This window comes from Tasmannia lanceolata, unplaced genomic scaffold (assembly GCF_043159265.1).
Source record: "Tasmannia lanceolata isolate RefF3 unplaced genomic scaffold, GAP_Taslan_0.1 ptg000026l, whole genome shotgun sequence".
Lineage (NCBI taxonomy): Eukaryota > Viridiplantae > Streptophyta > Magnoliopsida > Canellales > Winteraceae > Tasmannia > Tasmannia lanceolata.
In genome coordinates, this window is record NW_027518703.1 from 2,401,500 (window position 1) to 2,473,588 (window position 72,089).

Consider the following 72,089-nt stretch of genomic DNA (forward strand, 5'->3'; position numbering starts at 1 on the left):
GGTGAAAATACCTAAGCTTGATGGAGACAACCAAAGTGGGAGTCTTATAATGTTGTTTTTAGCAGAGTACATTGATCTTTCCTTTAGACTCTAAGGGGGTGTTTGAATCTATGGGAAAAAATTATGGGAAAAAATTTCCATAGAAAATAATACTCTATGGGAAAAAATCAGAGTCTAATAGGTTTGCAATTTTGCTTGAAAACAAGGAAAATTTTCTATTTTGGTACAACATTTCAATTGAAAATGAGGATGCAATCGGAAAATAATACCCTGGATGTTTTGTACATGGAATTAATATCTTTTCATAAAATTCATATCTTTAGTAGGGGTGCAACTTGGGTCGGGTTTTACCCGACCCGCATCGACCCTACCCGAAAATAGCATGGGTCGGGTTTAGAAATCATGGGTCTTGGGTAAGGTCGGGCTTTAGTTTAAAAACCCGGCTCAATCTTGGGTAAGGTCGGGGTTTAAAGAAAAAACCAGAAACCCGAAACCCGAACCGACTTATGTAGGTGTACTATGACATTTTTAATCATCTCTTAAATAACATAGCAAATTATTTTTCAGTATATTGATATAATTGTTTCATTGAGGTGATCATGTTTGTGATGTGGAAATATAGTTTCCTTCTTAAATTTATACCGTGATTACATAAATTTAAAGATTTTTGGTGTGAAGATTTGTTTTTTTTCTACAACACGTCAATGTTAAAAAACCCGACCCGATCCAACCCGAGAATTATCATGGGTAGGGTCGGGTTTGGGAATCGTGAGTTTTTCGGAAAAAAACCCAACCCGACCCGACCCAAGATATTTCTCGGGTAGGGTAGAGTTTTTCAAAACCCGACCCGAGTTGCACCCCTAATCTTTAGATAATTTTTTACACTAGATCCATTCATCAGCCGACGCATAGGGGTGTAAACGAGCCGAGCTTGGCCCAGCTCGGCTCGGCTCGTTAAGCTCAAGAGCTCGGCTCGGGCTCGAACCAGGCTCGACCTCGGCTCGGCTCTCTCAAGCTCGGCTAGACTCGCGCAGAATATATTAAGGCAATGATATATTCACACCCCTCATCTTCCCTGGACAGCCCTATCTTGTGTAATAACAAATGGGGTTCCAAAAACAAGTGACATATTTTTCCTCCCCCTTTCACTCCCTGGACAACCCTTTTACTGTATATATTAATATATAATATATATATTTAAATATATTAAATTCTTAAAGAGCCTTAACGAGCCGAGCCGAGCCTGGTCTAGCTCGGGCTCGGGCTCTGCTCGGCTCGTTAAGGATTCGAGGCGAGCTTTTATCGAGCTGAGCTCTAGCGAGCTTCCGAGCCCGAGCCAAAATTGACACCCTCACCGACGCATATTGTATTGTCATATGAAAACACATCCACATGTTAATATATTTTTTGGGCACACACATGTTAATATTTTAATATGCACTTGTGAAGATTGTTGATAGAATAAGCATAGAGGTCGTATTGCCCCTTTGCAAATGTATTATTTTAATACCATTTGCTGGTCTGCAAACCCTCAGCGCACTTTTTTAGCACGGTATCTGTGTGCTGGTGCACCAGAATCATATTTCTCAAATTGGGAAATGTGTGAAGAATTTAGCTTCCGAAGCGAGTTTCCTAGAAGCAACCTTCCCGTCCAACAAGGAAGTTTTTGGTAACTATGGCCAACACAAGTCACTGTTCAAAGGGTGGCCCATCGTTCAGAAGCTTCACTCATCCATCATTGTGCTTAACATGTCGTCCAAGCACATGACACAACTCTACCCTTCAAATTTGTCATCTCCCAACGAAAATCAATAGCTTTATAAAGAAACGGAACCCATAAGAACTTAATTAATTTCATAATCCATCTCAATCTCATTAGCAGGTGTGATTCTCAACAACCAGTTTTCGGGTACCACTTGTGCGCATAAAGGTGTGATCAGATCCATTGATCTGACTGGCGATCACAAGCCTAGCACATTCCTAATTTCCTATAGACCCACCTCAATCGGATTTTCTAGTCCCTTCATCAATCAGCCCTTGTTTTAGGGTTCTAAGAAAAGCTATCCTGATGATTTTTTGTAGTCTTTTATCTTACGGAAGGGTGTCCATTTGGCATGGGATGAGGACCATGTCGGTCACCTTGTGATGGTCTACAAGATCAACAGTCTCAATTACGTATACATATCCCCTTGTTGGACCCAAAAACTGATATTTACTATTGATTAATGACAATGGTCGACCGGGCACCTACTCGACTCTTCTTTGGAAATGATTAGGGCATCACAACATACATAAATCCATTTGATTCCAGACAAAATGCTTCAAGGAAACTTTCACGCTTGCAAAACTAACTACCTCTTTAAATCAACTATTTAAATTAATATGATATTTTTTTTTAATAAATCATTATTTCAGTTCGGGTTCATTCCAATCTCAGTAAAACTATCTAAAACAATTTCCCAAGTAAAACATTTACATGGTAAACTTTTTCATCACAAAGTTCTCGTTTCCATTGATCCATTGCACGCAGTAAAACAATAAAATTTGAAAATCTCTTTGCCATCTATTTTTATCACAATTACATCAATAGGGTAGGATCATCTTTTCTAGAAAAAAATTTGGGACCACTTAATGAATGATTTAAAATTAATTGTGCTTGTAGGTAGGGATTATGAACGGTTTAAATCGTACATATGGGTGACCCCACTTAAAAGAGCTGGGTTCTTCATTTCTCCTCTAACACCACAAGTAGGGGTGGCAAAATTGGCCCAACTGAACTGGAACCGAGCTGAAAATTCGGTTTCGGTTTGGTTTTTCAAATTTCGGTTTGGTGATCAAACCGAACCGAAACCGAATATTTTCAATGATTATGAGTAAAGGGTGGCAAAATTGGTGGAACCGAACCGAAACCAAACCGAAAATTCGGAGCCACCCCTAACCACAAGCCCCATTTCACCAAAAAAAAAAAAAAAAAAAAAAAACCACGAGTCATTGTATATAAAGTGTGTGCTAAATCAAAATGACACAAAAAAGACCAAAGTGTATGCTAAATCAATATGCAAAAGATAATATAATAAGCCTTATAGGGGTATTTCAGTAATTTTAACTTATACCAAAGTCAATATTCGTGACTCCTGATAGACCTTCCTATGTCCTAACTCCTAACAAGGAAACCCATAATTTTTGCCAACTGCTTCCACCCATTTGCTCTGAATGTTTTGTTTCTTCTTCTCTATTGCCCAAAAATGGAGGGTCTGATTCCATTGATTTTCCGGGCAGTAAAGAAAAGCAAAACTCGTCGGAAATACAGGTGTCTCTCCCAAGGCCCAGCTCAAAGGTTACAAACCGTCGGATCTAATTTCAATGGTGAGATGTATCTGACTGCCCCACCGGAAAATGAACAAGTGGGTCACCGGCGGTACAAGTCCCTAGAAGACTTTTCCGGCGGGTTCTCACCGGAGAAAACCAGTGAAAGGCCTCGTTTGTCTAATGACCTTGTGGGTTTTAGAAGCCATCGTAGTTTCTTTTGTATGAATGGTGAGTAGGACACACCCTATTGTTTGTGTGTGAAGGAATTTGGAAATAAAATTGTGAAAAATGGTGTTTTTTTTATCTTATATGTTAAGAGTTTTAATTTGGGTTAATTGGGTTTTCATTGCTTTTGTTTTGTTTGTTTTAATTTGATGAATTCTATTTTTTTTTTTTTTTGAATGGTAACATGATGAATTCCATATCTCAATTTTTTTAGACATGAGAAAAATAATGAAGGAATGGTGAGTAGGAGACACACCCTCTTGTTTGTGTGTGAAGGAATTTGGAAATAAAATTGTGAAGAAAATGGTTTTTTTTTCAAGGAAGCAGGATTCTTCCTTAGGAGCTTTCGATTCCCGCTTTTGATTTCCGTTTCGATTCCCGCTTCCGATTCCTGCTCTGGCAACCTTGAGCAGGATTCTTTCCTGAGAGCGTTCGATGGCAACCTTGAGCAGGATTCTTTCCTGAGAGCTTTCGATTCCTGCTTTCGATTCCCACTCAAGCAAAACCTTGGTTTTTTTCGTTCTCTTTAAAAGTTTTTATTTGGGTGAATTGGGTTTTCATAATTCATTACTTTTATTTTGTTTTAATATGATGAATTACATTTTCTTTGTTGAATGGTAATGTATGATGAATATGATGAATTCCATATCTCAATTTTTTTTGGAAATGAAAAAAACAATGAAGCAAATAGTGGGGGGATAGTGAGAATTGGGATTGGGAAAGTAATAAATTAATTCGGAATAGGAAAACTTGATAAAAAAAATGTGAAAATTTGATGTGCTTGGAACCAACCTAAAAATTGCACCTGCTTTTCGTTGCAAAGTAGAATTTTTTTTTTTTTTTGAGACCGACAGTGAGACAATTTAGTCTTGATGAACGACAACGACCATGCTACATGTTGAAGGAAATGACTTCATTTTTCAGGAAAAGACAAAACAAAATGGGTTGAAAACAACCATTGAAAAAGATGGGCTGAAAATATTGGGAATTGGGGTGGAAATATCATTTCCCTTACATGAGGGAACACTATATCAAATGATTTTGAAGTTATATATTAGGGATATATTTGCCTCCCTTTTTTACCCTGGGCTAGCCCCCTCTACTGTATGACTACCCTTGGGGTAGCCCCCAAGTAAGAAAGGGGAGGGGGTGAAAATATCATTTCCCTATTAGAAATTATGGCTTCCAAAGAGGTCATAATGTACCATTTGCAAGATAAAATAATATTATCTGCAATTAAGAACCAATTGGGTGGAATCCAAAGAATCCCTTTAGGTGCCAAACCACCAATATATCTGCCACTGGCTAATACCTAAAAAAAAATCCCAAATGTAGGTTTTATCTTGTACAGTTGTACCAATAGATCCTCATTTGGAAAGTACATGGCTGTACACATGGAAATGTTACCTCTTCTCATAGGAGTTTACCCTAAACCTCAAGGAGAGTTTTCTCCAAAACTTAGGAGGTCTTATGGTTTCCATAATCCAAATCAAATCATTCACTATACATCAAAATCATGTGTGCATGTCTCATCCCTTTCTTTTTTGATAAGTGCACCTCTTCATCTTTCCTCATAACAAATCATAGTCACTGATTGGAATTGAGACCAACTTTGCCTTTGGCACACCAAAAAATCTATCTCTCCCATTTTTCCTTTGTTTGGTTATAAGTAAATAAGGAAGGAGAGATTGAAGAGGATGTTAACCACAGAATAAGAACAGGTTGGTTGAAGTAGAAGCATGCTTCAAGAGTTCTGTGCGATTATAAAATACCAACCAAGTTGAAGGTGAAGTTTTATAAGATAGCTGTGAGGCCAGCCATGCTGTACGGCTCGGAATGTTGGGCCATCAAGAAGCAGCATGTGCATAAAATGAGTTTAACGGAGATGCGAATGCTTAGATGGATGTGTTGCCACACAAGGTTAGATCAAATTAAAAATGAAGACATCCGTAAAAAGGTGGGGGTGACACTAATTGAGGAGAAGATGAGAGAGCACCGCTTAAGATGGTTTAGGCATATCCAACATAGGCCTTGGATGCTCCAGTGAGAAGAAGTGACTCGTGCCAAGTTGATTGAGTAAAAAGAGGTAGGGGTAGACCGAGAACAACTTAGGTAGAAACAGTGAGGAAAGACTTGAGGGCTAGGAACATAACAGAGAGCATGACTTTGGATAGGATATAATGAAAGAAAATGATATGTGTAGACGAACCCAACTAGTGTCACGAGTAGACTTAGTCAATTTGAGCCGGGTAGATCTTTTCACCTTCTTCATGAAAATTTTCTAAAGGATTCATTAGCCGACCCCAACTAGTTTGGGACGAAGGCTTAGTTGAGTTGAGTTGAGTTGGTCATAAGTAAATAAGTTGTTCGTAGTCAATTCAGACCCCATTTCCCCCAAAGAGAGCTCTTTTGTCAACGGATGCATCGAGTTAGGACACTCGATTTTGCTGGGCAGCTCTTGCAAAAATTACATACAAAACTGCCTCTCTCTCTCTCTCTCACTACCTATTTGAGATAACAATGATGGCTATTTGACGAAAAAGAAACAATCCTAAGAAACGGATTTGTGCTTCTGAAAATTGATCTTGTGGAAGATATAGATGGTTGAAAACGCAGTGAAGCAGAGCTGCCCAGAGTGCATTATCCATGGTGACACTGTCCAGCCTTGTGCAATGGCTACATAGTGAAGGCTGTTACTGAAATGTTGTGACATCAGTGGTCGCAAAACACATCCCTTCCCTATATGTACCTTCTTTCACCAGTTTGTCTACCTCCTCGTTAGCGGAGCGGCGCATATGTAGAATGTAGGCCTGAACCTGTGACTAGATCTCTAGTCTCAACAATGATGTCTGCTAATACCCACAGCCCGGCCACTTTGTCGCTTGCCCATGCAATTGCGTTGGAGGAATTGCCTGGTACAATTAACGGCCCGGATCCATGTGCTACAAACCACCTTGGCCACATAACAAGCCTCTCACCTCCGCTTCATTGGAGTCACAAATCCCGACGGGTCCTTAAAAAAGATGCTGTCACATGCTCATTGGAGACATGGAAAAGACCGCCTATACCTGTCGGTGCCGGATTTCCTTTTGAACTTCTGTTAGAATATGTGGCATCAAACGGTTGGATTGGGTTAGGATCTCACCGTTGGATCATCTTGGAGATAGATTGGGCAAGTTGGTTAGAAGGGGTAACTTAGCTAGATTAGGCAACGATTTGATTAGTAATTAGGTTAGATTAGAATATTCTACACTTATCTCTTTCCATAGTTGCCTTGATTTATTTCTATGTTTATCATGTAAATGCTCTATATAAGTGTAGAATATTCTAATCTAACCTAATTACTAATCCAATCAGTTGCTTAATCTAGCTAAGTTACCCCTTCAAACCAACTTGCCCAATCTATCTCCAAGATGATCCAACAGTGAGATCCTAACCCAATCCAACCGTTGGATGCCACATATTCTAACAACTTCCATTGAATTTCAATTTGATCCACTTGGTAGGTGGGTTTTGATATCTAGTGTCATCTTTCCTACACCTCTATGTTGATCCTAAATATGCAGTTGTTTCTTTCTTTCCGTAAGTGCCAAATTGACGCATAAGACACCAACCGCCATAGATTGCAACCCGTTTCACCAAACACCCAGCCATTTCATTGGATTAAAGGAATATACTCATTGGAAATCTGGGATTCTTGATTTGCCTTTCAGAATACACACCAATTGGTCATATGAACTGCCATTTTCTTGAGCAGGTCATAGGAATGGTTTTAAATTTCCCAGAAAGGACCGAAATATTTCTATTTGCACTCGTACTGAAACAAAATCTACATGAATTCCTTCCATCTCATTATTTCCATCAAAATTCCTAAAATTTGACCGAAATGGTCGGATCAGCAAAAAATAAAAAAATAGAAAGATGTTATGATTTGCATTTTATTTCATTTCATTGATGTAGAGAATGATATTTGGTAGGTAACATCATTGAACTGCAAAGTAATTGTATCTCATGCCTGGGATGTTAGATCGGCAAGGGACCAACACTTGTCACTGGGTACAAAGGAGAGAGAGAGAGAGAGAGAGAGAGAGAGAGAGAGAGAGAGAGAATCTAGGTGGCGACGTTTACTCTTAGCCGGTTAAAGAGAGAGAGAGAGAGAGAGAGAGAGAGAGAGAGTCTAGGTGGCGACATTTACTGTTAAAGAGGGCAAGGTTTTAAATTTCGGTTTCTGTACCAATTTCGGACCCCACCGAAATCCGAAATTAAAGGGAGCGGATTATTCTAGGGGGAGCGAATTTATCATCACCCTGCAAAAAATAGGTAAAAGGATCTTTAATAACAACCACTTTTTTAGTCAACATATGGGACTTGGACACTGTTGATTAGAGTAGTGGCCACATCAATCCAAATGCCACTGAGAACACATTAATCTCCAAAGCCCTATTTAGGGTTCTGTCAAGAAAAGCTAAACTTTTTTTAGTCCTCATCTTAAGTAGTAGGGCCATGCTTGGCAACCATGATTTTTTTTCCTGCGAATATTAGCCGAAAACAAGGAAAAAAAAAACACTATTCAAAATATGATTTATTTTTCCCCTATTTTTTAGCTACTTCTCACACTCTCCTCATTTGTGCCCTCTCAAGTATGTCCTCCACCCTCCTCGCCCCTCTCACCACTTGATAAGCTAGCATTACATGGAAAAAATGTCATGGTTGCTAAACATGGCCTAGATGTTTACTCGCGGCGAACCAAGACAATGTGGGATGCCTCATGATGTTCTACAAGATCAACGGTATGGATTTCACGTACATATCCTCAAGTGGGACCTAAAAAGTAGTTGCAACATCGATGCATATGATCAACGTCCCTTTCTCTTTGAATAGCAAATAGCAATTCACTATGCTAGGAGGGATTTGGTGAGGACTATGGCAGAAGGCATTTTGTAAACCGGCGGTTGCAACCGAACCACAACTACTCGAAGCAAACAACCAGTATGGGTGATTCATCCCCTGATACTTGACCCACTTCCTAGTAAGCAAACTATAACTCCAAATAGCAAAATCAAACAATTCACAACCAACTGGCACGATCTATACCCTTCATTTTGTGGGCCATATTCAAGTTGTGAGATCTAGTGGTTAGAAATGTTTGAACATAATCATTTTCATATTCCATATGTATAATGATCAAAACTAAATACCTAAAGCCGCAATATAGTTTAGAATTAGATATTGCAATACTAAAATCTCAACCGCAGTGGGCAGGACTTATGGATCAACGGATCTTATCTAAAGACAGAAGTTGGGCCTGATAAGTGTATTTTAAGATGGAGAATAATAACACGTCTTTTTGGGAAATGATATATCCGCCCCCTTTTCAACTTCCCACCAAGTCTATTTATGAATTATGTCTAGGGCGAATGTATCATTTCCCTGTTTTAGTTGGTACTCTGTGTCTTGTGATGATAAATCATGGGGTACAATACAAATGAGAGTTCTCCCACGAGATTTCATCCATTTAAAGCATGGATTTCAAGAGCTTTTGCCCAAGATTTTCAAAATATCTTAGTTGCCCACGAAAAACATTGGGAGATTTTCCCAAGAAAGTACTAGGGTAACTTTGATCACTCCATTTTCAAATTCAGTTTGTTAGGCACCTTATTGATACGCCAAAAGCTCCAGAGCTAATGGAACGCGTTTAGCAAGGTCCTCTTAAACCTATCTCATACCAGGCTGGGTCCCACCCAGTCCCATATGGCGGGCCCCCATTAAGGACTGTAACATATCACCACACTTCTAAATCCGCCGTCCTCGGCTGTGACAACTTTCACTTCGGTTTTTTTTTTTCCAGGGAGCCATTTTCACAAGTTGCCCCTTCCGCGTCGGTCCATTCTGTGGCAACTTAATTTTGGCAGGTTTCACTTTGGCTTTTAGCCAGATAGCCCTCTCTATGGACTCCACAGGTCACCCCTTCCATGACTCGAAAACGGGACGTGGTGACTGCTCTGATAACAAATGTTAGGTACCTTACCGATATGCCAAAAGCCTCAGATGGAACGCGTTAAGCAAGGCCCTTGTAAGCCTGTCCCATACCAGGCTGGGTCCCAGCTAGTCCCATACCTAGGCGGCCCCCCCCACTCACGACTGTAACATCGGTTTTTTCTAGACATATGAGAGGGAGTGTGTGAGTGAGTGAGCAAACCCCTAGTAGAAACCAAATGTTAAAGTGAAGAAGAAAAACCTAGAGTAGAAATCCTTTGAAAGATCTCAACTGTAGCTCTCCTACCTTAGTGGAAGCCCCAAAAGGTTGTTTCAGATTCCTTCTCTCAAATTCCTCCTCCGTCCAGATCCAAATGCCTCCCTAATAAAACTCCTCTTCCAGACCCCTAGGTCTATAAAACCTAGCTCCAGACAACAACATATAAATCCCATAAAACCCAGTTTTGAGAACCTTACGAAGAACAGATTCAAGGTTTTGCAGGAGCATATAAATGTCAAGTACTGTGCAAATAGAGAAGAACAGTATATTGCATTCACCGAATGTATTTTCTGTATTCACAAGTTACATATTTATAGATATACAATCCCTTGTTTTGGGAAATCAAATAAAGAGAATTACATCCTAAATAAGTAAGAAACTATACAGGGTGATGGGGTCCGGACTCAGCACTGAGGGAATCCGGACTCAGCACTGAGGGGTCCGAACTCAGCATCCAATTAGCTGTTGGCATGTGGCCCTCACAAGGACCGTTGGAAGGCCAACACCTGTCTCCACTAGGTGTGGCACCTGGACCAATCAGGGACCTCCACCTGCCCTCCTTAGGTATGAGACCTGGTCCATACAGAGGCCACCACCTGTCTTGGACAGGTGGCTCAGAACTACCACCTGTCCTAGACAGGTGGCTCAGAATCACTATAAATAGCCTTCACTTGTACTAAGGTGAGGGCCCTGGAAATCTGAGAACCAAAACTCTAAGTTTTTGCTCTGACATTGCTCTGCACTCCTGCTCATACTGACTTGAGTGTCGAAGCGCCCGTCCGGAGTATCACTCCGGGTTGGTCCTCTGACTCTTTTCTTTCTTGTCTGTACTCTTGTGCAGCGCAGGACTCGACCAGCCCCTCAGTCGTGGCTTGTTAGCTCGGACCACCCAGCCCTACCATAACCTGTTACCGATTTTAGGCCTAACAGATTTGGCGCCATCCGTGGGACCACGCAACAAAAAGCTGTTCGAAATCTCACTCAGATAAAAATGGTAGGACAGACCGGCAAGCGAGCACCTCCGACTTCTCGGGCTACTCGGGCCACGGCCCCCCGTGAAGGACGAAGTGAGCGGCTGGCCTCGCAGGTGGAGGTCGGGGCGGCCGTGGAGCGGACTTCGCCCCACTCGGACCGTTCAGACCCTACCCCGACCCCACGGGAGATGCGGGCCCTTTTTCAAGAAATGACTACTGTAGTTGCGCAGTTCAGGAATGCGGCCCCCGCACTCCAGCAACACCCAGTCGAGGTTTCTCGACCCGTTCAGAGGGGCGAAAGCTCCCGCAGAGAACGCGCGTCTCCACCCCGGGACCAAACTCGTCACTCCACAAGAAGAGACCACCGCTCGCGGGACAGGAACGTGCGCCCTGAGCCTCGTCAGCATCACCGGTCACGATCTCCCTTCGTGCAGAAACGTGGCAGCAAGAGAGACCCCATGCACGGAGAGGGATCGCGGCACCGGCGAAGGAGTCCCCTCAGCCAATCCGGATCCGCAAGGAGCCCATCAGCCGTGAGGAGTAGACCTGCCCGTCTGGCCGAACAGAGGGATGATCCGATGTTACTGAGGATCCAGAAGATCGATAATAGAATCGAAGAGCTGGCTAGAGATCATGGCCGCCCTGCTTCAAGGATCTTCAGTAGCAATCCCCCTTTCACAGACAGGGTACTCGGTGCGGCAGTCCCCTTGGGCTTCAAGATGCCGCAGATCCCGCAGTACGATGGGACCACCGATCCCATGGATCATCTGCAGACCTTCAGGACCACGATGCTTCTCCACGGGGCGTCGGACGGGTTCCTTTGCAGGGCACTCCCCACCACATTAACTGGAGCCGCGAGAGACTGGTACTCACAGCTGAAGCCCAAGTCTGTGGACAATTTCGACGACTTCGGGGACGACCTGGCCCGACATTTCATGAGCAGCAGAAGACCTCGAAAGACAACGGCTTCACTGATGGCCCTGAGGCAGGAAGACGGTGAGGCCTTAAAAGCGTTCGTTGGCCGGTTCAACAGGGAGGCCCTGCAGGTACCCAACCTGGACCCCTCCGCGGCAACGAATGCTCTTCTGGCCGGAGCCCGGTCCACCGACTTCAGAAGAGCAGTCGCTCGACGCAATCCGCAGTCCTTGGCAGATCTGATGACCGGGGCGGAAGAGTACATTTCCGTCGAGGAAACTCTCGCTGCCCTGGATTCCGTCAGCAAGAGAAGACCAGAGGAGAAGAACCCCGCCAAGCAACGTAGGGACGACAGGCCCCAGAGGAAGGAGAGCAGTCCGTCCCGGAAGGAAAGGAGCTCCCCCCGGCCTCGAAAGGAGAGGAGCCCCCCGACGAGGGAGCGCTACACGCCGCTCACCGCATCCAGGGCTCAAATTTTGGCAGCCATTCGGAAAGAAGACTTCATCCGATGGCCGAAGAAGCAGACACCAGAGGCGGGCAGGCAAGATATGTCCAGGTATTGCCGGTTCCATAAGAGCCACGGCCACGACACCAATGCCTGCATTCATCTCAAGGAGGAGATCGAGCAGCTGATAAGCAGAGGGTACCTCGGGAGGTACTTAAAAAATAATGACAGCAGAAGGGAGCGCCAGGACAACCCGAGGCCCAGAGACAGAAGCCCTCGAGACGCCCAACCCCTGGGCGACCGCATCCAGGCTCCTGCCCCGGCCGTTCTCCCTCCTCAGGTACCTCAACCTCAACCTCAACCTCATGGTGTTATTGGTACCATTTCAGGAGGGCCGACCGCGGGAGGGACCTCTTCATCGGCCCGCAGGTCCTATGCCCGGCAGGTCAACGCCGTCCATACCTGCAGCAAGAAGGCCGAACCGGAAAATGAGATATCCTTTTCGGAGGCAGATCTTGACGGTCTGATCCTCCCACACGATGATGCCCTGGTCGTCACCATGCTAGTGGCGAATTGGGAAATGAAGAAGATCCTGGTCGACAACGGGAGCTCCGCCGACATCCTCTACTACCACGCCTTCGAACAGATGATGATCGGAGCTGACCGTCTGAAGCCGGCCAACTCAGATCTGTTCGGGTTCTCAGGAGAAGTTGTCAAGGTCGAAGGGCAGATTGAGCTTCCAGTTCTCATCGGGGAGCCGCCCCGCCAGTCCTTCGCTATGGTGACCTTCCTGGTGGTTAAGGCCAAGTCAGCCTATAATGCCATTCTAGGACGCCCTGGCCAGAACCTCCTCCGAGCTATTCCCTCCGCTTATCATCAGAAAATGAAGTTCATTACGCCAGGAGGCGTAGGTGAAGTCAGAGGGGATCAGCCTCAATCGAGACAATGCTATGCGGCAGCGCTGAGAGGGAAGAATGCGTCTGAGTCTCTTCCAATCGAGCTGTACGATCTGAGAGACGAAGCGCAGGTCACAGTCAACGAGCCCGCAGAGGACCTCATCTCTATTCAATTGAACAACGATGACGAACAGAGGGTTGTCCAGATCGGCTCTGCCCTGCCAGAGGCCGCGCAGCAGAATCTCGCTCAGTTCCTCAGAGCCAATGCAGATGTCTTTGCCTGGACTCCTTCAGACATGCCCGGCATTGACCCGTCGATTAGCACCCACGAGCTCGGTGTCGATCAGACATGCAAGCCCGTGAAGCAGAAGCGGAGACACTTTGCACCAGAAAGGCGGAGAGCCATCAGAGAAGAGGTGGAGAGGCTTTTGAAGGCCGATTTCATCCGTGAGATCCAGTATCCGGACTGGCTCGCGAATGTGGTGATGGTGAAAAAGTCCAACGGGAAGTGGAGGACCTGTATAGACTTCACAGACCTGAACAAGGCCTGCCCAAAGGACAGCTACCCACTCCCAAAAATAGACCAGCTCATTGACGCTACAGCAGGTCACGAGCTGCTCAGTTTCATGGATGCTTTCTCAGGATACAATCAAATCAGAATGTACGAGTCAGACATCCCTAAGACATCATTCGTTACCGACCAGGGGACTTATTGCTATCGGGTGATGCCTTTCGGACTGAAGAATGCAGGAGCCACTTACCAGCGTCTCGTCAACAAGCTGTTCAGAAATCAGATCGGTCGGAACATGGAGGTCTACGTTGATGATATGTTAGTAAAGAGCAGAAGTGCTTCCAACCACGTCTCCGACCTCGAAGAGGCCTTCCAAGTCTTGAGGGAACACAACATGAAGCTTAATCCGACCAAATGTACGTTTGGCGTCGGAGCAGGCAAATTCCTGGGCTTCATGGTAAGCCAGAGAGGAATAGAGGCGAATCCGGAGAAGATCAAGGCAGTAATGGAGCTGACCCCTCCCAACACTATCAGAGAAGTACAGCGGCTGACCGGGCTGGTGGCAGCTCTGGGGCGGTTTATTTCTAAATCCGCCGAGAGATGCCTCCCGTTCTTCAATGCGATCAAAGGTATAAAAACCGCGCCCTGGACTCCGGAATGTCAAGCAGCGTTCGAGGAGCTGAAGCAGTACTTATCCTCCCCCCCCCCTTGTTGTCCACGCCGGAGCCAGGAAAAGAGCTGATTCTGTACCTCTCAGCGGGACCCTTGGCAGTTGCAGCAGTACTGATCAAAGAAGAGTCTAACCAGCAAAAGCCGATCTACTATGTCAGCAAGGTCCTCCACGATGCAGAGACCAGATATCAGCGAGTAGAGAAGCTCGTGTGCGCCCTCATTATGGCGGCCCGGAAGCTAAGGCCGTACTTCCAGGCGCACACGATCAAGGTCTTGACAGGGCAGCCTCTCAGACAGATCCTCCACCGACCAGACACTTCGGGCCGACTTGTCAAGTGGGCCGTGGAGCTCAGTGAGTTTGATATCAAGTATCTACCCAGGCCGGCGATCAAAGCTCAGATTCTCGCTGACTTCATAGCCGAGTGCACAGTTCCGGACCCAGACCCCGGGCTGGTAGCAGTTCCGTCTCCAGAAGCAGAGCTGGCTGTACCGGAGCCTCGAGTCGTTTCCAGAGCATCACCGCCCCCCGGGACTGAGTCCGTCATCGCGCACCCAGTTTTTGACGAAGAGCCGCTCTGGGAAGTTTATGTGGACGGGTCATCGAACAAGACAGGGTGTGGTGCAGGACTAGTTCTAACTGGACCAGAGGACTTCGTCCTGAACTATGCCCTGAGGTTTGGTTTCCGTGCGTCCAACAATGAAGCAGAATATGAAGCGCTCATAGCCGGGATGAATCTCGCTGTACAGACCCGTGCTCAGAGGTTAAGGGCGTACTGCGATTCACAGCTGGTCGTCTGTCAGATCTAGGGAGTATATGAAGCCCGTGAAGAGCGAATGATCAAGTACTTGGGAAGGGTTCGCAGTCTGGCCGTTCATTTCAAGAGCTTTGAGGTCGTCAGAATCCCCCGAGCAGAGAATGTAAAGGCAGATGTGCTATCAAAGCTTGCAGCATCAGGTTACACCGCCCTCAGAGAAATTCGCATGGAGTTTCTGAAGAGGTCCAGTATCGATGCCCAGTCCGTCGTGGTGATGCAGATTGACGATGAGCCGTGCTGGATGGATGAGATAATCAGGTATCTGCGCAGCGGAGAGCTCCCGGGAGAGAGAAAGGAGGCCCGTAAGGTCACGCAGAGGGCAGCGAGGTTTTCACTGGATGGCGGGACTCTATACAAGAGGTCGTATACCCTCCCGTATCTAAAGTGTCTTCGCCCCAGTGATGCCTTGTTAGCCCTGCAGGAAACCCATGAAGGAATCTGCGGAGAGCACCTCGGGGGCAAGGCCCTGGCCATTAAAATCCTCCTGAGAGGTCTGTACTGGCCTACATTGAGGAAGGACGCGCTGAGCCTTGTGAAAAAGTGTGAGAAGTGCCAGAAGTTCTCTCCGACCGTCCACCAGCCACCCGTTCCGATGGCCCCGATCATCAGTCCTCTTCCCTTCGCAGTATGGGGAATGGATATTCTGGGCCCCTTTCCGCCGGCCTCGGGAGGCCGTGAGTTCGTCGTTGTCACCATTGATTATTTCACCAAATGGGTAGAAGCAGAGCCTCTGGCCAAGATAACAGAGCAGAATGTACAGAACTTCTTCTGGAAATCAGTGGTGTGCAGGTTCGGAATCCCCCGGGTCCTCATAACGGACAATGGCAAGCAGTTTGACTCGAGGAACTTCCGAAAGTTTTGTTCTGACCTGCACATAGAGCAGAGATTCACATCTGTGGCACATCCTCAGACGAATGGGCAAACAGAGGTGACGAACAGGACCCTCTTGCAGGGGATAAAGAAGAGACTGGATGGCAAGGCCGGGCGTTGGGCAGACGAACTGTATCATGTGCTCTGGGCGTATCGGACTACCCCGCGTACGGCCACAGGCGAGTCACCTTTCAATCTCTCCTTCGGAACAGAAGCAGTGATCCCGGTTGACATCGGCGTCCCCTCCCCAAGGATCGTCCATTTCAGTGAGCAGCTCAACGGGGACGGACTCCGTGCCAACCTTGACTTGCTTGAAGAAGTCCGTGAGGAATCTCAGATCAGGTCGGCGGCCTATAAGCAGAAAGTATCCAGATATCATGACGTCAAGATCCGACCAAGAGAATTCCGTGCCGGCCACCTAGTCCTGAGGAAAGCCTCCGTTTCCCAGCCAAGAAGCGTGGGCAAGCTCTCTCCGACCTGGGAAGGACCGTACCGAATCAAAGAAGTCATCCGCCCAGGAAGCTATCGGTTAGAGTCCCTCGACGAACAGATGCTACCACACGCCTGGAATTCTAGAAATCTTCGGATCTACTATCAGTAATTTTGTTTGCCTTCATAGGCTTGTAAAGAATTGCTGTAATCATCCAAGTTCTGGAATGAATAAAATAAGTTTCCTGAACAAGTGTCCCTCTTTGAGTCACTTATATAAACATCAGCGTACAGTAGTGGTGCACTCCGGCTCATCCTAGTGGCTTGGAGATCAGTTCCAGCCAGGACGCCCGCAGTGGAAACCACCTTCAAATATTTCCTAAGTGTTTGAGTACCAAGCTTCCAGCTCGGTTCTCGCAGACTTAGGACGAGCAGTAGTGGTGCACTCCGGCTCATCCTAGTGGCTTGGAGATCAGTTCCAGCCAGGACGCCCGCAGTGGAAACCACCTTCAAATATTTCCTAAGTGTTTGAGTACCAAGCTTCCAGCTCGGTTCTCGCAGACTTAGGACGAGCAGTAGTGGTGCACTCCGGTCCATCCTAGTGGCTTGGAGATCAGTTCCAGCCAGGACGCCCGCAGTGGAAACCACCTTCAAATATTTCCTAAGCGTTTGAGTACCAAGCTTCCAGCTCGGTTCTCGCAGACTTAGGACGAGCAGTAGTGGTGCACTCCGGCTCATCCTAGTGGCTTGGAGATCAGTTCCAGCCAGGACGCCCGCAGTGGAAACCACCTTCAAATATTTCCTAAGTGTTTGAGTACCAAGCTTCCAGCTCGGTTCTCGCAGACTTAGGACGAGCAGTAGTAGTGCACTCCGGTCCATCCTAGTGGCTTGGAGATCAGTTCCAGCCAGGACGCCCGCAGTGGAAACCACCTTCAAATATTTCCTAAGTGTTTGAGTACCAAGCTTCCAGCTCGGTTCTCGCAGACTTAGGACGAGCAGTAGTGTTGCACTCCGGTCCATCCTAGTGGCTTGGAGATCAGTTCCAGCCAGGACGCCCGCAGTGGAAACCACCTTCAAATATTTCCTAAGTGTTTGAGTACCAAGCTTCCAGCTCGGTTCTCGCAGACTTAGGACGAGCAGTAGTGGTGCACTCCGGCTCATCCTAGTGGCTTGGAGATCAGTTCCAGCCAGGACGCCCGCAGTGGTAACCACTTCTAAAGAATCTGTGTGTTTGCATACTTAGTTCCCAGACTCGGTCAATGACGCAGCACAGAAATAATGCGTACAAAAAATAAGAATGCCGTACAGACTGCTGAACAAAAGTGTATTTGTATTCAGTATTCATATTACAAAATTGCTCTCTTCGCCGAGCTGGCTTACAAAGAATGGGCATTACAAACTGTGCAAAAAAAAAAATATCACCAAAAAGAAAGAAGGCTGCTACTCAGGCCTCTTCGTCGGCCACCACCTCGGTGACGACCTCTGTGGGAGTGAGGGTTGCCAGGTCGCCGCCCTCAGCAGAGGAGACTGCGGCCACAGTCACTTCCGCATCCACCTCAATAGGCCGGGAGGAGTCCGGTTCGTCTTCCTCTTCGTCTTCCTCCTCCGGAGGTGCATACGGAACGGTCAGCCCGTCCAAGGAGATGCCGGGGTGAAGCTTCTTCACCTGCTCGGAGCAGAGAAGGAAACCCGCCCTGTAAGCCTGGAGGCCTAAGTCGAAGTGCTGAGCCTCCTTCCTCTCCTCGGTTTCCTTCACGGCCTTCTCCACGGCCGCCTTCTCCTTCCTTCCAGCCCTCTCTGCCGAACTTAGGAGATCCTGCACGGCCTGGTTTTTGACCCTCTGCAGTTCGTCCTGTAAGCTGTTGAGTTCGGCTTCTTTGATCTGGACGGCTTCAGTGAGATCGCCGTTCTCCTTCTGGAGCTGGGCCTTTTCAGACTCGATCCTTGTGATCGTCTCAGAGAAGAGATATCGCTTCTTAGCCATATCCCTTGAGTAGACCTGGAGTTGATAGAGGGCGGAGCTGATTGCCGCTTCGCAGGTCTCCGGCACCTCTTTTTCGACTTCTAACCGGTCGCGTGGGAGGACGCCCTTGTACATCAACTCTGTGGCCACCCGGGTATCCCCCAGACCGGTGTCCGTTTTCTGCACGGCCCAGTTCGGGCGGAAGACGTTGTCGCCTCCAACTGATGCGGCGGCCGGAATACCCAGTACTGCCCCGCCGTGTTTTGGCCCTGTCGCCGCTCCGGACTTGGAGCTCTGACCCGGGGTATCTGCCCGGCTCGATAGGGCAAGCTTATGCGTCGCCCGGCTGCTTTTCAGAGGCTTAGCCAGTGCGACCATCGGCGGAGTCGACTCCGGCACCTTCCTCTTCTTGCCCTTTGTTTGGGGCTGCTCCTGCGCTGGGGACGCGCCAGAGGTCTGCTTGATTCTGTCCAAAAGGGACATCTGCTTCACCATTTCTGCAAAAGAGAACGGAGCGCAGTCAGAAATATGAAAATTGAAGAACACTTCAGAAAACAAAATGTTATCCTAAAAAATCTACGTACGTGCCGGCGTCGCACGACTGACCCCGAGTGCGACCAGCTCGGCCTCTTCTTCGAACTCTGAGCAGTGTATTGGACCTCGCTTGAGCTCTTCTTTGATCAGAGCGAAGGTCATATGGTCATAGTCCTCGAGGGCTGGTTTCTTACTAAGGCGGCGAGTGTCCGGCGTTCTCCATTGTAATGAGAACGGCCAGTGCGAGCCCGGCACGGTGTCCTTTACATAGAAGAACCTGTTCTTCCATGTGTGAATGGAAGAAGGTATCCCAGTGATCATCCTCATTTCAGGCCTCTGGCTAATGTAGATCCAGCCGCCGTCCTTATGCCTCTTCAGGTGCGCACACATCCTGAAGACGGGCACGGTGGGGTTCCTACGGAGCCGGACTTCAAGAAGGTACAAGAAGCCGACCAGCGTTCTCCAAGAGTTTGGGACGACCTGTGTAACTGCCAGCCCGTAATAATTCAGTACGTCCGCAAAAAAGGGGTGGAAGGGGAGCCTAAGCCCGGCCCGTAAGGCCTCTTCATATACGCAGAGGTCTGCACTATCGTTACTGGCCCGATCCCCTTCGACAGCCGCCCTCAGAATGTACCGGCTAGGAATACAGTATTTGTCCCTGACGATCTGAAGCCTGTTCGGCCACAGATGGTTCACCTCGTATAGGGCCCCGATGTTATACTGTGGGTTGGCTTCCATCTGTGCCTCCGCTATCACCTCGACTGGCATGCGCGACGATCGAGGAACTGCCGCTTCGACGTCCTCATCATCGTCGCTGGTTTCTACCCGGTCCGGTCCGTCCCCACAGGCCGGGATTGTGTCTAAGTCCACACTCATTTTCTCACCGCTCTCCTCGTCTATTACGATTACTAGCTCTTCGCCCTCAATACCGGCCTCCACTATAGGTGAGGCCGGCACCGCCCTCTCCGACGCCCCGGACCCCGTGGTGGTACTGGTCGAACCGGACTCCTTTGAGCTGGAGTCCGTCTCCGAACTAGTGCTAGACATAAAAAAGGGAAGAAAAGAAAAGCTAAAAAAGATTACCGAACTGAAGTGTTGGACGAGGACCTCCGGGCTCACTGATCCGAAGCGGGCAGAAAACTTGAATAGCCGAACAGAAGAGAGGAGAGTAAAAGATGAAAAGTAAGAAATGAAGAGTAAACTTCAGTATTTATAGAGAGGTTGGGAAGAGCGGGAAAAATCCCGCCCCTTTCCCGCCAGCCGGAGTGCGCCACGTCGCCTGTCGCATTAAATACGCCGTTCGCATTAAATGCGCCGTCCGCATTAAATGCGCCGTTTGCATTAAATACAAGGCACAGGTCCCAAAGCGCTAGAAGACAAAAGACCTGTCCGGCTGTCCGGACAGGATATGGCGCGTTCGCTAGACGACAAAAGCGCTAGAAGACAAAAGACCTGTCCGGCTGTCCGGACAGGATATGGCGCGTTCGCTAGACGACAAAAGCGCTAGAAGACAAAAGACCTGTCCGGCTGTCCGGACAGGATATGGCGCGTTCGCTAGACGACAAAAGCGCTAGAAGACAAAAGACCTGTCCGGCTGTCCGGACAGGATATGGCGCGTTCGCTAGACGACAAAAGCACTAGACGACAAAAGACCTGTCCGGCTGTCCGGACAGGATATGGCGCGTTCGCTAGACGACAAAAGCGCTAGACGACAAAAGACCTGTCCGGCTGTCCGGACAGGATATGGCGCATTCAGAAGACAAAAGACCTGTCCGGCTGTCCGGACAGGATATGGCGCATTCAGAAGACAAAAGACCTGTCCGGCTGTCCGGACAGGATATGGCGCGTTCGCTAGACGACAAAAGCGCTAGACGACAAAAGACCTGTCCGGCTGTCCGGACAGGATATGGCGCGTTCGCTAGACGACAAAAGCGCTAGGCGACAAAAGACCTGTCCGGCTGTCCGGACAGGATATGGCGCGTTCGCTAGACGACAAAAGCGCTAGACGACAAAAAGCGCTGCAAGCAAAGACCTGCCCGGCTGGCCGTTCACAGCCTTAGCCGAACAGGACCACATAACCTCCTGAACCAAGGACGTCCAGGAAGCTTGGCCGCCCAGACCTCTGGTCAAAAATTTAGCCGTACTGGATAGCCGAATGCCTTCTGCCCGGCCTTATTCCTTCAGGCCAAACTCCAAGGCCAGGCCAGGGCGCCCGGAGTCTCCTGTCCGGCCACTATTTCTCCTAGCTGAGTCTGAGCCCGGCCTAAGCTGCCTGGAGGCCTTAAGGCCGGCCCGACGCTGTCCTTACCTTCTCTTTGCTTCTTCTAGCCACTTTCATGGCTTGAAGAACCAGGGGGCAACTGATGGGGTCCGGACTCAGCACTGAGGGAATCCGGACTCAGCACTGAGGGAATCCGGACTCAGCACTGAGGGGTCCGAACTCAGCATCCAATTAGCTGTTGGCATGTGGCCCTCACAAGGACCGTTGGAAGGCCAACACCTGTCTCCACTAGGTGTGGCACCTGGACCAATCAGGGACCTCCACCTGCCCTCCTTAGGTATGAGACCTGGTCCATACAGAGGCCACCACCTGTCTTGGACAGGTGGCTCAGAACTACCACCTGTCCTAGACAGGTGGCTCAGAATCACTATAAATAGCCTTCACTTGTACTAAGGTGAGGGCCCTGGAAATCTGAGAACCAAAACTCTAAGTTTTTGCTCTGACATTGCTCTGCACTCCTGCTCATACTGACTTGAGTGTCGAAGCGCCCGTCCGGAGTATCACTCCGGGTTGGTCCTCTGACTCTTTTCTTTCTTGTCTGTACTCTTGTGCAGCGCAGGACTCGACCAGCCCCTCAGTCGTGGCTTGTTAGCTCGGACCACCCAGCCCTACCATAACCTGTTACCGATTTTAGGCCTAACACAGGGCATGTGTTGCATGAGTGAAACATGCAATAAGCCATATAATGAATCTGTGAAATAGGCAAAGAATCTGTGAAATAAGCAACTAGATATATAGAGAATAAGTGCATAGCTGTGGTCGCCATTAACACACCCCAGCAAACTCAAGATGCTTTTGAATGCATTTGAAGTTTGGAAATAAGAAATCTTAGGCGAGGGGATGAATGAGATTTGGTAAACAAATCTGCGACCTGTTCTTCTGATGGTATGAAGGGCAAGGATATCGTCTTCCTTAATACATGATCCGAAATAAAATGACAGTCAATTTCAATATGTTTGGTACGCTCATAGAAGACATTATTGTGAGCGATTTGAATAGCACTTTTATTATCACAGAAGAGGAGAGTGGGATGAGAGAGAAGAACACCCATGTCACTGAGAAGCCAGCGTAACCAAATAATTTATGTAGTAGAGTGAGCAAGTGCACGATATTCTGATTCAGCACTAGAGCGAGAAACAACTGTTTGTTCCTTGCTTTTCCAAGAGATAAGATAATCACCAAGAAATATACAGAACCCAGTTGTGGAGCGGCGATCAACAACATCACCGCCCCAATCAGCATCAGAGTATGCTCAAAGAGTAAGCGGCGATTTTGAAGAGTAAAATAACCCTTGGAACAACGTCCCCTTAAGGTATCGTAGAATCCGAAGAACAGCGGCATAATGGACAGAGCGACGTGCGGCCATAAACTGACTGACAATGTGAACGGTATGACTGATATCAGGTTTGGTAATGGTGAGGTAGTTGAGACTCCCGACCAGCTGGCGATACAAGGTAGGATTTGAAAGAAGGTTGCCATCAGAAGGTCTAAGCTTTACATTTAACTCAAGAGGGGTGTCAACTATCTTAGCATCAGTAAGACCGGCCCGACTAAGAATATCAGATGCATACTTCACTTGAGAAAGGAAGTATCCAGTTTCCATAGAATCAACCTCTATCCTGAAAAAGTAACGAAGGGTGCCAAGATCTTTCATCTCAAAGCATTTGTGTAGATGGAGCTTGGTATCATGGATTCCCCCCAAATCATTACCAGTGATAACCATATCATCAACATATAAAAGTAGAAGAACAAGACCATGAAAAGTTCTTCGAATGAACATAGCAGAATCATAAGCACTCTTTGAAAAACCATAGAAAAGAATGGCGATGCGGAATTTCTTAAACCAACAATGAGGGGCTTGTTTGAGACCATACAAAGAGCGACGAAGTCTACAAACTTGTCGAGGCTTGTGTGCGAGACCGGGAGGAGGCTGCATGTAGACTTCTTCTTGAAGAGCACCATTCAAAAAAGCATTTTTAACATCCATTTGATGCAACGACCAATGTCAGGTAGACGCAACAGCAATAAGAGTGCGTACAGTCGTCATACGAGCAACAGGGGCAAATGTTTCTTGGGTAAAGCCTTTAGCAACTAGGCGGGCTTTGTAACGTTCAATAGATCCGTCTGATTTGGTTTTGATCTTATAAACCCATTTGCATCCAACAACAAACTTTCCAAGAGGAAGATCTACAAGATCCCAGGTATGAGTGTTCTGCAATGCTGTGAGCTCTTCTGTCATAGCAAGCTGCCATTTTGGGTTAGAGACAGCCTCTCGATAAGAATGTGGCTCATGAAGAGACAAAATAGAAGACAAAAAACAATGATAGTCTTTGAGCTTGGTTGGAGGATGGTGCTCTCGTTGTGGGTAGCGATGCGTAGGAGCAATTGGCGATGGATCACTTGTAGAGGCAGTGGTGTTGATATCAGGCGTAAAATGGTCAATAGTGAAATCGACAGGCATATGATTATTCAGAGAACTGTTAGAAATATCAAGAGTCTCAGAAGAAGTATCAAACGGAGTATCAGAATGACTATTAGGAGCATCGGGAAAGAGATCCATAAGTCGAGAAGTTTCAGTGGATGGAGTGGAGGATAGGGAATAAAATGGTATTTTCTCCCAAAAGACAACATGATGAGAAATGCGTAATTTATTTGCTTCAGGATCGTAGCAGCGATATCCTTTTTGTTGAATACCATATCCTAAGAAAACACAAATAGCACTCCTTTTACTTAACTTATGTCGCTCCCGTGTAGGAAGAAGTACAAAACATGTGGACCCAAACACTCGAAGTTCAGAGTAATCAGGAAGAGAGTGATAGAGGGGTTCAAAAGGAGATATGCCAGCAGTGACAGATGAGGGTATTCGATTAATGAGATACACTGAAGTGTGAACAGCTTCTCCCCAAAACTTACGAGGAACAGAAGAGGAGAGAAGTAAGGTTCGAGCAGTTTCTATAATATGACGATGTTTGTGTTCTGCTATGCCATTCTACTTAGGTGTATTGGTACAAGATAATTGTGAAAGAGTGCCTTCAGTCTTAAGAAATGCATGAAATGCAACTGACATATACTCTCCACCAGAGTCCGAACGAAATATTTTGATAGATTTGGAAAATTGAGTTTTTATCATAGTAGTAAATTCAATGTAAACACGTAAAACCTCAGAACGAGACTGCAACAGATAAAGCCAAGTATATCGAGAATAGTCATCAACAAAAAATCCCATACATCTTTAGCAGTTTCAAATCGGCCAAATTGCATACTAATGGACGGAATGACAGTGTTGGCAATCCAGGTAAGAATTTTATTGTTGTTTATTTCCCACTCATTAAATTTAGGATCATCCGTTTTAGGTGATTTAATACCGCCTGTGACATATTTCCAAAGGCCTTTTCCCTTAAAAAAACTTCGCATAAGAAAAGACCAATGGCTATAGTTTGTTCCATCCAATTTAACAGCAACGGGTTGGGTGATTTCAGAAGTCATTATTTCAAAGAAATTCAATAAATTGAGCAAGTGAGTACTGTAGAGCGAACTCGGATTGAAATGAGATGATTCACAACAAGTAGCCTTTAGATCTCCTTGGCACCGTGGGGGGACAGATAGGAAGCCTTTAATAAATCAAGAGGGCTGGAACGATGGATGTTGCAGGTTCTCACGGTGGGCAGATTTCGCAACAGGAGATGGATGTTGCAGGTTCTCACGGTGGGCAGATTTCGCAACAAGAGATGGATGTTGCAGGAGAGGAACTGATTGCCAGAGAGAAGAACGGATTGCCGGAGAGAAGAACGGATCGAGCCTTATGGCTCTGATACCATGTCAAGTACTGTGCAAATAGAGAAGAAGAGTATATTGCGTTCACCGAATGTATTTTCTGTATTCACAAGTTACATATTCATAGATATACAATCCCTTGATTTGGGAAATCAAGTAAAGAGAATTACATCCTAAATAAGTAAGAAACTATACAGGACATGTGTTGCATGAGTGAAACATGCAATAAGCCATATAATGAATTTGTGAAATAGGCAACGAATCTGTGAAATAAGCAACTAGATATATAGAGAATAAGTGCATAGTTGTAGTTGCCGTTAACAATAAACACTTCTCACCTTGAGTTCAAAAATGGCAAAAAAATCCAGTCCTCTTGGGCAGTTTTGTGAAAGAGATTCACAACCCAAATCTCACATGCAACAAACGTCTGCTGAAACTGATACAGGTAAGCCTCATCAACTGAATTTTAGGACAGTTTTGAATGGCAATGGCATTTGTGTAAATAAATTGGCATATGGGTCTTGCTTGGTTGATACAGACAAGCCTCCTCTGCTGAATAGGTTAACTATTTTAGTTAAGAGGGCTGTCCAAAATACTAAAGATAATGTGCTATTGACAATGTAATGTTTTTTTGGATTAAAAATATTATCTTATTTTGCCCCTCTTATGCATAAAACCTGGCTCCGCCATTGCTGGGTCTTCTTTAGTTTCCATTTTAGTCTGTTTTGGTGCTGGTCACATGATTGCCAGGGTCTCTAAGTCAGTTCAATAGTTTTGAGTTATTTTATGATATGTTTGCACTCAAAAGTTCTTATTTTCTGAGTTTAACTCAGAAACTCAAGACTTAGTTGTCTATTTGCATTAGGGTATCCAATCCTTATGCCTAATATGATTGTAGTTAGGGTGTGAGTATGATTTGGAGTTGTTGTAGTTTTTATACAAGGACTGTGGGCAGACCATGGAGCACAGAATTTATGACTGTAATTTTTCTGCGCGAATTCAGAGCCTTAGATTATTTTCTGCCCGTGATTTTTCTTCTTCACATCGCAGAGATTTGTTCTTCTTTCCTACTCGATCATCTGCTTCTATTTTCATTCAGTTTTAAGTAGAATTTTGTCCGGAACATGCCTAGGCTTATCACTAGCAAATAATTTCTGTATCATTTTTTTATAGTTACAGTCTTGTTGTTTTTATAAAGTCTACCTTTCAGAGAAAAAAACCTTTACGAATGGCTCGTAATGCTGCATCTCTTCCGAGACCAGGACCCTTTATCATGACTTATGCTCGTTTCAAAAGTAGACGTCTGCAAATGTGAACCTTGGGATTTACCAAGTGTTTTATTTTCTTCAATTTTTTCCTTTCATTTTTTTGTCTTGTTTTTGTTTTAATTGGTTCTTCTTTTCTGTTTTTCTAATTTGTAATTCTAATTGGGTTTACTAAAGTAATGGACTTTCAGTACCAAATTTGAGATTTATTCGGATTTTCATCGGGTACTCTTCTCACCTTTATGCTAATTGAATGATGATTTATACTTCTTTTTTTATGCTGTGCAGGCAAATCGCTAATTAAATAAGATGATCTGGAATGGTTCTTCTCTCCCTGCGATCAAACGTATCCAAACGGAAACCGTAACAAGGCAACAGGGGCTGAGTACTGGAAAGCAACGAGAAAGGATTGAGAGATCAAATCCTGTGGGTAACTGTTGGTATCAAGAAGACTACTGTTTTCTACAGAGGGCATGCTCCAAACGGCGAGAAGACTGATTGGATCTTTCACGAGTATAGGGTTACTGAAAAGGGAGTAGAGTCATCGGATTATAATAATGTTGTTGTTTTCCTGAGTTTTTTTTATGTTTTCATAAAGGATTTCTGTGTGGTCTTTCTCTCCTTTTTTTTTGTCATGCATTTTGGAAAAGATGGTTATTATGTCTATAGAATCTCTATGTGGATTCGAAGGATTTCATCCGAGCGACGAGCAACTTGTGAATTTCTACCTTATGAGGAAGATTAAAGGGCGGAGACAAGATGTGGAGGTGACTGCCAGGGTGATTTCAAAAGTAGACGTCTGCAAATGTGAACCTTGGGATCTACCAAGTAAGTGTTTTATTTTCTTCAATTTTTTGTTTCATTTTTTTGTCTTGTTTTTGTTCTAATTGGTTCTTCTTTTCTGTTTTTCTAATTTGTAATTCTAATTGGGTTTACTAAAGTAATGGGCTTTCAATACGAAATTTGAGATTTATTCGGATTTTCATCGGGTATTCTTCTCACCTTTATGCTAATTGAATGATGATTTATACTTATTTTATTTTTGATGCAGTGTAGGCAAATCGCTGATTAAATCAGATGATTTAGAATGGTTCTCTTCTCTCACTGTGATTAGAAGTCCATTGAGACTCTTTGCAGCTCATCTTCCAAGCAACACATTCTTCAACAACAGGCGTCTTCAGCAATATCAACATCTTCAGTGAATAGCAAACATCAAATCAGATTGAGGAAATTTAATTGGGGATATTCTATAGTAATCAAACACAAGTCAATTTCTGGAGATAATGATTAGATTGTAGTTTAGGCAACTAGCTTTGATTTGATAATTTAAATCTTGTCATTATTCTCTTTCTATGCTTGTATCCTTGAGTAGTAAATATAAACAACACTCACTAAGTCCCTCTTTGAATTGCGAGAAAAACATTTCTAATGGAATATTTTTTCTCTGGAAAATATTTTCCTGTCCACAATTTAGAAGGAAATAATATGATTATGGTTAATTTAGAGGAATTTCATCATAAATTGAAGGTCCCTCTAGATAAAAATTGAACAATGTTGGTTCAAGTTATTCTTTCTTCATAGGAAAAAAAATATAGGCAATTTTACAAAAAAATTTCCTTTCCAAACTTCTCCGCAAAATTCCAGCAAAAGGATTAGTTGTAAATCATCCATTTTAATAGAAATCTTCTCATGGTTTACATCATATAACTCAATTAGTAGAAATGTCACCTCTTGAGAATACTTTTGTCTCTCAATGACTTACTGATTGCCCCCCAATGCCCAAAATTGCAACGTACACACTCAACTTCAGCAACATCAGACACTTACTGGTACTCTTTTAGTGCAATCAAACCATATATCGAGATTTTGTATGCCACAGGTGTGTGAAGTCCAATATTTTTCATAATGATTTTGTGACCGGCTTCATGGGATGATCGCAACCATTCATCTTTTGGGCCACAACTTAAATAGGCCATACCTCGTAAATCATCAACATAGGATGATCCCAACCCTCCGATTTGTATTGAGACTGCACATTGTAGAAAACTCTAGTTATGTTGTGGGTCCTGTATTGAACTGTTTGGATCATTTTAGGAAGTGGACACCCTAGGACCTTTTGAAAAATACCGGACTTCACATGTGCACACAATTCAACTCAACTCAACAAAGCCTTTGTCCCAAACTAGTTGGGGTCGGCTAAATGAATCCATTAGAAGAATTTCATGAAGAAGATGAATCTTCCCGGCTCTAATCATGGCTCTTGTTGGGTTCGTCCACGTGAATCATTTTCTTCCTTTCTATCCTATCCAAGGTTACACAATTACATATAAAAAAACTACAGTAAACAAATATTTAAAATATCTCATCATATAATAACTTAAACAGAATATAAAAATAACACTGAATAGTTTTTTTTTGAGAAAATGACCAAAAAAAAGGCCTTTATTATGATAATGACGTGTCCAGAGGGGAGATTTGAAAATGACTAATATAGAGTGACTTTGACGAGAATACCCTTCCTTACATACGTTTTTCTTCTCTCTCCCTCTCCCTCTCTCTCTCTCCCTCTCTCTCCCCTATCAAATCAACTGAGAACTATGATGATTACTTTCAGCTGTTGAAAATATAAATTTCAGAAAAGCGAAGCACTTTACCCACCCACCTCTCTCTCCCTCTCCGGCGGTCTTCTCCGGCGGTCTTCTCGCCGGTCTTCTCTACCTCTCTCGCCGGTCCTCTCTCTCCCCGCCACCGGCACAAAAGAGGCTGGTACCCCTCTGACTGTGAGTTTATTTTTTTGAGATGGGTTTTTTTTTTTCGGAAATGGCCTCACCGTGACTTTCTCCTTCTCTTTTGTCAAAGATCAATAGGTAAAACCCAATAGAGTTTTGGAAAAATGGTTTAAATCAATATTTGTGAAAAATCGTTTTTTAAAACCCTTAATATATTTTCTCATTTTTCAAAGATCAATGGTTTAAGAGATGGTTTAAAGCAATAGTTTGTCAGAAGTATATTTTGAAACCCATAATCTGCATGGTTTAAACCACAATTTTGTAGAAAATCAATTGGAAAATTCGTAATTTCTGCAAAATCAATGGTTTAAACCTACAGTTTGTAAGAAGTTGAGATATCATTGGTTTAAACACCTAATATTTTACAACTCAGTTGAGAAAACAGCTAATTTTTCAAATAATTTGTCACAGATTATTTGAACAATCAATTGTTTAAACCAATAATGTGTGAGATATCATTGGTTTAAACCACTAATATTTTATAACACAGTTGAGAAAACCTCTAAATTTTCAAATATCAATGGTTTAAATCAATAATTTCTCACAGATTATTGCTTTACAACCCTAAAGTTTGAACAATCAATTGTTTAAACCAATAATGTGTGAGATATCATTGGTTTAAACCACTAATATTTTATAACACAGTTGAGAAAACCTCTAAATTTTCAAATATCAATGGTTTAAATCAATAATTTCTCACAGATTATTGCTTTACAACCCTAAAGTTTGAACAATCAATTGTTTAAACCAATAATGTGTGAGATATCATTGGTTTAAACCACTAATATTTTATAACACAGTTGAGAAAACCTCTAAATTTTCAAATATCAATGGTTTAAATCAATAATTTCTCACAGATTGTTGGTTTACAACCCTAAAATTTGAACAATCAATTGTTTAAACCAATAATGTGTGAGATATCATTCGTTTAAACCATTAATATTTTATAACTCAGTTGAGAAAACCTCTAAATTTTCAAATATCAATGGTTTAAATCAATAATTTCTCACAGATTATTGGTTTACAACCCTAAAGTTTGAACAATCAATTGTTTAAACCAATAATGTGTGGGATATCATTGGTTTACACGCCTAATAATTTAGAACTCAGTTGAGAAAACCCCTCATTTTTCAAATATGAATGGTTTAAATCAATAATTCCTCACACATTATTTGTTTACACCCCATTCCATTGCTTCCTTTGTAGGGGCATAAACCACCATTCGACTGGTTCACTCCAAAGTATCATTCTATTGCATTGCACCAATACTAACCTCCCTTCCATGAAAAGGTATGTAGTTCCCTTTCCATTCTCCTCTATTTCCATTTTTAGCACATTTAAATTGCATTAAACAACTTCTAATAAGTGTTTAATTTTGTCTTTACAGGAGAGAGGAACGAAGGGCTTCTTTTGTCTTACACATCGACGGCACTCTAAAGGATGTGCTATCATTTGAATACGTGGGCGGCAAGATGTTGCCTCTTATTGTTGGTCGGAGAGCAAAATATAGAGATTTTGAGAATCTAATTCATAGGAAAATTGGGACCAATAGAAGTGACGTTTCTCTATTTATAAAGTGTCGATATGTTTTCGACTCATCTCATATCATCTTATATGATATTCAAGATGACAACGACCTTGATCTAGTAATGATGCTCTTTGATAGTACGGTCATTAACACTGTGAGCCTATATGTAACTAAAGAGTTCAGATTCGGAGGGAACAATTCTCCGGAGCCTACGATTCCTTCCTCATTTGCAGAGGCTTCGAGGCCGAATATTAGTACTGTCCCCGTGGTTTCTGCATCACCGATTGTAACGGCCGTTGGTCGAAAAGAGAAAAGAACGCTTGGCGGTATTCATACCATACATCGGTAAATTATAGTATTGAACGTTGGGTGCGATTAATATTCATTCCTTTCATTGGATCATCAATTACTTTAACTTTAATTGGCTACCGATCTGCAGGTATGAAGTGGACTTGAATCAGGATTTTGAAGATCCCACTTTGAATGAGACCAGCGCGATTGAGACCGACTTTGAGAAAAGCCAACCAGGCATAAACGATTGGGACTTCTGTAGGGATTTTGGAGGTGATATTCATGATATTGATTTGGTTCGACCGAACGATGGCAGTAATGACGACGATGAAGAGGACTTCGGTTATGATGAAGACGACTTCGGTTATGATGAAGAGGAATTCCGTTATGATGAAGAGGACTTCGGTCACGATGATGAATTGGGTCATGAGGAGGAGGATGAACCTAGTAATTATGTAGGCGATGCTTTGGGAAATACCAATATAAGGCAGCCGATGGAAGCAGATGAAATGGTTGTAGGGGGTGATGAAGTAAATGTGATCGTGGGACCTGAGGATTTCACGGTCGGGGCAATCTTCCCAAATCTTAAAGTCTTTCAGAAGAAAGTCACAGAGTACGCAATCCGGCATCGGTTTGTGTTTGTCCCACAAGAGACAAATCCCACAAAGTACGGCGTTAGATGCAAGGATCGTACATGCCCATGGCGTATCACAGGGACCACTTATACATATTATGTTAAGGTAAAAACATTTATCCCTCAGCACACATGCTCAAGCACAATGAAAGGGAACGATCATCCCATGGCCACAGCAAAGTGGGCTGCTGAGTGCTCTCTAGCCTTATTCGAAAGCCCAGAAGATGTTAGGGCTCCTATGATAAGACGGTACATCAAGGCCCACTGGAGTATAACAATGTCGTATCGAAAAGCCCACATGGCAAAGATGATCATACAGGAAATTATGTGTGGGAATGCCGAAGCGTCATATCGCATCCTGCCTGCATATGCTGATGAGTTGGTAAGAAGGAATCCTGGCACAGTAGTGCAGTTGTGCCGAACTCGAGACCTGCGGCCAAGAGGGGATGATACATTTGGGCGTTTCTTTTGGTCATTTGGCCCTAGCATTAGTGCGTTCAATCGAATAGTTAGGCCCCTCGCCCTAATTGATGGGACCCATCTGCGGGGGAAGTACATGGGGACTCTACTAGCCGCAACTGCGATAGATGGCAACAATGGGTTATTCCCGCTGGCAGTTGCAGTAGTCGAGGCCGAGACGTATGAAAGCTGGGTATGGTTTTTGCATTTGTTCCGTCAGAATTTCATTTCGGCAGGACGAAATGAAAGAGGTTGCCTAGAGCCGTAGCGGAAGCTCTCCCAGGGTCGTACCATTTCTATTGCATCCACCACCTCAGTGCCAACTTCCATGGAAAATTTAAGAGTGAAGATCTGCGGAAACTTTTTATGAATGCTGCATATTCCCTAAGGGAGGGTGTTTTTAAGGATGCGATGGAGAGTATTAAAACCATGAGTAAAAGTGCAGAGAAATGGATATCGGAGATTCCTAAACAAAATTGGGCCAGCTCTTATTTTGAAGGTTGTAGATATAACGTGCTGACAACTAACGCGGCTGAGAGCTTCAATGCACTTTTAAAGGGCGCAAGGGAGCTGCCTATTGCAGCACTTGTGGAACAGACAAGATGGAAACTATCTGACTTCTTTCAGTACCGTCAGAAGGCAGGTACGAAGTGGACGACTCGTTTGACCCCAAACGCGGAAGACTGGTTGGCCGAACAATGTATTCTAGCAGGTGCTTATATGGCGCACCAGTGTGGTTGGACCGTATATGAGGTGAAGTCCAAGTACCACGTTGATGAGGTGGACTTAGAAAAGAAAACATGTACGTGTCGTTTGTTTCAAACGATGGGAATGCCGTGCTCCCATGCAATAGCAGCCATGGGACTGGACCAACGAGACCCATACAGTTACTGCGGGGAATGGTATCATGCCGATACGTATCGGAGGACTTACGATGGAGCAATTTATCCCACGTTAGACCGATCGCAATGGCCGGAGTGTACCCATCCTTTGCCGTTGGTATTGCCGCCAAAATCAAGACGACAGCCAGGCCGACCGAAAAAAGTGAGAACGGAGAGAGGGATGCAAAGAGGAGTGCACCATAAGTGCGGTATTTGCCGTCAACTTGGACATAATAAGAGATCGTGCAAGAATCCGCCCATCGTAACTCCTCAACCAAACGTGGTCACAATCGGGCCTTCCGCAGCAATGGAAAATTGGTATGTAATTTTTGAACTTCTGTTTACTCTTATATTATGATCCTCAATACAATCCGTGCCCCATCTTGAAACTATTCTACTAAATTTGATTGCAGGCCCGTCCTATCCCGCCCGCCTCCGTTCTTTTAAGTAGGATTCTTTTGTTCTATTTTTCGGATCATTTGAATTGAAGGGACTTGGATTTCGTTGATAGAAACTGTTTGGAGGGTCGTCATCTAATGCTTTATCGAAAACTTCTGGTCTAAGGACCAATGAAGCACTGCGCAATTCAGAAGTTTGGATTCATCTGAAGATTATGAAGTTATATGGGAATGGCCTAGAATTATGTGTAGTCTATTTTTGAGAAATTTTACTGTTTGATACCCTATAATGTACAGCCTTCAATTTGTACGTACAAAATGGTTGATTAATGAAGTTTGCAACACAGGTTTCATTTTAGATGCTACTTTCATGCCATTTGCAAATGGGGGCAATTATGAATGCAAGTTTTGTTCTGCCTAAAATGGGTATCCTTGATCAAGCACACTCACTGTCAAAAAGTATAAAGCTATATAAAGCTCCAAAAATATCCAACCATCATATAGCAGCTGTAGAAATATAAAGCTCCAAAAATATCCAACCATCATATAGCAGCTGTAGAAATATAAAGCTAATACAGCCCAAAACATCCAGAAAGAGACTCACAATATAGCAAAGGAGTCGGACCAAAAAAATTGAGCCATCAGCAAATAACTGCATCCATCTACTGGTCTGGAGGAGGTGGTGGCGGATAAGAAGAGGAATTGCCCGGGTGCTTACTCGACGGACCACCGGTGAGGTACTGATAAAGGGTAGAGAACTGGGCGTCAACGTGAGTCGAGAGCGATTGGAAACGCGTAGACATCTCTGTGTCAACATGGGTAGTGAGCCGCTCAAACTGTGTGGTCATAGATCGCTCAAGGGCCTCCTGCATGGCTGCGAAACCCTGAGACAAATCCGAAGAGGCATAGGGCGCCGCAGGGGCCTCAGTGTCCGGAGCGTCCTCGTCTTCTTCTTCATCAGGGTCTACGGCAACTTCTTCATCAGGGTCAACGGCAACTTCTTGATTCGCAAGTGCCATGCGCCGGAAGGTCCGATCATCAAAAGGAGCGGTGGGAGTGTCGGTTGCCTCACTCTCCAGAGTGATACCGAAGTGGCGAAATACACAGGTAAGGAGCATGCCATACGGCAATGAGGCGCGATGTCGAGAAAGAGTCTGGAACATGAAGCGAAAGATGATGTATGGTAGACAAAGCCGGCGACCCTCAAGGATGCAATATATGATGTATGCCTCAAGGGGTCGGATGGCATCGGTCATGCCACCGCGTGGGGTGAAGTTGTTGAACATGAAGTTATGAAGCATTTTGGCCACGGGTATGAGGTGAGAAGTTTGCACAAGCATGTTGGGCCGATAGTGCTTCGTAATTCGGCCAAACACAGTGTCGTGATCAAGATCTGGGAGGGAATGGATTCCATTGCTTGGCCAAAAGTAATGGTCAAAGCCGTCGGAACTAATTGCGAGAATCTCAGCAAGTTGATGAATATTGAGTTTGATGGGGGTGTTCTTGACACGAGATTCAATTCCGAAGTAAGAGGGAGTGATAGTGAGATTGGTATAGAAAAGACGAACTAACCGAGGGTAGACAAGCTCGTTGAGATGAAGAAATTGGGTCCACCCAACGGCATCAAATCGCGCTTGAAGGTCGAAATGGTGGAGAACGTCGGGCTCAATGAATCGGCCGGTAAGGATGCCCCGATTAGCCAGTTTTGGCCATGTCTTCTTGGCTTGGGCGGAGGAGAAGTATGAATCGGAAATAAACTCAGTTTCCCGAAGCGGAGCTTTAGCCTTGGCGCTCTTTCTTGATGGTCCTTCATCGTCTCGGCCGCCGGAGGAACGGCCAAACTTAGGATTTTTCGTTCTAGGCATGGTTGGAAAATTAGGGTTTGAAGAGAAGGAAAGAAAAGAGAGAAAAAGAGGGATTTGAAGCCCTAAATGGAAGAATATGACGAAAGAAGGGGGGAGAAGGAAGAAAAACGGGTTGCATGTAGGATGGAGAGGAGAGATTGGGGAAAAGAAGAGGAAGGGACACCTAAAAGATGGAAAAATGAGAGAAAGAGGAAAGGGTTTCAAGAAAAATGGTGTGGGTAGGGTTTAGGAGAGGAATGTAGGGTTTCGTAAGGAAGAAGAGGATCGATGATGGAGGGAGTATGGATGGTGGATTTAGGGGAAAAAAAATAAAAAACAAAATGAGATGGAGGAGAAAAAGGGAGAAACAAAAATGAGAAAAACGAGTCGGTCCACTCTTTATGCGCGCCTGTTCCGAAACTCGGAATTCCGAAAAAAACATGCGGAATTCCGCGACATTTTTTTGTCATTTCGGCTAGTGCGGAATTCCGAGAAAAATAGCGCGGAATTCCGCAGTACGCAACTCGAATGTCGACGTTTGGGATATGGGTACTGCGGAATTCCGAATCATTGTTCGGAATTCCGCAGTAAGGTTCCGACGAATTTTTTTTTGGCCACGGAATTCTGGGATCAAAACTGATTATTGGTCACAAATTTATTACCGACTGAAGTAATCAACTTTCGGCTTACATTGGATCTCAAAATCTAAAATAAATTTATAGAGTAAAAACCATCATCCATGTATTTGATAAGATCCACATATAGAACAACAGAGATGACATGTTTTCGTGTTGGAATGTGTACCACTTACATATCCGTGTACAGCCTATCTTATTTACAACAGCATTTTCTGCTGGTTGGTAGAAAAAGACAAACCAAATACAATGTTGATATCAAAAACGATTTCAAATTCTTCCGAGCCTTTACCCACATATAAACATTACAAGGATATTTTTTCTTACAAACCTACATTTCAAATGGAATTCAACCTCGCCAAGCCTGCCTGTTCATGAACTCCTACAAGTTCAGAACCGTGCCACACCGGCCTTCTAAGAAATCCTCAAACAATTGTCGTCTCATCAGCGCTATATCTGCCTGACTGAACTCAGGCGGAACGTCACGTGCAAGGCAGTCCATCTCCTTAAGCACAAACAGCCCGCAATCATTGCTGCAAAACAACAACACATCATCGACCACGCTCTTCCACAATAAATTTAAACTTCCAAACTGATTTTAAGTGAACTTTATTACCTGTTGAGTTGTAAGGGCCTCTTCTCGACTTCCACCACTCTAAACTTGCTTACATCGAAGTCCCACATACTTATGTATAGCCGTTCAAGGTATCGTATCTATAAAACAATCCATACAAGCTAAGGATTTTATATACATTGAAATATAACGAAGGAAAGTGGGACCCGAACTCACCAATGGTAGAACATCTCTATAGTAGATCTGCTCTCGCAAGGAGTTGAAGATGTAGAACTTCTCATCCACCATATCGAGGACCAGGAGAATCCAATGGTTAGGGACATGCAGCGGGAATAAGACTCTTTTTAGGGTATCCGGCGGGTAGTCGTTTAATCGTTTCACATACTTCATAAGACTATCTCCGCCAGTGTACTCTTTGTTAGTTAGACAATCCTAAAAACATAATACAAGAGAAGTTAATGGAGTGACGAAAACAAATTCAAACCTTGTGAACAACCACCTCTAAAAAATAACTTGTGATTGGGAATGAAAAACTATCTATTCTTACAAAGAGGAAGGTAGTAATGGCCACACAGGCTCTTTCTGCAGGCTTTCTTTTATTTTCGTCCCGAACGTTTAGATATTCGGCGTATACATTCATAATCTACGTAAAATAACATATAGAGATTTGAGACAAATATCGATGGTGAAAGAATTCAGCTTTAGCATAAATAACCAAATTATTTACCGGAGAACTTAACCACTCATTGGGGTTGTTAAGGATAACCAAGTCCTCAGCACACAGGAAGTCGTCGTTGACCTGTATAACTCGTTCGCTGCAAAACACCTGATAGTTTAGGATTTACAAAGGCTAGATAGTTTAGGATTTACAAATGATAGTTTTGGAAAAGGGCTTAAATCCAATTTACCTTGGGGGAAGCGCAAGAAGCTTTGGGAGCAACCGATGGCATTGCGGGTCTGCCACCAGCAATGCTTTATCATTGACCTTCTTAGTCCCGAAAGCCATATACGGCGAAGTAGTATGTTTAGAGGGTTTAGTTTTCCTCAAACGCAGCCTCACTCCTCTCTCAATACTCCAAATCACTTTTGCCACAGGTTTCAGTGGACTGTCGGGGATGGAAATGACATTCCGTTTTATTTCCTCCTCCAACGAATCGTGGCTGGGGATGACTACCACCCCTCCGTCATCCCGTCCCATCATCTCCCCCTTTCCTTCATCCTGCGATTCGGCCACCCCTCCGTCATCCCCTTCCATCATCTCCCCCTTTCCTTCATCCTGTGATTCGGCCTCCATTCCACCCGAGGCAATGATCCTCTTAAGCTCGGCTATTTCATTTTCATGTCGTACTGACCTCCTTTCAAGGTCTCTAACCCTCTCCACTAACAAATCAAAATCAGCCTTGCTTATAGACACATGGTCTTCCTTCACTTCCCTATCAACATGTCTTTTTCTCCCTGTCCTCCCCTTAAAAGGTATGCTCCTCTGAAAAGTGGAAATGGAAAATTATTAACATATCACTCAGAGAATGTACTATATAGTAATTGAATATAGACTTAAAATTCAGTACCTTACGTAACATATCACTCAGAGACGCTATCGTTTCTTCCTCTAAAATCCGAATGTCTTGGAGGCATTCCTCAACTGTTGGGGCGGTCGCAGAAGCTTCTTTCTTATAAATGTATCAACAATACAGAAAATTTAGATAACTTGAATATAACGACCCTATGCAAGAAAGAGAGTCATTTTCGTTACCTCTCCCATCACAGTATCAGCCTCATCTGCCGTGAAAGATAGCAGGCCCTCTTCTCGAGGAAGAGGTAGTAGGCACCTCACAACCTGAAATCAAATAGTTAATCTCGGTTACAAGAAGTGAGTACTAGGGGAGTACAGACGCTCTAGGTCTTACCTGGGTCTTCTTTAGCCTCCCATCACGGATCTGTCTGATAAAGGCTGCATGGTCAGTCCGCCTTGTATCGATCCCTGTGATCCACTTTAATAGGCGTGGATGTGCATCTGGTGTTGAAGGTGCCCACAAGGTAGTATGCTCAAAGAGCCACACCTGGAATGAAGACAGACAGTCAACCTTTAGAGAAGAAAAAACCAAACTTACAAAAGAGTAATCATGTATATAATATATGTACTCTTCACCTGTAGCACAATAGCGCATCCGGTGATATATCATGTCTTCCCGTTTTTCGAATATGAATCCAATGAGTCTACCAGGAAGTCGTACACAGGGTATGCCCAACCAATTCTTCCCACGGTCTCTGCTCCTAAGTAAGGGAAGAGGCAGGATTTTGTCCTGTGATCCACAGGGTCAGCTCGGGCAAAAAGAACACAGCAGCACAGAAGCAGTAACAAATGTCTCACTGTTGCGTGGACGGATGCAATCTCATCCGATCTCGACTCCGCCCTTATAACATCTGCAATCTCACTAAATCTCGCCCAAGCACCGGAAAACCTCCAACCTTCGACCTCCTCTGTCGAATCCCAGTCTATTCGTATTCTATCTCCTACCAAGCTTAGGCCCAATGCCAATGCTAAATCCCTTACCTCAAAGGGGAGTAATATGCCACCTATTTGAAATGCCCTTGACTTGGGTATCCAACATCGCACGAGGACGGTCAAAATTGCCTTGTGCAATTTCAGACCTTCCAAATTAAGCAAGGCCCCAAATGGGCCGCGCTCTAGCATATCGGTATGTGCTTTCCTCAAGTCAAGGGACCTGAAGAATTCGTCAAACTTAGAGGGGCAGCATCTCGACGTAGCATAAGACGCCTGCAAAACAAACCATTATTAGATATATTCAACATTTTTAAAAATACAAGGCCTAAAAGAATAACGGAGGCATTACCATGGTTTGATGAGATGATCACTAGGGGGAAAAGATGGAATCAAATCCACTAAATCAGATTTCGACCTGTTGAAACAGAATGTGGTGAAAAAAAGTTAACAACTGCTTTAAACCAACTGATTTCTCAAATATTAAGGGGTTTAAACCAACCTTTAGGGCTTTAAACCATAGATTTAGTAAAACATTAGGGGTTTAAACCAACCTTTAGGGCTTTAAACCATAGATTTAGTAATACATTAGGGGTTTAAACCAACCTTTAGGACTTTAAACCATAGATTTAGTAACACATTAGGGGTTTAAACCAACATTTAGGGCTTTAAACCATAGATTTAGTAACACATTAGGGGTTTAAACTAACCTTTAGGGCTTTAAACCATAGATTTAGTAACACATTAGGGGTTTAAACCAACCTTTAGGGCTTTAAACCATACATTTAGTTACACATTAGGGCTTTAAACCAACCTTTAGGGCTTTAAACCATAGATTTAGTAACACATTAGGGCTTTAAACCATACATTTAGTAAAAACTTAGGGGTTTAAACCAACCTTTAGGCCTTTAAACCAAAGATTTAGTAAATAATTAGGGGTTTAAAGCAACCTTTAGGGCTTTAAACCATACATTTAGTAAAAACTTAGGGGTTTAAACCAACATTTAGGACTTTAAACCATAGATTTAGTAACACATTAGGGGTTTAAACCAACCTTTAGGGCTTTAAACCATAGATTTAGTACAAAATTAGGGATTTAAACCAACCTTTAGGGCTTTAAACCATAGATTTAGTAAACAATTAGGGGTTTAAACCAACCTATAAGACTTTAAACAATAAATTTAGTAAAATATTAGGGGTTTAAACGAACATTTAGGGGTTTAAACCAAAGATTTAGTACAACATTAGGGGTTTAAACCAACATTTAGGGGTTTAAACCAAAGATTTAGTACAACATTAGGGGTTTAAACCAACCTTTAGGGCTTTAAACCATAGATTTAGTAAAACATTACGGGTTTAAACCAACCTTTAGGGCTTTAAACCATAGATTTAGTAAAACATTAGGGGTTTAAACCAACCTTTAGGGCTTTAAACCATAGATTTAGTAATACATTAGGGGTTTAAACCAACCTTTAGGGCTTTAAACCATAGATTTACTAAAAAATTAGGGGTTTAAACCAACCTTTAGGCCTTTAAACAAAAGATTTAGTAAATAATTAGGGGTTTAAACCAACCTTTACGGCTTTAAACCATACATTTAGTAAAAACTTAGTGGTTTAAACCAACCTTTAGGACTTTAAACCATAGATTTAGTAACACATTAGGGGTTTAAACCAACATTTAGGGCTTTAAACCATAGATTTAGTAACACATTAGGGGTTTAAACCAACCTTTACGGCTTTAAACCATACATTTAGTAAAAACTTAGGGGTTTAAACCAACCTTTAAGGCTTTAAACCATAAATTTAGTAAAACATTAGGGGTTTAAACGAACATTTAGGGGTTTAAAAAAACCTTTAGGCCTTTAAACCAAAGATTTAGTAAATAATTAGGGGTTTAAACCAACCTTTATGGCTTTAAACCATACATTTAGTAAAAACTTAGGGGTTTAAACCAACCTTTAGGACTTTAAACCATAGATTTAGTAACACATTAGGGGTTTAAACCAACATTTAGGGCTTTAAACCATAGATTTAGTAACACATTAGGGGTTTAAACCAACCTTTAGGGCTTTAAACCATAGATTTAGTACAAAATTAGGGGTTTAAACCAACCTTTACGGCTTTAAACCATAGATTTAGTAAAAAATTAGGGGTTTAAACCAACCTTTACGGCTTTAAACCATACATTTAGTAAAAACTTAGGGGTTTAAACCAACCGTTAGGACTTTAAACCATAGATTTAGTAACACATTAGGGGTTTAAACCAATATTTAGGGCTTTAAACCATAGATTTAGTAACACATTAGGGGTTTAAACCAACCTTTAGGGCTTTAAACCATAGATTTAGTACAAAATTAGGGGTTTAAACCAACCTTTACGGCTTTAAACCATAGATTTAGTAAAAAATTAGGGGTTTAAACCAACCTTTAGGGCTTTAAACCATACATTTAGTAAAAAAATAGGGGTTTAAACCAACCTTTAAGGCTTTAAACCATAAATTTAGTAAAACATTAGGGGTTTAAACGAACATTTAGGGGTTTAAACCAAAGATTTAGTACAAAATTAGGGGTTTAAACCAACCTTTAGGGCTTTAAACCATAGATTTAGTAAAACATTAGGGGTTTAAACCAACCTTTAGGGCTTTAAACCATAGATTTAGTAACACATTAGGGGTTTAAACCAACCTTTAGGGCTTTAAACCATACATTTAGTAAAAACTTAGGGGTTTAAACCAACCTTTAGGACTTTAAACCATAGGTTTACTAAAAAATTAGGGGTTAAAAATTAGGGGTTTTCAGAAAACTGATTTTCAAACTGATTTTTGTTTTCAAAACCCCTAATTTTTGGTTTCCCTAAAATCCTAAAAATTTGGTTTTCCAAAAATTTGGTTTCCCTAAAATCCTAATTTTTGGTTTCCCTAATTTTTCAAAACCCTAAAATCCCAAAAAAAAACTGAGAGGGAGAGAGTACCAACCTATGAGAGAGGGAGAGCGACAGGGTGCCGTTGAGAGAGAGGGCCGTCGAGAGGTCGAGAGAGAGGGTGCCGTGCCGTCGACGAAGAGGGCCGTCGAGAGAGAGGGTACCGTCGAGAGAGAGGGCCGTCGAGAGGTCGAGAGAGAGGGTGCCGTGCCGTCGACGAAGAGGGCCGGAGAGAGAGAGGGTACCGTCGAGAGAGAGGGCCGTCGAGAGGTCCAGAGAAAGGGTGCTGTGCCGTCGACGAAGAGGGCCGTCGAGAGAGAGGGTACCGTCGAGAGAGAGGGCCGTCGAGAGGTCGAGAGAGAGGGCCGTCGAGAGGTCGAGAGAGAGAGTGCCGTGCCGTCGACGGAGAGTGCCGGAGAGAGAGAGAGTAAAGAGAGAGAAAGGCCGGAGAGAGAGGCCGGTGATTGCGACAGAGAGAGAGAGAGAGAGAGAGAGAGAGAGAGAGAGAGAGAGAGAGGTGAAAATATCTTTGTGAAAATATCTTTTTACTCATTCCCAAAGTAAAAAAATAAATTCAACTGAGGGGTACTTTGGTCTTAAAACACCCAAACAAGTCACTATCACTCAATATTAGTCATTTTCAAATCTCCCCTCTGGACACGTCATTATCATAATAAAGACCTTTTTTTTGGTCATTTTCTCTTTTTTTTTTGCATGAGGAGAACGAGGATAGCAAAAAAATATCCCAAAAGCCTTGTTTGGCCACAAGCCCGTTTCCCAATTTTCACCTGCTGATCAAAATAACTCTCCCCATTGAGGGTGAACTGTTTTCAGCTTTTTACTTTAACCATCTATTTGTTGAAGTCTACTAATCAGATAGCATGGGTCATACACCAAATGTGAATCTCAAAGGTTCTGATTGATCATAAGGTGGGACCCACTAGATGAGCGGTTCAGATAAACCGACGAAAGTTTAAAGAGATCTAGGCAGGTAAGAATCTGGAACCTGCACAAATTTTATTTTTCGTTTCAGACAACACAATGATCGACGGCCCAGATCAATGCACATGTCATTCAATTAGATGACAGAAGTTATACATATGCAATTTCAATTTCAATGTATCACATATGGATGAGACTATTCCTCACAAAACAATAACAAACTGGGCTGCATATTTCAAGACAGGAGAAACTACATGAACTGGAACCAAATTAGATGAAAATATACCTTCCAGGTTATCTAAATAGGAAGATGAACGGATTTGAAGGCAACCAGATCCATAACTTAGAATCTTGGCCATATATGCCTTGTCTATTATTTCAGGCATTTGGTGTTGGTTTTCTGTCGGCCTGACCAGGGTCTTGTATATATGTCTCTCTCAATATTTTTTCTACTTCACCTGCTCAAAAAATGAATAATTTTACAACGATAGGTGTGTTACCGACCACATACGGGTTTAGTCGAACATATGAGGTAGGGGTCTCCGAGCCATGAATGTATCCACCATCTGAAAGATGAGAGAAAACAGTAAGAATATAAGCAACAATTTCACCATAAGACGATGATTAGGTGAAGTCACCTGCGACAAATTCCAATGTAAGAAAATATCCGCTGACAAGAACACCATAGATCATTCTCTACGACACAATATATGAAATGGTAGCTATTTAAAAAAAAAAAAAAGTGGATAACACTGATGGAGGTAGTAGAAATCCCAAGTTGTGTAATTCCTCTTAAGTTTTGAGCTCTTATAGAAGAGAAAATTAACCGATATAAAAGGAGTACTGCAATTTGCCAGAATGGTCAAAGATCCAATGATCCAAAACTGACTAAATCAGCCCATTTTCCAGGACCAGAAAAAATAAAACCGGCATAGCCATAGAAAAAAATAACTGTTCTAAGAATTTTGCACATTAAAATGAAGAAAGGGTGTCATGGTCATTCTCCAAAGAGAGTATTTCTTTCAAAGGACTGGAATTCTACTGGTGCCTGGTGGACTAATGCAGAGAACCAACCATTCTTGAAAAACAAGGGTAATTAAAAATTATCCTTAATTTTTTTTTGAAAGGTAAAGAATTAATAAAGCGAGCAAGACTATCTAACCTAGGTGGTAAAATTACAACAGATCAGAGAGAGCGGCAGCCGCGGCGGCGTGCCTGTGTGTGCACGCGCGTTGGTTGGGGGGGGGGGGAGGGGGGGTGTCACCAAAACAATCATAAAGGAAAATGATTAAATAGCTATATACACTCCTGTCCAACCCCAGACGAGCAAAAAGATCCGCTCCCTCTTGGACAATCGATAAACATGCAAAAAAACGTGCCGTGCAACGACTCCATGTTCAAGATTTCTTAAATAGCAACGACAAATCTTCAAGGGTATGGAACATCATTTCTAATCCACCCGATCACATTAAGAGAATCCTATTCGACAATGGTAAAGAGAATCCTCATCCACATGTCTGATCCCTCTGAGCAGAACCTAGATCTTTGTCTCAAACTCCAATTGGACTGAATAGGCCAAAGTAGTCACGGCTCTAGAATTGCGAATGAGACCACCAATACTAGCCAATTCCGAGTTCCCTAAACTCGAACTATCAAAATTCAGCTTAGAGAGAAGGGTGGAACCCATCTAGGTGAAGATGCCTCAACACGAATCTGACTCAATCTAATCTCCACCAAAGAAACATAGGATGGTGGAATCAGAAACACCTCTGAACAAGGGAAATACCAGCACCGCACAACCGCGGTAAAGATCTGTAGTTGGATGGACCAACAAACTTTCGAGACCCCTAAAAAAACCTTCTATTCATTCCCTTACAAATAAGACAAAGCGACGCGAAAAGAAAGAGAGCCCAAAGAATGTGAACTCTAGCAGCCTAAGTCGCAAGGACGGAAGTATCAAACAACTCAACAATGTGACAGGAAGAACCCAGTTTATTCCAAACAGTCTGAAAATTAAACTCCAAATCTCGTGAACGAAGCTACAATGAATAATGGGCGATCATTTCCTCCAAGCTGAGACACATGGCACAATGGTTAACAATAATCCTTCCATGGTTGTGAAGATGATCAATCGTAAGAACACCGTCCAGCAATGTAGTCCAGAAAAAAGCAATTGCCCTTTGCGGGGTGACACCCTCTAGACCCTCCTGGCAGAAGAGATGTCAAAATTTGGGGCAAGATGGTAATTGAAAGATCTCACTAAAAATCAATAGCCCGCCTTTCTTATCCAAACCCATTTATCCTAGCCCTACCTTCCGAAATAGGTAGAGTCTAGTCTAGCAGTGAAAGAAGAAGCCACATCAATTTCCCAGTCAAAGGACCTTCGAAAATGGGCTTTCCAATCAATTTTCCCATTCCGATGACAGAAGGAGCCCTCCCCCTCCCCACACAAAAAATAATCTATTTATCTAAAGCTATACGAAAGAGTAAAATTTTTTGGAACTCCTAGTCCCAGCTCCTTGTAAAGTTGCTTCAGATCTTAATATAATTTGTCATCTTTCAAAAAAAACAAAAAAAAAGCTAAAAAGGAAGATTATCGCAAAAGAACTTTTGGGTGTACTAAACCAATCCTTGTCCGGGCACATATGATAGGAACATATCGAATCAAGAATCCATGCATTTCCGAAAAAAAAAAAACCCTTTCATCTGTAGACACTGATAAAACATCCAAGTCATTCCCGCTAGAATTATTTTTCTGCTGCAGAATTGGTTTGATTTGATATATTTTGTTCTTCTCCTCTAAATATTTCTGAAACTTCTTGCAATTTCTTTTTAAGCGTCCCTTTTTATGGAACCAATAACATTCAACTGTGCAGGCCGCTGTCGATTTGGATCTTAATTTGCCCCCGCCTGAGCTCCTATCTTGAGATTGACCATACTCCGACCAATTGTTGATATTCACTATAAGTCCTTCTCCCTTGGTTTCTTCCCCATTAACCTTCTTTATCTTTTCACTTGCAAGAAGAGATGATGCTACCTCTGTTGTGACCAAGATATCCTTCCCCAAAGAAGGGTAGTAATTAAGTGACCATAGGAGACTAGGAGAGATGCCAAGTAAAATGACTTGTCTTCCGCTTCCAACTTGGCTCGTCAATATTTAACAATTTTGAGACCATCACGATGAAGGCGTTGAGATGTCCCAGCAAGCTTGAGCTTTCCTCCACCCGAAAAGCTTATAATTGTTGCTTGGGAAACAATTTGTGGTTATTGATTTGTTCTTGTAGAGGCTCGAGTTTGAGCCAAATCCCAATTGTTGTGTCTTCGCTGATCATGTTGTATATTACCATGGCTTTAAATTCCTCTCAAATTTATCCGAAATGACCGAAATGTTTCCATTTCCATCCCCGCCGAAACGAAATCAACTTGATTTTCTTTTACGTAATTATTTCCCCAAATCCTGAAATTCGATTGAAATTCACGATAGTCAACCGAAATCTGACTGAAATTTCCGAAATTTGACCGAAATGGTTGGATGTTATTATTTGCATTTCATTTCATTTTATTAATGTAGAGAATGATACTTAGTAGGAAAAATCATTGAACTGTACAGCAAAGTAACCGTATCTTATGCATGGGATGTCTTATCAACTTGAGACTAATAATTCCTCACGACTCTATGTGGTGTTGACATAGAGTTGGGGTCCTTAGAGGGGTGACTAGTCGTTGTACTTTCTTATACTTCATTATATTGTACTTCTTTCTTGAGTTTATTGTTCTAGGCATGTGTGACAACGTATGCCACTAGGTGTTCGATGTGATTAAGCCATTATGGATGGCTTTCTTTTCTTATGTGACGGTTTCTAAGTATATGTGCTTATTCTAGCATTTTCCAAAGTTTCATCTTAAAATTTCATCATTTGCATATGTTTTTTAAAAGATTAAAAAATTACATCATTGCATATGTTTCCATACATTTCTGTGATTTAACAAGATTTCCACATAAATTTCCACCAAAACCAAAATGTTTTCGTTTCCGTGCCGACCGAAACTGAAACCGAAACCGAAATTTAAAACCTTGTATGCGACCTCATTTGCCAAACGGAGGCAGATAATGCTAATGGCCTTCATATATAGTTCTTCCCAATCTTTTTCACTGGTCTTTTCTGATTTCTTGGCTTTGCCTAATAAAGCATTCACCAAACCTTATTGAACAAAGAGATCTCTGTCTTTTTACCACAAGCTGAAATTGCTTGCCCTATTGAGTTTCTCCACCTCAAACTTGGCATTGGTCATTGTTGAAATGCCCAAAATCTAATCGCTCTGATGCCACTTTGTTGTAAGCTGAAAGATCTCTAGCCTCCCTTGAAACCAAGATCAAACTTGATGTGCAGGCAACCAAAAGATGAGATGCAAGAAATGCAAACACACAAAGAAAGAAACACAAGAGTTACGAGGTTCAACGGTGTGTGTAGGTCCATGGGAGAAGGCAGTTTCACAATTTTGATCTTAGGCTTACAAACTGTCTTTTCTACCTTTTATCTCAGCCAAGAAATGCCAAAACTCTGTCACTGTAACCCTAATATGTGACTGTTGTGTGTGTGTGTGTGTGTGTGTGTGTGTGTGTGTGTGTGTGTGTGTGTGTGTGTGTGTGTGTGTGTGAAATATGACATATTTCATTAATGTTAAGGTAGCATTCGGGACCAGTAGTCCCATCTTGCAATACGAAATATTAAGAGTATTGGCACGGGCATACCCGAAACCAGTTGGGATATACAACAGAAGAAATCAAGAAAACCCTAACCTAAACCCTCCTCCTTTCATCCTTCCAACAGTCCCTTTTTAAAAGACTCAAGGAGATTCCCCCTTTTTTCTGAACCCTTCAGAAACTGCGTTAAACTCTCCCCTGTTAATACCTAAAAACTTTAAATAATTGGCATCCTTCAAGATATTATCATTGTTTTTACAGGTGATGATTTATACAAAAACTTTAATCCTATGCCATCAGTCTTAAAGACATCAATAGATTTCAAAACACTCCTGTAAATCTGTGAGAAGTGTTTCAATTTCGGTAAGAAATACGTCCTCGTCAATACTATTAACCCAGAGCCCCTCCGCCGTTGGATTCTGACTATGAAAAGCCCGCTTCCTCTTAATCATATCCTCCAGTTTTTTAATCCCTGTCTCCTTATCGTTCACCCATCGAGAACGCCTTGCCTCCTTTTCTTCCTCCATCAACTTTAGAAAGAAGGGATGCTTATGCATGGGGGAGTGAGAATCTTTGACATTTCACAAACCTGTCGTATTATAGAAAACTTCCCGCCTACTATTAGCTGCCTCTTTAAACAGTTTCCACTATAGTTTCAAAAAGACCCTAATGGTTTCCCTAGGGGTTGGCATGGACTTAGAGGCTAGCTCCTCGTCATATTCCATTACTTTAAGCCTTTCTAAGGCAATTTCCATCTCACTGAGATCCACTGACCTCTTCCTCTTCCGACTCAACTCTAGGCGAGAACGAGAGGGAGGTGAGACATTTGGGAACTCCATTTGGGCCAAATTTTATTTCCAGGAGAAATTTTCCTAAAACTTATAAATTGGAGGGAGGTGGATCATCTCAAGCAAACCATAGATGATAGGCCAAAGTTCAGACTTTTAATTAATAAAGTGTGAAAGAGTCTCCATCCGTCAGAAATGAATAATGATGGCACCGTAAGGTACATTGATCAGTATCATGCATGAACAAACCTTTTCTGCTTCCCAAAGAATATTTACCCAGGTAGTCTTTTCATTAAATCGAATGATCGCTCCTCTACCAGTCACATCACTTCCAGTTTCAATCCCCCATTAATGAATGTAAAATAAGATATTGCGAAGTCCTTTTCCCCTGACAGTTAAAATCTAAGTCCGGACTAAATTTTGAAAGACAGCTCATCCACAAGAGACACATACTTTACGAACAAGGTTTTAAATTTCAGTTTCGGGATGCGTTTCGGTCCTCACCGAAACTGAAAGTTCAGCCGAAATTTCAAAACTTCGGATGAAATCTATTGAAATTAGATGACTTCATATTTTATAATGTACCAAATTTCGGTCGAAATTTTTTAAAGTTTCGACTTTATGCCATTTTGGTTTCGCTCTCAACCGAAACCAGATATTTCGGACTGAAATTTCGGACTTCGGTCGAAATTTAAAACCTTATTTACGAAGCAGACTGGCCCTACCAAAGCTATAGCCTTTTGCTATGGGTACTACTCCTTCTGGAATAGGTTCCAAGGAAAAACCTACTTTTTCCTTAGATGGGTTCCTGAAGAGGGCCCCCCTTCGATAGTCTTCGACTGCCACTCTAGTCTGGAATTTCCTTGCTCGACCAGTTTTAGAGTTACAACTTCTCGAAAAAGATATAGTAGTCCCAGATCTGACAGCTCTCAAATTTTTCCTTACCTCCACAAATCTTCCTTTTCTTGACCAGAAGCGAAAGGAACTAAGACGCCCGGATTTGCGATTATGATGGGACCCCTTCAAAATTAACCCTTTTCCTTCAGTAAGTCTGAGAGAGGGGTAATCTGTACTTCGGGTGGGAGTTGACATTTCTGACAGGGAGGGATATTTGAATTTTAAAATCGGTGGGATAGGTCCATGTAAGCCCAATGGTTTCCACCTTGGCATTCCCATCTTATTTTGATGATTCCAATACACAAGTGATTTATGATCACTAATGTGTTTGATTGTCTAAGTTGTAGATCACATTGGTGCTAAGACAACATTGCTTGGATTGAGGTCAAGAAGATCTCATTGGACCACATCATGAAGGCCAAAGACATCGAAGTCCAAGACAAATGAAGACTTGTAGAATCCATTGAAGACCAAAGTCATATTTAGATTGTAAAAGATCCAATCTTAGTTTTAGATTTTAGAGGCATAATTAAGTAAATAAACAAACACCCTAAATATATAAGTGATTGACTTTGTGGAGTTCCAACACCTTGGAACCCTCATAGCAATCCCAACTTGGTGTTAAGTTGGAAGCCTAAAAACAAGAAATGAAAATCTGCATGAAATAGGCTTCTCGGAACTCCGAGAGAAATTCTCGGAACTCCAAGAAATATTCTCGGAACTCCGAGAAATGGTCCAGTAGACTTTTTTCCAACTTCTGTTTGTATTCCTGGAACTCCGAGATTTTTCTCGGAACTCCGAGAATTCTTGGAACTCCGAGAAATATTCTCGGAACTCCGAGACCACTATAACGACCAGATTTATAGCCGTTGGGAATTTTGTTGGAATTACCACAATGCCATTGAACGGTCATATTTGGTTTTTCCTATATATATGGGCATTCCAAACATTCCAAGAATCAATCCTAACACTCTAAAACTCCATTTGAACATCCAAAGAGTGAATCAAACTTGATTATGCCTCTTATCCTCTAAAAGCTTAGGATTTGGATCATAGGCTAAATTTGTACATTTTCTGCAATTCTTGTAAACCCTTGTGAGGGATTTTTTGTTCTTTCTTTCTTATCAAGAACGTTGTATCGGGCGAGTGTTCGGAGCGTAGCCCACTCTTCGTAGTGAAGATTGCCACCAAGGTTAAAGGTAATCGGAATTTGTAATCGGCGCCGATCTTCGCCGAAGTTAAGAAGATCACATAGTGAAGCCATCAACGGGTTTTTGTTGGTGGAGTGGAGTAGGCCTCACGTTTGGAGGACCGAACCACTTTAAATCTCGGGTGCAATCTCTCTTACTCTTGCTCTTTATTTTGCATTTGCACTTTAGATTCAACTTGTGTGCTTGAACTTTATTGTTGATCTCTTAATTTCCAAAATTGGATTTGAGTTTTCAAAAGAATTAAAACTTGTTAGAAACCTAATTTCCTCACTCCTCATTTGTTGCCAATTCGGGACCACCCTTGGAATTTCACTTGGTATCAGAGCAAAGGCTCTTAAAAGATTTTCTTTTCTATAAATCTTTGGTAAATTTTTCTTTAAAAATTTCAAACAAGGGAAAGATCATAAGATCTTTGGCAACTTTCTAATTGTGAAATGGCGGATAGAAATGGAACCGGACTTCCGGAGGGCCATTCCACAACTAGACCTCCCTTCTTTAATGGGTCCAATTATGGACATTGGAAGACAATGATGCGCATCTATCTTCTTTCGATAGATGTGGAACTTTGGCACATTGTTGAAAATGGATACATGTTGCCTTCCAAACCATTTGAAGAATGGAATGTCGTAGAAAAAAGGCATGCAAATTTAAATTACAAAGCTATAAATTCTTTGTTTTGCGCCCTATCTACGGAGGAGTTTAATCGAGTTGCTCTTTTTGATTCCGCCAAGGTTATTTGGGATACACTTGCCGTTACCCATGAGGGAACATCTCAAGTTAAGGATTCCAAAATAAACTTGTTAAAGGGCAAATATGAAATGTTTAGAATGGATCAAAACGAAAGCATTTCCGAAATGTATACCCGTTTTTCTAAAATTTCTAATGAATTAGCAAATCTTGGTAAATCTTATCCTACTGATGAGCTTGTGAGTAAGTTGCTTAGGTCTCTTCCTCCATATTGGGATCCAAAGGTAACCGCCATACAAGAATCAAAGAATCTCAAGACGCTAACCATGGAGGAGCTTGTAGGATCTCTCATCACCCATGAGATGCTCCTCACTAGCCGACAAGAGGAGAAGGCCGAAAGAGAAAGAAAAAGAGAGTCGATCTCTAGCTTTAAAAGCAACCAAAGCGAACTCATCATCCTCTAGCGAGACGGATAGCGATGAAGAAGAAGCTTTAAGAAAATGTAAAAGCTTATGGAGAAAGAAACATAAAAAGGATAAAACGAAGAACAAAGAAGAAAGTGAAGTAGAAGGAGGAATAAGGTGCTATAATTGCAAGAAGATCGGACACAAAAGACCGGATTGTCCACTTCTCAAGTCATCTTCCTCAAAATACAAGGGAAAGAAGGAATGGAAGAAACGTAAAGGCTCTTGCCGCCGGATGGGATGCTACTAGCACCTCCGGAAAGAGTTCAAGCGAAGGGGAAGAAAAGAAAGATGATCTTTGCTTCATGGCACTCACCCATGAAGATGAGGTAAACTCTAACCCCTCGTGTTATTCATCTAGTAGTGATAGTGAAAAAATATCATATGATGAATTGTGCTCAACCTTGCACTCTCAAATTTCTAAAAATAAAGTTCAAAAGAAATCCATTTCAAAATTAGAAAATGAACTTAATTTTTTGAAAAATGAATCTTCTTCAAAATCTCAAGCACAACTTGAAAATTTTAAACTTGAGATTGAAACCCTTAAGGGTTGTTTGGATGAGAAAACTTGCCAAATTGCAAAACTCCAAGACGTGGAAAGCTCTTCCAAATCTTATGAAGATGAATTTAATGATTTTCTAAATCAAATAACCCATCTTCATAATGAAAATGAAAGGTTAAGATTATGTCTCCTTGGATTCTTAAATGGTGACAAAATTATTGACATAATCTTAAAGAAGACTAGTCAAAGACCTAAACATGCATATGATAGGACTAGTTTATCTAACCCTTATGTTAGATGCCATTATTGTGAAATTAATGGTCATTGCCAATTCCAATGTGCATCTAAGATTAGGGATAATGGTGGAACCAAGAAATCTTGGGTTCCCAAAGCCAGCATATGATTTTCATCATATGTGCTTAGTTTAAGGGCTTGCTCTAAAAATTGAATATCTTTCTATGGGTAAATTAAAATATCCCCTCTTATGTTGAATAAAAATTCTAAATAGGAGGAGTTCTAGGTTTGTCTTTTTCCTTAAAAAAGGGGGAGCTTTAAATTGAATATTTCATCCCTTTGTTTCTCTTTTACCCCAATCTTTTTGATTGATGCCAAAGGGGGAGAGAATTCTAGTATAAGAAAAATATGTATGCTTTTATTGGAAAATCTCTTGTGCTTGTCATCATAAAAAAGGGGGAGATTGTAAGCCCAATGGTTTCCACCTTGGCATTCCCATCTTATTTTGATGATTCCATTACACAAGTGATTTATGATCACTAATGTGTTTGATTGTCTAAGTTGTAGATCACGTTGGTGCTAAGACAACATTGCTTGGATTGAGGCCAAGAAGATCTCATTGGACCACATCATGAAGGCCAAAGACATCGAAGTCCAAGACAAATGAAGACTTGTAGAATCCATTGAAGACCAAAGTCATATTTAGATTGTAAAAGATCCAATCTTAGTTTTAGATTTTAGAGGCATAATTAAGTAAATAAACAAACACCCTAAATATATAAGTGATTGACTTTGTGGAGTTCCAACACCTTGGAACCCTCATAGCAATCCCAACTTGGTGTTAAGTTGGAAGCCTAAAAACAAGAAATGAAAATCTGCATGAAATAGGCTTCTCGGAACTCCGAGAGAAATTCTCGGAACTCCTAGAAATGGTCCAGTAGACTTTTTTCCAACTTCTGTTTGTATTCCTGGAACTCCGAGATTTTTCTCGGAACTCCGAGAACACTATAACGGCCAGATTTATAGCCGTTGGGAATTTTGCTGGAATTACCACAATGCCATTGAACGGTCATATTTGGTTTTTCCTATATATATGGGCATTCCAAACATTCCAAGAATCAATCCTAATACTCTAAAACTCCATTTGAAAATCCAAAGAATGAATCAAACTTGATTATGCCTCTCATCCTCTAAAAGCTTAGGATTTGGATCATAGGCTAAATTTGTACATCTTCTGCAATTCTTGTAAACCCTTGTGAGGGATTTTTTGTTCTTTCTTTCTTATCAAGAACGTTGTATCGGGCGAGTGTTCGGAGAAGCATAGCCCACTCTCCGTGGTGAAGATTGCCACCAAGGTTAAAGGTAATCGGAATTTGTAATCGGCACCGATCTTCGCCGAAGTTTAGAAGATCACATAGTGAAGCCATCAACGGGTTTTTGTTAGTGGAGTGGAGTAGGCCTCACGTTTGGAGGACCGAACCACTTTAAATCTCGGGTGCAATATCTCTTACTCTTGCTCTTTATTTTGCATTTGCACTTTAGATTTAACTTGTGTGCTTGAACTTTATTGTTGATCTCTTAATTTCCAAAATTGGGTTTGAGTTTTCAAAAGAATTAAAACTTATTAGAAACCTAATTCTTCCCTCCTCATTTGTTGCCAATTCGGGACCACCCTTGGAATTTTAGTCCAACGGTTCCCCCGCCTAAATTTTCCGACGCCGACGGAAACTTTTGTTGGATCTAGGGGTCAAATTTCAAGGGGCCAAAATCCGGTGAGGGTGGAGTCCTGCTCATGTGGATGTAAAACCGGAGGTTGTACTCTGGGAATCATCATACGCCTATTGCTCAGAGGTTCAATTCCAATTGTGTGGCGCTGATCGGAGATCTGAATTTGAATAGAGGGTAGCAGAAACTTCCACCAAGGGGCAAGAATTTTAACAGACACGGATGTCATACATTGGTTATCACTTCCTTCCATTTTTACTTCTAGTACTCCACCAAAAAGATTACCTAGAGCTTCAACTGTTGAGATGGCCCATACGTGGAGAGGAATGCCATAGAATTTGACCCAACCCGGGGTGAAATCTTTACTCCAGGGAAAGAGAGAACATAGTTGGTCATCCCACACATCATTACCTTTGTCCAAGATCACTGCAGCTTCCTCTTCTGACTCAAAGGATGAAGTTTTATTTATCTTTGAGTCAGAGACCCAGAGATAAGCAAAGATCATGAAGGGACCCAGAGATATCTTTTATTTTCCCGATTAGGCAACTTCTGAGTGAATGTAGTCTTGATTCTACCTCCTTACCCGAGATAGATAGAGCCGGAGTACCTCCCCCAGGGAGTACAGAGATAATCCCAGAATCGAGCCATCGATCACCTTCATTAGAGGCCGTTCCAATTTCCGAGTTGATACTTTTCTCACCTGGAGACGGGATTCCATTCTTCGTATTCAAATGACATCTTCGGCATCTGTCCCGCCATCTAAAATTGAGATACTTACAGGAAAGACAATGCCAGCTTAGATCCTTCCTCTCGCTTCTTCTTTCTACCCATCTCCAGGAATTTGGGGGATTAACTCCAGATACGGGATCTCGGTTGTGTTGTTTACCCCTACGACATGACCACCTCCATTTGAAATTCCGATAAGCGCAAGCCTCGCAGTACCAATCCCCCTCCGCCTCCGCCTCCATTTCCACCTGGTTGACCATTTAATGTTTGGATATATTTTGTATGCATGTGACTGTTATATATTGATCGATGTCACTACATCAACAACTACCCAAATACCTCTAGTGAAATCCAAGAAACAAATTTTCCTTCTGCCGGGGTAATAAGCACAAGAATCTCTTGGGTTGACACTCTTAACAGGAATAGCACCGGTCCTTGGAGGCTAGTTAGATTTATTGATGAGATATATGACATGATGAGAGAGAGAGAGAGAGCATTTTCTCACATTCCTAGGAGCGCCAATGACATTGCTGATAACCTAGCATAATAGGCAGTGGCTATACATCAAGGTTGCATTCTTCAACACTTCTCATTCTCTATTTTCTATAGCATGCAAACTAAGCGGAACAGAATTGTGCGGAGCAACTCTGCTTCATTATGACAAATCAGTGGTGTTAGACGTTAGGAATCAGGGATTTAGAGAAATGAGCAAAACAGTCCCAGTTTGGCGAACACCATTCCCCAGTTTTTTTTTCAACTATTATATTCTTTGCAGTGAAAAAAGCACACAAGTGCTGTCGAGAAGGGTTAAAGAACATAATCCAATGTATGGTGGGCTTATGGTGCCCAATGATCTTCCTACGTAACTTCGTTTTATAAAAACAAATTGTCCTCTGAATAATGCTTTATGTTTCTGAAAAAAAAGAGTTGTTGTAAAGACCACATTTTCAATCTCCCTTATTGATCTTTATAAAAGTCTAATTTTTTATCTTTAGTTCAAATTAATGGTCAAGATCATCGATCCACCTTGGATCGATGTCGGATCTTGAATTTGGACCTTTATTTTTTCCTCGATTACCTTAGATCGGATGATCTATGGATCAAGGGTCCTTGTTTAAAGTATTTAGAACTTTAATATGATAAATAACTTTCCTTGAAAATTTATTTTTATGAAAATGAGCAAAGTTGAGAAAATAAGACAAATTGGTGGAAATTGGGAAGTAACCCATGTTTTCCCAAGAAAGGGAAAACGTGCGCACGTTCCCCCATGTTTGATGGGTCCACCTATTTATCTTTAATATTTGATAAGATCTCTCTAAAATCTTAATGAATATATTGTGGTACCCGATCCCACGAGAGGGGTGGGGCGCGAGCCGCCTTCCTCTCTCTTGGTCTCTCGTACCCACGCGAATGGCGTGTGCTTTTTATTATTGATTTTAATTACCCAACCAAGCAGGCAGCAACCAAGCCATATGGTGCAAACAAACGTGCAACCCAATACCCAAAAGTGCAGGGGTAAGCCGCCGAGCCTAGCAAGGTATGATTTAATTCATCTTTTCTGTGAACTTGGGATCACTAAGGCAATCCGAATTCCATGCAAAAGAGAGTGACAGAGTCGCCACCTAGATGAGGGATCTAGGACCCATAATTGACCAGAAATCTAGACTCGTTACCTGGTTACGAGAATGGAAGGTATGGGGAGTTACCACCACATCCACCATTCCTGCCCGATAATCGGTCTTCAATTCCAAAAGTTAACTCTTTTGAATTTCTTTTAAATGGCTCATTTAACTCTATTGAAGTGCGAACTACGTGACATGCATCATAAAATCTAATTTTAATGTAATTCCTAAATGTGTATCTTGATTTTCTTAATTTGTTTGAATTCAATCTAAGTGAAAGTTCTCATAAAATTCTAATTTCATGGGAAGTCCTAAGTGATTTAATTACTTTTAATTTAAGGATTAATATACAAAACCCCACCACTTATGGGTGGAGCCGACTCAGGCTTGGTATGCCACTCGAGTATCCAAGTTGCCTACTTATCCCAGCCTCACTGGAATCAGAGTTGATCGTAGTTCGGTGCACCTAAACTAAGCTACTTATGCTTGACTCATTTAGGACACCGATCTAGACTGGATTGATTGTTTTAACAGTTTAAGAGAAATTATTTAGTTCAAGTTGAAGATTTTATTATCCTAGGACTTCATCTAAGATGCAATATGATCCTATCTAAGTGTCAGTCGTCCCTTAGACTAATGCAGGTTAACCTACATCCTAGATAACTAGATTTGTCCTAGGGGAAAATTGGGTGACTAGTGTAACTAGATCTATGGCATGGTTACTATCCATAGCAAACAGCCGTGATGAGGCTGGACTCCTAACTCTTGGACTCCCTAAAACCTAGGACACAACGTGATGTAAGTGTTCCTAAGGGGCCCTAAAGGTTCCTACGATAGGAGACCGTAATCCAACGGCTCCTAAAACGCAGATCGAGTTAATTCGATTTGTTTAACTTAATGATTTTTTATTTTTGAGGATTTTTTATTCCTAAACATCTAAGGAATACCAAAGGCTCTTTGGTTCGCAAGTTTCGGCCTCGAATCGCAACCATGGATGGGAATCGTGCTCTTAACCCTTGTATAATTTAGCACGTAAATTATAGTATCTTATTGCCTCGCATATTTCTCAGGATTTCCGTGGACAGTGGATCTCGGAGCCAATATCATACTATAATTTACGCACTCCAATTATGCAGGATTAATCGCAATTAGTATACGATTACGGTTGCGATCACGGCAGTTAGACTATCGCGGTATAGCGAATTTACAACGGAGATCTATGAACCCTAAGGTTTCTGTTTCAAACAAGTTAGGGATTAAATTCATGATGTAAAGTTAAGATTTGTTGGAGGTTTTTACTGATTTTTATGTTGATTTGCTATTAAATTATGATTTATTAACATTAAGACCAGATTGCTAGGATTACACAGAAACCCTAAGCAATAAAATCCCAAATCAGTTGAAACTTTTCCAGTAACAAGATATGGATGATTGTGACTTACTGGAAACATTTCATGAATTATCATTAAGATTTGATATCAATTTCTAATTTTTTAAAATTTAAATCAGATTATTGATTAACACAACAACTTATAGCATATTAATTTCAAATTAATCCAAACTTTCACAGAATAGAGATCTAGATTATTATAGCTTACTGGAAAAATTATATGAATTTTCATTAAGATTTGTATCAATTTCCAATTTCTCAAAATTCAAATCAGTTCATAGATTAATACAGTAACTTATAGCATATCAATTTCAAATTAATCCAAACTTTCACAGAATAAAGTTAATCATGAGATTAGACTACTGTATGACTTTCATGGACTTTTATTACGAGTTGATGTCAATTGAAATTTACACAAAAATCGGATGAAACCAAAGAATTACTTAAAGAGCAAACCTAATAGTATCCTAAAATCAAATAAAAACTTCCAGTAGATATATAATAGATTATAAAATTGTTTATCAAAATTTTAAAACTTAAAAATTAAATCTTCTCCATAAAATTGATTTTTAAATAGAAAAGGGGAATTTGTTTCGTAGGAATTGAAACCCATTTATTAAAATAAATTACAAAACCATATTAAAACTTTGCAAAACCAATTGAAACTTTTTATCAAACATTTCAGTAACCTAAGTTACTGGTTTGTAAAGAAAATTTTCAAAAATTTACTAATTTAATACGAAAAAAAATTACGGCCCGTAAAACGAAGAAGCGATTAGAAAATAAATAAAAAAACCTTTTTTCAAAAAACTAATTTCATGAGAAATTCAATTTATTATTGAACATTCATTCTGGAGAGTTTCAAATTTTTTTTAAATATTTTGATATTTATTAAAAATGGTCAAAAGTTTAAATAATTTAAAACCGGATTAAAAAAATTCAAAAAAATCCGAAAAGTTTTGGGTGTTCTGGAAATAAAAACATTGGTTTGGAAAAAAGATTTAACAAATTTTGGACATTGTTTGATATACTTTTGGATTCGTTCATCAAGAAATCGGGGTTATTTCTTGAAAAATAGAATGAAAATTAAAACGGCCAAACGGCGATTGGAAATTAAGTTTCCAGTAGTATTTTATTTTATAGAAATCCCAAAAAATATCAGTTTTTAAAGAAACCCACGTTTTCAAATACTTGCTTTGATAATCCGATTTAAATCCATATTGAATAAAAAACGAAAAAAAATCATTATTAAATGGAGGAAATTTAATTTTTTGGTGAAATTTTGAATTTTGAAAAAATATATCCTATATTATAAGATATTGGAATTTCAAGGAAAAATTCATTGATTTGATCTATTAAAAGTAAAACCCTAGCATGCTTTTCTACTTTTGATATTACAAAGATAAAGCTCTTACCGTTGATCGCGCTCCTTGTCTCTAGGGTGCATAGATCCGAGGTAAACGCTTTATCGCACCCTTTTATATGATGAAGAAGACCCCAAAGATCCTTGATGTGTGATTTGTTGAAGAAGAAAAGGGATTTCAAGAATCCCTTGGTGAAGAACCCTTGAGAGATATGAACACACGTCATGAGATCGAGAAGAGATTTTTTTTTCTTGGGAAGAGAGAAAAAGGACGAATTTAGATTTTTTCAATCTTTTCTAGGATTGTTTGCTTTGATTTTTATACAAAAAAGCTATGGTTAAGAGAGAAATAGTAATTTCCAATGTGAGAGCTCCCTTTTTTGGGTTGTTTCCAATTTTCCCCTTTTGCTTTCTTTCTTTCTTGTTTTCAAATTGGATTTGATTCCAATCTTAATTTCTTGTCAATCAAGACATGCTATTCTCATTCCACATTGCTTCTTTGGAAGAAAACCTTTTTAAGTAATCGTTCATCTTTTCCTTCTTTCCTTCTTTTCTTTTTTTATTCTTTTTATTTTTCTTTTAACAAATATAATGTCACAATTGTGACATCATCAAGGTTGGGTGTTCAACTCATGTGGGTCAGCCATGTGGGGTGCCCACCATGGTTGTCGACTCATATGGGTGAACCCATATGAGCTCCATCTTTGTGGGCTAAAGCTCAATGAGCCATTTCACATGGGTTTCGGGTTTTTCCGTAAAAATTCAATAAAGTCTTTCTAAATTCAACATTCTATATATGGACCCAACCCATTTGACATTTATGGTGCATCCCTCACATATGATCGGACCATCTTTTTTGGAAAACAACTTTTTCTGACCAAAATGCCCATATTCGACTGTTAGACATCCAAATGCGACCAAAATACCCTCAGATTGGTTCACATCTAAAGGAAAAAATTAAAAATGGAAAGTCTTTGTAGTCAAACTTCAAAAATAGAAACTTTTAAAATTGGGTCCTTTCGGTGAGCAATATTAAACAGGATCATTTGGTATCTCCTGAAATACCCAAGATGTCCTCAACACTTAGAATTTCCAAATTAAGCGAAACCCCTGAGAAATTCTAAATTTAGCAGGTTTTCTAAAATTCAAGAAATCATTCATAATCTCTCAGACATATTTCGGGGATTAAAAGAATTACACAGGAAAAGACCAAATTACCCCAAGGTGCTAGAATTTGGCGAGACTAGGGAAAAAACTGAGAAATTCCAAAAATAGCATATTTTTGAAAATTTATGAACGGACTCAAGATTTCTTAGACACAACTTAGGGACCAAATATGATATGTTGGAAATGTCTAAAATACCGCCGAAGTGCAAGACTAAGAGAAAATCTTGAGAGATCTAAATTTAGCAGGTTTCTCAAATCTTACGAAATTACTCTTAATCCATCAACCGTACCCTCGAGATGGTTTTGCATATATGAGAAATGATTGAAATATCCATAAGATGATGAAAATGTGGAAGCCCCATGAGTTTCTAAAAACAGCAGCTTTTTCAAAATTTGTAAAATCACTCAAGACTTTTCAAATATAACTCGGGGGTCAAATGAGACACATTGGGAATGACCAAAATACCCTTGTAGTGTAAAAATGGGCAAAAATGAGGGAAAATCCAAAAATTCTAAAAATAACAGGTTTTTTCAGTTGGTTGGAAACTTGAATTTTCATCTTCTAGATACCATTGGAACACCCTAGAAACCTTTAGGATCGCGACTCAACTTCAGAATTCCTTCAACGAGGCAAAATCTACCCTAAAATGCATAGATGCTTAATCGTAGGTGGAATACGGACTCGAAACTTGACAAACTACCAAATCCTTTACTTTTTAAAGTATAGCAAAATGGGGGTGTCTACAGATGCCCCTCTTTGGCAGAGATGGCGTAGTCATCGAATACCAAAGCAAAAGTGACAGAGCCATTTTGCGCAGCTTTAATCAACAAAGGACTCTAGACAAAATGCAACCTAGACGCAAACATATACTCCCTAATGCAAGACTCTAAACGAAATCCTAGAATTGGAATGTAATAACAAATTATTTATTCTCGCTACCATGAGCTGGTAGTTCAGAATAAATGGAGAAATGAATTCAATCTAAGAGCGAAAGTCACGCAACTTAGAATGAAAAATAATTCCGATGTGGTGCTGTTCACAAACGGGCAATGAGAGAATGAGATATTATTTTCGAATGGATTCTGAAGAGAAGGCACAAAGATCGTTCTCAAACGGTTTTTAGAAGAAAATGAGACACCGTTCACAAGCGGGCTCAAGGAGGATAAGAGTCCATTTACAAATGGACTTGGAAAATGAGACACCGTTCACTAACGGTCTCAAAAAGGATATGAGGCCATTCACAAATGGACTCGAAAAATGAGACACCGTTCACAAACGGGCCCAAGGAGGATATGAGACCATTCACAAATAGACTTCGAAAATTAGACACTGTTCACAAAAGGGCTCAAAGAGGATAAGAGACCATTCACAAATGGACTCGGAAAATGAGACACCGTTCACAAACGGGCTCAAAGAGGATAAGAGACCATTCACAAATGGACTCGGAAAATGAGACACCGTTCACAAACGGGCCCAAGGAGGATATGAGGCCATTCACAAATGGACTCAGAAAATGAGACACCGTTCACAAACAACGTCAAGGAGGACATGAGACCATTCACAAATGGGGCGGGGCGGGTCCATCCCCATCCCCGCCCCGTCCCCGTCCCCGTCCCCGTTCCAAGTCGGGGGCTCGTTTTCACGGGCGAAATTGCCAGCCTTAATATTTGTAACAAGCTAGGAATGTGTAATGTATACATTCCAGCTGGAGGGGGAGTGTTGGATATGTATGTGTGTGTTATATGTATATTATGTCATAAGGGCATAGTAGTCTTTTTCTCTTTTCCATCTTTATATAAATGCTTGAGTGAAGGGGAAAGACCTTCAACTCTTTCTCTTCTCTCATTCTTCTTCTTTCACAACAGTTAAAAACTTCTACTCGGAAAAGAACTCTCTCCAAAACGCACTTTCAATAGACGAGTAGCTCTTTGACTACCAAGTCAATAATTAACTTGGCCCAGCTCCAGCTAATGGTTTTGGGTCAAAGTGTAAGATAAATTTTTAAACTAATCAACAAAAAATAGAGAAAAAACTTTTCTGGTAGCTGGATATAGGATTTGGGAGCAGATCCAATGCTTGGATTTGACTCGTCATGCTCCAAACCAGGTAGACTCTCAGCACTTCGCAAATTTGACTTAGTGCGAGAAAACTAAGTCTAAGGTCAATTTTACTCAGTTTGTGAATTTTAATGAACCAATATAAAGTCACAGCTTATTTCAGACTTCGTTTTTCTCCCTGATTCACCCCATTGACATGCTTTGCCATTATGGTGCCACAGTTCAAGTTACATTAGCTTCATTCTGAGTCTGCTAGGCTCTCCACAGTTTCTAACATAAGTTAAAATGGGCTTGCTTCCGGTCCAAAATTTCATTTAATAAAGACTATTAATGATCCAGAATAAATAAATACACTCCACAATTTTATTTAAGATTAGTATAATTTAGAACAGTAAAATGTTGGATTTGTTGTTTTTTATTTAAGATCCTCCATCACCAGTTCACCAATTGAATATGATTAATGTTTTCTCAAAACAATCTGTCCTGCTAAACCTTTGTTTTTTATTGCACTCTACTTTAAAGGAAAGCTATGTTAAAATTTGATGGCAGAATCGGTTTGATTAAACTGACCTGGCTAATTTGCCGGTCTCTATGTGTCCTTGTTGCATTGCCCTACCAGTATCATTGATAGAATTGATAAGGTTCAAAAGTAGTCTGTGGAATGATAGGTCCGTAGGAAGTATCTTGCCAATTGAGAGTGTGCAAATTCAAGGAGGGAGGCCTCGCCGCCTTGGTAGTTCCGAATGAGAGAGATGAATAAAGCCTTATTAGGGAAATATTTGTGGTGGTTATGAAAAGAAGATCACTTATTGCTAGTAGTTATTGCGGGTAAGTACGGGTGGAAACGAAGAGGCTGGAAGATGATTGCTACTACAAGTGGTATGGGACCCAGTGCCAGAAAGGGATATATCCCACATAGCAGAAGACTCAATGAATGGTATCAGATTCCATGTTCGAATGGGGGATTAGTTATCCAGTGGCATGGCCTTTGCTGTCATGATTAGCCTTTTAAGAATGTGTAGCATCGCATTCCCAGAGGCACCTCAAACAAAGATATGAACGTATTTGAATCCTATGTTATTAGAGGTGAGATTTTGTCCATGGTATATACCTTTCCGAAGGAATTTCTTCGAGTGGGAGTTGGGATGATTGCCGATCTAATGCATGGAGTAGATACCATCTATATTCGACAAACTGGTAGACAGAGACGCATTTGGAAATGGTGCCCCTTTGGGTTTTTGGATTCGGTCGTTCTTTTGTCCCTTGCGATAACCGACAACTTAGCTGCTTCCTATTGCCTTTGGTCCATCACTGTACCTCAGATCAGGTCAGATCAGATCACTTAGCTGCTTCCTATTGCCTTTAGTCCATCAATGTGCCACTTGGCATCATAACCTTTATTGGATGATTGTGATGGATACTCTGATAGTCTAATTCCCCAATGGTCTCCTTCCCCAGAGTCTTCCAAGTTTAACTTTCATTGATCTAGCCTTGGTAAACTTGGTCCTGCAGGTATGGTGGTATTACTAAGGATTGTAATGGTATTAGGCTTACTCTAGGCCGATAGAGAGTAAGAATGCTAATGAGGCAAAAGTTATGTTCATCGTGTGGGACATTAATGCGGAGTTTCCATTACATTTTGATCCTCTAATTGTAAATAGGACTCTCGACATGTGATTTGGCGGATGTGGTCTAAGGAAGCCTATCCATGGAGATTTGCTAAAGATTTAATGAGACTGGATTGCATAAGCAACCACAAGGTGTCCGTCCAGCATGTCTGCCGATTGGCTAATGAAATTACTGATGTGCTTGCTAATGAGGGTGTTCCTAGAGAGTAGAGATTCTATGGCCATATCTTCTTTTTTTAAAGTTAATTCTATGGCCATATCTAATTCCTGTCTTTTTGGATGATGTCCATTATGAGAGTCAACTGATGCTTTACTGCAATGTTTCAAAATGCGGCCAAAGCAAATCCTAATTGACTTTGTACGATGCGGTTGAGTACTCGATTGACGCGCCTGAGTATTCGGTTGATGTGGTTACAACTTGTGAGAGTCAAAGGAGTTTTGATTGAATCTGTACAGCAAAATGCAGGCTCAGACAAAAAAGCGGCCAAGGTAAAAGAGAATCGACTCGAAAGAATCCACGATGATGAAGGGGTTTTGAAACTATAATTAATTGCTCTATTTTTTAACAATTTTTTAACAACAAAAATATTATTAAAGAAAATGGGAAACCCAATGACCGAGGAGGTCATGAATAGCAACATACAACAATAAAGGAAAGATATATAAATGATAATCAGGGCAAAAAAAAAACTATCAAATACGGCTCGTAGTAAGCAAAGTAGTAGTCTCCCAGTAACCCCAACTCATGCTAGAGTGTCTACAATTGAGTTGGTAGATCTCGAGACATGCCTAAACTCTATATAGTGGCCCGTTAGGGTGTCCTGAATCTCCTCAATAGCGTCCGCTAGTCTCCATGGATGTCTGATAATATCTCCAACCCATCTAATTACATTGGAGAAATCACCCACAATCAATAATTTTTTTAGAATTGTAGAAATTTTATTAAGACGAAAAGACGGATCGAAGAGACCAAGAAGGTCAGTACAAAGAAAGGCGGACAAAAAGCAAAAGCACAAGATAAATATAAGCAACTCTCCTGAAAGGGAAGAATCAAGCAAAAGAAAAGAGGAGGAATGAAATCAAACAGCTCCAAACCCTCCTTAGAAACTCCTCCCACCCTCGATCAATGTTTTGAAAATCAGAATCGAATCGTAAATTGTAATAGAGGTCGAATAGTAACGTGAATTGTAAGATATATATATATATATATATATATATATATATATATATATATATATATAGAGAGAGAGAGAGAGAGAGAGAGAGAGAGAGAGGAAACTGTTGGTGAGCTTAAGCTCACCAAACTTATGGTGAGCTAGCTTGCTCAATCACATGGGGGGCCCACTTTGTTAGGATGATCCAAACCATTCATTTGAAAGTCCCTTACATAGATGGGGGGTGTGTGTCTGTCCATTTTTGTCCTCCACAAATGGAGGGGTTAGGATGATCCTATGGAGCTGATTTTTGGTACACCCCCTATCTATGATAAGGCCTTGCAAATGAATGGTTTGGATCACTCCCCAAAATGTGGGACCCATGTGATTGGGAAAGCTAGCTCACCCTCATATATATATATATATATGAGGAAACTGTTGGTGAGCTTAAGCTCACCAAACTTATGGTGAGCTAGCTTTCCCAATCACATGGGTCCCACATTTTGGGGAGTGATCCAAACCATTCATTTGCAAGGCCTTATCATAGATAGGGGGTGTACCAAAAATCAGCTCCATAGGATCATCCTAACCCCTCCATTTGTGGAGGAAAAAAATGGACAGACTTGTGTCTGTCCATTTTTGTCCTCCACAAATGGAGGGGTTAGGATGATCCTATGGAGCTGATTTTTAGTACACCCCCCATCTATGTAAGGGACTTTAAAATGAATGCTTTGGATCCTCCTAACAAAGTGGGCCCCCATGTGATTGGGCAAGCTAGCTCACCATAAGTTTGGTGAGCTTAAGCTCACCAACAATTTCCTCTCTCTCTATATATATATATATATATGAGGTTAGTGATTCTAGTCGGTAGACTAGATAAGGCTATCTACTCCACCCTAATTAAGAGCCGTCACCGTTCAAGATAAACAAAAGAAAACGAGGTGTCTGTTTTCCCTCTCTCTCAATCACTAACCTCTACGCACGCTGGGTTTTCCCTCTTCTCTCCCTCGCTGGGTTTTCCGTCTTCTCTCCCTCGCTGGTGAGTCCTAAAACTCTGATTTACTCTTCTTCTTTTCTCTTCTCCCCAACCATGGAAAGTAAGAGCTGTGGGTTTTTTTTTTTTTTTTTCATTTATCATCAGCCAACAGAAATGGGTTTCAGATGTATGAGTTTTTTTCATTTATCATCAGCCAACAGAAATGGGTTTTTTTTTTCATTTAACATCAGCCAACAGAAATGGGTTTTTTTTTTCATTTATCATAAGCCAACAGAAATGGGTTTTTTTTTTCATTTATCATCAGCCAACAGAAAAGGGTTTTTTTTTTTTCATTTATCATCGGCCAACAGAAATGGGTTTCAGATGTATGAATTTTTTTTCATTCATCATCAGCCAACATAAATGGGTTTTTTTTTTCATTTATCATCAGCCAACAGAAATGAGTTTTTTTTTTTTTCATTTATCATCAGCCAACAGAGCTGTGGGTTTTCGAACAAAGAAAACCCACATCGTTTAAACCCTAAATAAAAATCTGAAAGTAGGGTTTCAGATGTATGAATTTTTATGTTTTTGGTTGATAAAAAGGATTTTTTCACAAGGGTTTTTTTTCTTCCTTTGGATCTCCACCATCTGACAAGGGTTTATGATATTTCTGTAGTTTTTGGTTGAGAAAACACTGGATTTTTGCACAAGGGTTTTCTTGATTTGTTTTCCTTTTGGATCTCTACCATATACTTGATGTGGGTTTTCTTGATTTCTTTTCACCAGTTTATGACCTTGATCACTTCACGGGTCAGTTTAGGTGGGCAACCCAATTGCATTTTAGGTACAATTTGTCTATCAAATCAGCGATATATAATGTTTTTGTGGGTAAGTTTCAATTCCATTACAAGATAATCAAGTGTATAGTTGAAGTCCTAACTTCATAGAATTCGAAGCTCTCCAGGGCCTATCTTGAAATGGAATTGAAACTTACCCACCTCATCGGAATATCCAAACCACTCAAACAAGAGTTTTTTTTTAGGGCATTTGATTCATTTCTTGTGGGCATTTGATTTTTTGTGGGCATTTGGTTGCTGATTTTTTATGTTAAAAGCAGATGAGATTTTTTATGGGCAGTTTTCATTGCTGATTTTTTATGGGCATTTTTATCTTACACAAATTTCACAGAATATGGTTGCCTTGCTAAATTGCATAGTTGCCCGCAAAAATTGCATGGGCTCTGAAACTATATTGTTTGTATGAGTCTTAAATCCGCTGGTTTTACTTTAATTACTTGTTTCATCTATGGAGTTGTTCATTTTCACTCATTGTTGTATTTGTTATTAAAAGGTGCTGAAGTTGTATGTATGTGATGGATAGTAATGTGTCGCAAATTTGTGGGCATTTGATTGATGAAGTCGACTGTAATGGGTTAGTTGTGGTTGATGACAATGAAGTTGATGGCAATGAATTAGATGTGTTGAATGAGGGGGAAATTCCGAATGAGGGTGTTGTAGGTTATGTTGATAACGAGGAGGGTGTAGTGGTGCTGTTACTACGCCTAATAAGGATGATGGAGGGACAAGTGTAGCTAATGAACCCTTTCTTAATCAGCAGTTTGAAACCCCAAAAGCTGTGTGCGAGTTCTATAATGTTTATGGTTTGGCTGCACGGTTGGGTGTACGGAAAGCCAAGACCAATAAGTCAAAGAAAATTTTGGAAGTGATAACGAGGAGATTTGTATGTGAGAGAGAGGGTTTCAAAAATACTAAAGATAAGAGACAGATAGGAAAAGAAGTGAAGTTACGCCGCTTTGTAAGAGAGGACTGTGAGGCACAAATGGAGATTAAAAAGAGAAAAGAGAAGTGGGTTGTGACTAGTTTTGAACCCAAACATTGTCATGATCTGACCTCTCCTACCAGAAGAGGAATGCATCGCTCACATAATAAATTCGTGAAGAATATGGTTTGTAAGAATTTGATGGAGAAGCTCAGTGACCATGGGGTTAAGCCTTGTAACATTGCTAGGGTGTGTACTTCGGCATCTGGTGGTGGCAGTGGCGTCACAGCAAATCAGGTGGTGTCCCATTTGAGGGTACGTAGGCGTAACAATATGGGGCAAGAAGCATTCCTAATAGCTCGACAGTTCCTTGAGAAACAAGCTGAAGATCCAAATTTTTATTTTGCAATGGAGATGGATGACATTGGGAACTTGAGATCTATGTTTTGGGCAGATTCAAGGGCAAGGAATGCTTACCTCACCTTCGCTGACGTAATTGTATTCGATGTCACATACAAGACGAATAGGTTTGTGATGCCATTCGCACCATTCACTGGAGTTAACCACCACAGGCAGTCTACTCTATTCGGATGCGCGTTGCTAGCAGATGAGAAAGAGGAGCCATTTACATGGTTATTTCAACAATGGTTGAAATGTATGGTTATTTCAAAAATGGTTGAAATGTATGTTTGGGGTAGCTCCGGGTTGTATAATTATAGATATGGATGTGGGGATGAGAAATGCTATTAGAAATGTTTTTCCGAAAACCCGTCATAGGTTTTGCTCGTGGCACATTCATAGGCATCTGATTGAGCATTGTGCAGGCATGCGAGATTCTGAATCTGACTTCTGTAAGGATTATAATAAGTGGTTTTATAAGAGAGAAATACCCGATTGTGAGAAAGAATGGGAAAAATTTGTGGATAAAGATGGGATTTCTGAAAACAATTGCCTTGGGAAAATGTGGGAGCTACAAAGTCATTGGGTGCCAGCGTATTTTAGAGAGACTTTCACTGCTGGCATGATTTCTAGTTCGCGTAGCGAAAGCATAAATTCATTCTTTGATGGATATGTTAATCAGAGCACTACTCTACTAGAATTTGTGAAACAATATGCTAAGGCGCTTGCTGATCGTCGTAAAAAAGAATCTGAAGAAGATTTCAGGACTAAATCTTCAAATGCTGTATTGATTTCAAGGAACAAATTGGAAGCACAAGGTGGGAAATGTTATACGAGGACAATGTTTAACATTTTTCAATCGGAGTTTAAGGATAGCAACGACTGTTGGTATGACTTATTGGGTGAGAATGGCAATGTCACAGAATACAGTGTTGGATTGAGTGATGAGGAGCCTTGGAAATGGTGCAAAGTTGTCTATGAAGAATCTGACGAAGGTGTAAAGGCTACATGTGCGTGTGGGAAGTTTGAGACCGTAGGGATTTTATGCAAACATATCCTTCGCATAATGTCCCTGAAGCGTTTAAGTTGCATTCCCGAGCGATATATCCTAAATAGGTGGACAATTGGGGCAAGATTTCATGTAAATGGTGGGGTGGCCATAGGCGAAGATGATAATGATGAAGTAACTCCAGTTGAGAAATGGTACATATTATCAAAGTGTCAGAGAGTAGTAGAAGTACTTGAGAGCAGAAAAACTGTTTACAAGAAGATGGATGAGACTTTAGATGCGTGGCTGGAGGAATGTGAACAGGAGAAGAGAGAGAAGCAAAATGCGTTGTTAAGTAGTGGCAGCAAAGTGCAATCTAATTTTATAACTGAATCCCTTGATATATCTATTCGCGACCCCCTAGTTGTGAAAACCAAGGGTCGGCCGAAAGCTGCATCACGGTTTAAGTCTCCGTTGGAGGTCTCCCAATCCGAATTAAAGAAACGGACGTGTAAAAAATATGGAGGAAAAGGCCACTATTCAACAACCTGTAACAAAAAGAAAAAGGTTTGAACTTCTGCTTACTTATGTATTCATTTTTAAATCACATGAGTTAACATATATCACTTATTTGTTCTTATTGTGTGTGTGTGCCAATAGATGACCACACCAAAATTTGAAGGGGAAGAAGGGGAACAACAACACGAAGAGGAGCGTATGGAAGATTGAAATAGGTTAGTGTATTTTCTTGATACATTCCTCACTGTACTTGTTCTTATGAAGTTTAAGTGATACTCTAGTAGTTGTATGTACCATGATTGTGGGTGGTTCTTGTTACTAATTTTGTCTTGTCCATGTAATATATTCAGGGTGCTTTTGAACTTGATTGGAATCGTAGAGAAGATGCTTTTTGGAATTGCTTTGGAATCGTAGAGGAGAGATGGTGCATGCCATCAATGTCATGCTTATGCTCAATTGGGAGTTGTATTTGTTGGAAACATTGTCATGGTGCCATCAGTCTTAAAGACATTTGAGTAGATAGCATTGTTTTGTTCAAGAGATTATGTTTACCTCTAGTTCTTGTAGTTAACAACAGTTTTTTTATCCTACGGTCCATGAAGGTGTGGGTTCAGATTCCAGTATAAAAGATAGATGTGTTTTACAATCTTTGAATGATCTTCGTCAATAATAATTTAGAATTCATTAAGAAAATTAGTAAGGGCACTAAGGGACAAATATGTATAATCTAGACCGTTGATCTTGTAGAACATCATGAGATAACACACATGGTCTTGGGCCCATTCTGAGCAAACATCCTGTTTGTAACATAAAGGACTACAAAAATCAATGGTTTAGCTTTTCTTCTTAGAATCTAAACAAAGCTTGAAGGATCGTGTGCGTAGGATCATCTGATAAAGGTGTACTCAACGATATTCGTCCGGACTTATGATCGCCATTCTGATCAACGGATCTGATCCCACGCACTAGGCAAATGCACAGCCTAATAAGTGTATATTAGTAAGGAACCTTACAGCCCAGGTCTTTTTAGCTTTTTCCATTAAATCTACTACAATAACCTAATATGTAGCATATCTCCTTGTAGTGGGCATCAATGGGTTGAGCCTATGCCAGATTTGTGGAAGCCCAGGCCTACCCATATTTGCCGAGGCCCACACCACTACTTTCTATCATATTTCCCTAGTTACAGATTATCGTCTGCAAAATTTCGAATTATATGCTTGCATAATTTTAAGAAACACATGCTCTATGACTATTTTTATGATGTAAAATCAGAGCCGGAGATTAAAAAATGTAAATTATTTAATAGCTACAAAGAAATTTACATCTCCGGAGATGTAAATTTAATATATCCTTGGATAAGTTTGCTATCCTCCGTCCATGTTGAGAACAATCGCAATGGGTAGGGTATACCGCACCAATTGGGTATTCAATCCCAAGGGTTTATTCAAGATAAGATTATCCAAGCATTCTTGTGCTGGTATGATTGCACCCCTCTTTTGCTCCTTGATAGCCAAACGATTGGATCTTTCATAACCATCCAATTACTCTCTCCTTTTGCCACTCCTTTTGAATTTCATCATTAATATAACTAATAACCAGCTCATTGCTTCGTATTATCGAGATCCAAGAAAGTAGTCACTATATGACGTGTCGATCATAAGGGGTGGGTTTATTATGAGTTCCTGAAAAATTCATTAGAATCCAATCCAAAAGGAATTCATAGTCAAGTCAAAAATGGACGTTCTCGGGAGATATAGAAAGAGAGCAGTGATATTGCCCCCTTGACGTTTTCCGTTAAGTTTCAAGGGTAAAGGAAAGGGTGCTGATATGCCTCTTCTTCTTAGAATCTAAACAAAGCTTGAATGATATATGGCCTATTCTGATTATCGGATCCTCTTCTTCCTCTGAAAATGTGCCTCTTTTGAGATCAGGCCTCAAGTAGTTTATCCACATCAACCTGCAACTCTTACCACACCTCTGCAAACCTTCAAGATGGAAACTGTCATTTAACAAAACTAACAAAAAACACATAACCCAAATGCAGAGACTAATTTGTCGCCAAAAGCTGAATTGTCACCAAAAGCAGAATTAGAATAACTTGAGTTTGACTACTTTCAAAAATGGCAAAAACAATCATCATTTTAAAACATCAAATATAAGACAATAAGTGCACTAACATCTCTGTAAACATAATTCAAAAGAAAGATACATTCAGTGCCAGATACATGCACGAGACGCTCCAAATATACATTCACTGCCAGATACACTTCTACTCTCACTTGGTACTTCGAAGGAAAAAGAAAAAAAAAAGAAGAAAACCCCGACTACTACACAAACTTTAAACATGGAATTTTCATTCTTTAGCATCATAACATCATTCTTAAGTTCGTTGTTGCGGTCTTTAAGCATGGAATTTTCAGTCTTCAGCATCATAACATCATTCTTAAGTTCGTTGATGCGGTCTTTAAGCATGGAATCTTCATTCTTTAGCATCGTTACATCATTCTCAAGTACGCTGATGCGGTCTTCCATCGTTCTGCCTTCGCGTCTATGGTGAAAACTCGACTC

The 72,089-nt window shown here is 41.5% G+C and overlaps 3 protein-coding genes and 1 long non-coding RNA gene across 4 annotated transcripts; 2 read left to right on the top strand and 2 right to left on the bottom strand.

The window, feature by feature from the left end:
- Nucleotides 1–35,879: 35,879 nt before the first annotated feature.
- On the bottom strand, nucleotides 35,880–36,719 carry LOC143858782 (putative ubiquitin-like-specific protease 1B). Its single transcript, XM_077369498.1, has 3 exons — nucleotides 36,384–36,719; nucleotides 36,210–36,307; nucleotides 35,880–36,126 (listed from the first exon to the last, which is right to left on the bottom strand). Exons 1-3 carry the CDS (start codon nucleotides 36,555–36,557, stop codon nucleotides 35,976–35,978), a joined length of 423 nt encoding a protein of 140 aa, XP_077225613.1. The 5' UTR covers nucleotides 36,558–36,719; the 3' UTR covers nucleotides 35,880–35,975.
- An 8-nt stretch (nucleotides 36,720–36,727) lies between these two features.
- LOC143858783 (uncharacterized) lies at nucleotides 36,728–37,181 on the bottom strand. The gene is made up of 3 exons (XR_013239039.1): nucleotides 37,076–37,181; nucleotides 36,895–36,982; nucleotides 36,728–36,810 (listed from the first exon to the last, which is right to left on the bottom strand). It is a non-coding gene; the product is annotated as an uncharacterized LOC143858783 (long non-coding RNA).
- A 30,024-nt stretch (nucleotides 37,182–67,205) lies between these two features.
- LOC143858835 (protein FAR1-RELATED SEQUENCE 5-like) lies at nucleotides 67,206–68,362 on the top strand. The gene is made up of 2 exons (XM_077369547.1): nucleotides 67,206–67,346; nucleotides 67,451–68,362. Exons 1-2 carry the CDS (start codon nucleotides 67,206–67,208, stop codon nucleotides 68,360–68,362), a joined length of 1,053 nt encoding a protein of 350 aa, XP_077225662.1.
- A 76-nt stretch (nucleotides 68,363–68,438) lies between these two features.
- LOC143858836 (protein FAR1-RELATED SEQUENCE 5-like) lies at nucleotides 68,439–69,728 on the top strand. The gene is made up of 2 exons (XM_077369548.1): nucleotides 68,439–69,566; nucleotides 69,660–69,728. Exons 1-2 carry the CDS (start codon nucleotides 68,439–68,441, stop codon nucleotides 69,726–69,728), a joined length of 1,197 nt encoding a protein of 398 aa, XP_077225663.1.
- The last annotated feature ends 2,361 nt before the right edge of the window (nucleotides 69,729–72,089 follow it).

What these genes read in the sequence shown, in the direction of transcription:
- LOC143858782 (XM_077369498.1), bottom strand. Translation starts at nt 36,557, where the DNA reads ATGAAGTATGTGAAACGATTAAACGACTACCCGCCGGATACCCTAAAA. An exon ending in ATAGAGATGTTCTACCATTG is followed by an intron (nt 36,308 to 36,383) that starts GTGAGTTCGGGT and finishes ATTGTTTTATAG; the next exon opens with ATACGATACCTTGAACGGCT. An exon ending in AGGCCCTTACAACTCAACAG is followed by an intron (nt 36,127 to 36,209) that starts GTAATAAAGTTC and finishes GTTGTTTTGCAG; the next exon opens with CAATGATTGCGGGCTGTTTG.
- LOC143858835 (XM_077369547.1), top strand. Translation starts at nt 67,206, where the DNA reads ATGGATAGTAATGTGTCGCAAATTTGTGGGCATTTGATTGATGAAGTC. An exon ending in AAATTCCGAATGAGGGTGTT is followed by an intron (nt 67,347 to 67,450) that starts GTAGGTTATGTT and finishes CTTAATCAGCAG; the next exon opens with TTTGAAACCCCAAAAGCTGT.
- LOC143858836 (XM_077369548.1), top strand. Translation starts at nt 68,439, where the DNA reads ATGCGAGATTCTGAATCTGACTTCTGTAAGGATTATAATAAGTGGTTT. An exon ending in CCTGTAACAAAAAGAAAAAG is followed by an intron (nt 69,567 to 69,659) that starts GTTTGAACTTCT and finishes GTGTGCCAATAG; the next exon opens with ATGACCACACCAAAATTTGA.